Here is a 72,089-nt window from a genome sequence, read left to right as displayed (position 1 = left end):
TAACTCTTCCTTGAAAGCATCCAGAGGATTGGCATCCACTGCCTTCTGCCACAGATCTACGACTCTCTGGTGAAAACGTTTTTCCTCAGCTCCGTTCTAAATAGCCTACCCCTTATTCTCAAATTGTGGCCTCTGGTTCTGGATTCCCCCAACATCGGGAACATGTTTCCTGCCTCTAGCGTGTCCAATTCCTTAATGATTTTATATGTTTCAATCAAATCCCTGCTCATCCTTCTGAATTCCAGTGTATACAAGCCCAGTCGCTCCAACCTTTCAACATAAGACACACCCGCCATCTGGGAAATTAACCGCGTGAACCTCCGCTGTACTAATTCAATAGCAAGTATGTCCTTCCTCAAATTTGGAGACCAAAACTGTACAGAATACTCCAGGTGTGGTTTCACCGGGGCCCTGTACAAATGCAGTAGTAACTCTTTGCTCCTATACTCAACTACCCTTGTTATGAAGGCCAACATGCCATTAACTTTCTTTACGGCGTGCTGTACTTGCATGCTTACTTTCAGTGACGGATGAACAAGGACACCAAGATTTCGTTGTACTTCCCCTTTTCCTAACTTGACACCATTCAAATAGTAATCTGCTTTCCTGTTCTTGCCACCAAAGTGGATAATCTCACATTTATCCACTTTAAACTGCATTTGCCATGAACCTGCCCACTCACCCAAACTGTCCAATTTATTCTGCATTATCTCAATACCCCCGCATATTTGTCACTGCCAGATTTGTGTCATCTGCAAATTTGCTAATTTTACATTTAATCCCTTCATCTAAATCATTAATGTAAATTGTAAATAGCTGCGGTCCTAGCACCGAGCCTTGTGATACCCCACGAGTCACCGCCTGACATTCTGAAAGGGACCCGTTAATCCCTCATCTATTTTACTGTCTGCCAACAAATTTACGATCCGTGTCAGTACTCTACCCACAATACCATGTGCTCTAATTTTGCCCACTAATCTCTTGTGTGGGACCTTATCAAAGGCTTTCTGAAAGTCCAGATGCACTACATCCACTGGCTCTCCCTTGTCCATTTTCATAGTTACATCCTCAAAAAATTCCGGAAGATTAGTCAAGCATGATTTCCCCTTTTTAATTCCATGCTGACTCGGACCGATCCTGTTACTGCTATCCAAATGTGCCGCTATTTCATCCTTTATCATTGACTCCAGCATCTTTCCCACTACTGATGACAGGCCTACTGGTCTATAATTCCCTGTTTTCTCTTTTCTTCCTGTCTTAAAAAGTGGGATAACATTAGCTACCCTCCAGTCCTCAGGAGCTGATCCTGAATCTATAGAACATTGGAAAATAGTTACCAATGCATCCACGATTTCTAGAGCCTCCTCCTTAAGTACCCTGGGGTGCAGACCATCAGGTCCTGTGCATTTATCAGCCTCCAGTCCTACCAGTCTATCCAACAACATTGTCTGCTTAATGTGAATCTCCTTCAGTCCCTCTGTTTCCTTAGGTCCTCCGGACACTACTACATCTGGGAGAATGTTTGTGTCTTCCCTTGTGAAGACAGATCCAAAACACCTGTTCAACTCATCTCCCATTTTCGTGTATCCCATGATAAATTCACCCGATTCTGTCTTCAAGGGCCTGACTTTGGTTTTAACCATTTTTTTCCCCTCTTCACATACCTAAAGAAACGTTTCTATCATCCTTTATATTCTTGGCTAGCTTGCCTTCGTATCTCATCTTTTCACCCCATATTGCCATTTTAGTTATTCTCTGTTGTTCTTTAAAGGTTTCCCAATCCTCTGGCTTCCTGCTCATCATTGCTATGTTATAATTCCTCTCCTTTATTTTTATACTATCCTTGACATCCGTTGTCAGCCACGGTCGCCCCTTACTCCCCTTAGAATCTTACTTCCTCTTTGGAATGAACTGATCCTGCACCTTCTGTATTATTCCCAGAAATGCCAGTCATTATTATTCCACTGTCATCCCTGCTAGGGTATCTTTCCGGTCAACTTTGGCCAGTTCCTCCCTCATGGCTATAGTCCCCTTTGTTTAAGTGCAATACTGACATGTCCGATTTTCCTTTCTCCCTCTGCAAATTGTTGTTTAAACCTTATCATATTAAGGTCACTACCTCCCAATGGCTCCTGTACCCCGAGGTCCCTTATCAAATCCAGTTCATTACAAAACACTAAATGCAGAATTGCCTTCTCTCTGGTAGCTTCCAGTACAAGCCGCTCTATGAATCTATATCGGAGGCACTCCACAGAATCCCTTTCTTAGGATCCAGTACAAACCTGATTTTCCCAGATTACCTGCAAGTTAAAATCCCCCATAACAACCGTATCTTTACCTTTGCGATATGCCAATTTTAACTCTTGATTCACCTTACACCCTATAGCCAGGCTACTGTTTGGGGGCCTGTAGATAACTCCTATTAGGGTATTTTTTGCCCTTACAATTTTTCAGTTCTATTCATACTGACTCTACATGTCCTGATTCTACGTCACCCCTCACAAGGGACTTAATTTCATTCCTCACCAACAGAGCCACCCCACCCCCTCTGCCCACCTGTCTGTTCTTCGATAGGACGTATACCTTGAATATTTATTTCCCAGCCCTGGTCCTCTTGCAGCCATGTCTCTGTTTTTCCTACAACAACATACCTGTCGATTTCCAGCTGAGCCTCAAGCTGATCCATTTTATCCCTTATACTTCGTGCATTCATATATAATACTTTTAATCCAGTATTTCCCTCATCTTTCACTTCGATTCCTATTGCACTTGGCCATACTCTCCGATCCCTTCCTGAGCTTTCTGCCACGTTAATTCTGTTGTCTTTCTTAACTTTCATTATTCTATCTTTTTCTTAGCTCCATCCTTATATTTCCTCTCCCCCCCCCAAACCCCCGCACCAAGTACTTAGTTTAAACACACCCGTGTAGCAATGGCAAACCTGCCTGCCAGAATGCTGGTCCCCCTCCAGTAAAGGTGCAACCCGTCCCTTTTGTACAATTCATTCTTGCCCCAGAACAGATCCCAGTGTTCTAAGAATCTAAATCCCTGCTTCCCGCACCAGCTCCTCAGCCACATATTCAGATCCGTTAGCTCCCTGTTCCTGCCCTCACCAGAACGAGGAACTGGAAGCAAACCAGAGATAACCACCCTCGAGGTCCTGCTTTTCAGCCTTCTTCCGAGTTCCCTGAAGTCACGCTGAAGAATCTCTTTCCTCCTCTTCCCGATGTAATTTGTGACGACATGCACTACGACTTCTAGTTATTCACCTTCACCCTTGAGGATGCCCTGCAATCGGTCCGTGAGGTCCTTGATCTTGGCACCAGGGAGGCAACACACCATCTTTAAATACCGCCTGTTGCCGCAGAAACCTCTTTCTGTACCTCTCTCTATGGAGTCCCCTACTACCACGATATGCCTGACGTCTGCCTCCTCGGCTTTTTTTTTTGACTCGCAGACCTGTCCGCCTCATGGACTGGCAGTGTCTCTGTCCCGAGATCTTCTAAGAGTGTGAATTTGTTTTCAACAGGTACATTCCCTGGGGTCTCCTGTACTCCAAGCATCGATCCCTTCCTCGTCGACGCCCCTACCACCGCACCCCCGCCCGCCTCTCTTCCGGTGTCTTCGGTGAAATGATCACGCTGTAGGTCCTGGTCAGAATACTCGTTTTCCCGGATGACCTGAGGTAATCCAGTTGCTTCTCCAGTGCCCCAACACGGTCCTTCAGAAGCTGAACCTGGACACATTTTTCACAGTTGTTGCAGCCAAAGGCACCACCTGTGTCCCTGACCTCCTACATCATGCAAACATCACACTGAATCAGTTTACCTGTCATTTCCTCACCACCTCTCACCGTTTCCGACTGTGGCGTAGTCTTTTCCCTACAGTGAATTGAATGAGAAGACGATACACCTATATGTCTATTCATCGAGGAAATATTATATCCCAGAGCACTTCTCTCATAGGTGGAGAACCTTTGGTTTGTGTCGACAGCTGCGACTTTGAACACACGCTCTCCAATTCTCACTTCTAATGTGTTCGTCAGTTTACTCCTTTGACAGTATCACGTTTGGTTTAACTTATGTCACCTTCAGTGTTACACACACAACACATTGGAGGAACGCAGAAAATCAGGAATGAATGTCGAAGTTTCGGACCAAGAAACTGCGGCGGTAGTGGAAAGGAAAGCAGGGGCGGGGTGGTAAATTTTGTAAGAGATTCAAGTGTCTGGTGAAAAAAGAAATATAAAGTGTTGAGATGAATTAATTCGCTACGAATTTGATTTATGACAGTAAATTATAGGGAAAAAATGAAGCATAAAATTTTTCAGATGATGATGATAATTGGCAAAAGGAAAGTATGAGAGTGGCCCGTGAACGAGGAATGTAGAAAGAGAGAATTGCGAGGGGCTGTTGCAGAAATTACAGGGTAAGATAGAGTTCTTCCAGATTGAGGCGGACAGAATTATGATCGCGTTGATGTTCATGGAGAAAGTAGCTTCTGGCGTATCCTGAAAAGCCTACGAATATTTAAGCCTGATGTAGTAAGTGCAAGATTGGCCGAAGAAAGCACAACGAAAGAACACAATTAAGCGGCTGAAATCTGGCATTATATTACGTTAATCATTTAAAGTTGAATGTTGAAAATATGGGTCAAATCTGACATAGGAATATTCAGTGTGCATACGATAATTGTCATTAGCTGTACGAGCGAAATGCTCTGAGAATTTTTTTTTAATTGTATGTGTTTGTGTACAATGATGCTTTAACATGAAATAATTCCTGATATAATTTGCTCATCCAGACAAATGTCTTTGACAGTTTTGCACCGATTTCAATTTTTTCGGATTTATGATACACAGATATAATTTGCATCATCAAATATTCAATGAAAAGTGATTTTCCAGTCATGTAATAGCGAGCTGCATAAAACCGTTTTACTCATATGACATCTCCTTACACATCTTCAGCTTCTCAACTGACATTTGAATGTAGTTCGCCGACAGTAGCTCGCCAGTTTTCTCCGTTAATGATTTTGTTGCTTGTACTCTCGTTATGTGAGCTTTCGGTTTCCACCGCACGACCTCTTACATCTTCTTAGCAAAGATCCTTCCTCTCTTAAGGATGAGGTCTTTGTAATTTCTGTTGACGTTTTTGTAGTACTGTTTTATCCAAGCTAGGTTTCTGTTTGTCTATGGCGGAGTTGCAGAGGTTCGACCATAGTGAAAGCCTGCTCCCCATTGAGAACTCAGCAGGCAGGCTGATAATTGAATTCTGACATTGAGAGCACCATTAATGCTCACCACAAGTAATCCTATATTATATTTGGATACTAGCCAACGGCCAAGCTTTGCAGATGGCAACAGTATCAGTAAGAGCACAGAAGCTGTGTTAATTGTGTGAAAATCAACAATAACAACAAAATCGTTAAATGTATTGTGAAAAGTTGACATTTTCCTTCCGGGCTCTCAGCTGAAAGGGCAACAGAACGAATGAAGTTAACATTTACACTTGAGTCAGATCTTAACAACGTTTGTTATAAAGTTTAATTCTGCAGAATATTTGAAACTCCATCTTAGTGAAATATCGATGTAACTGGGTGGAAAGGTTGGGAATGCCTTCGAAAGTGACGGCGATTGTGTGTTCTTCATTGGCAAAGAAACATGTGCTTAACCACAGTTCCCTCTGCTAAAAACATTGAATCGGAGGAAGAGGTAGTCAAAATAGCTTACGATATATCGATTCATCAAAGAGAACCGATCATTTCCCAGTTCTTTTATACGGAAATTCAGTAACACTTTGGCTGATGACTATCCTACATATAAATTCTAACACTGAATATCCACAATGGTCTTTTATCTGTTGTTTGATGTGAATTATTTTCATTGGCAAAGTCACCATTTACGTTGACTGTTACGTAGATTTTACAGTACTACACTATATGTACGATTAACGAAGCACTTACTTATCTTCGCTGGTAAAACAAAAATAGAGAAGACATTGATGTACCTCTATCTGCAAAATAATTTGTTCTCATGGTATAGCAGACTCAGGCGATTGCATGAACACCACTTCTTCATCATTTCCTTGCGAAATGGGACTAATTGGATTGTCCCATAATCGCCACTGCGATTGAACTGCTGGTGATATTGGACACGAGGAACAGTAGGAAGATACTCACCTCCAAACGATATGGTCCAATGTTATTTCCGCTGGCCTGGAAGAGGACAACATCCTTCAAATTACAGGGAACCCAAAACTCAAAATGTTCGGTTAAAAGAACTGGCAACCCACGCAGAGTAGTGTAACCAATGCCTGCCACCATGACTGATGTATGGTTCTGAATGCAGTAACTCGGATGAAGAAAAGCTTCACCTGATATGTTTACAGTCCAACATTCTATTTGGTGTAAAAACGCAGAGTGCCCTAACCTGGTTCATGTATAAACCAATGACTGAACGCCCAACTCAGTAAAAATCTCTACTCTACACTGCACGGCTTATTGAATTCTTACACTCTTTTTGATTTTGATTTTATACTCCCGCACCTTCAGCTTCAAATATCCTGTGACATCATTCTACAATTATTTTCAAATTTTAATTTCAGAGGAAATTTCAGGAGAGCGAACGAGGTGTTGAATTTAATTTGTAATGGAATGAATAACCTTGTATTTTTCTGTTCATCAGACCACGTGCAGTTAAGGCTATTCGGTACTGAAGATGCATGCGCTGGAAGGCTGGAGATTTATTACAATGGATCCTGGGGAACCGTCTGCGATGACTCCTGGGATTTGGTTGACGCTAACGTGGTCTGTCGGCAACTAGGTTGTGGTTATGCTTTAGAGGATAAAAATATTGGTCACTGTGAACGAAGCACTGGAGAAATTTGGTTGGATGAAATGAGATGCTGGGGTAATGAAACGTCTCTCTGGAAATGTCCTTCAGCGCCGTGGGGCCAACATGACTGTAGTCATAAAGAAGATGTGACAGTGGAGTGTTCTGGTAAGCGTAGTTTCATTATACTGATTATCTGCAATATGGTATTGGAATCTTTCATATTGGAGATGTGTGAAACCATTTTTAGTCACCCATTAGCATTGTTGAGACATAAACAGAGAACCATAAAAATCTACTGTACATTACACACCATTCAACCCACAATTTGTGCCGACCTTATAACCTGTTCTAGAAACTGCCTACGATTTCCCACCGCATACCCCTCTATTTTTCTGAACACCATGCACCTATCTCAGAGTTTTTTAAAAGACACGTCTGTATCCGCCTCTACCACCATCGCTGACAATGCAGTCCACGTACCCACCGCCATTACACAGACTATATTCGACATGTAATCTCTGAGTAATCTTTTCTCTCTGCATTTTGGATCTAAACAATTAACATTTTGTATCCAGGTACCTTCAACAAGACTGGGAAAGAGAAAAAACACATAGTTTTAAGCAACAATTTAGAGAGAGGGATGAATGTGTAGAACATTCACAACATCAAAAGTTGCAGGAAAACGTACTGATTAGTGTAGCAGTGAGGGGAAATGGATTCAATTATTCCTTGACCTTTTCCCTGATGTGTTGCCTACCGCAAGTTTGTCTGCTACACAGTGCTGGCCAATAGACACTATTTATTTATATTTAGAGGAAGAACACAGTATCAGAACTTTCCGCCCCAGCGAGAAAAACATCCTGAAATGCGGATCACGCCAAACAAAGCACATGTCATGGTGAGAATGTATAAAGTTCTTACAGACAGCGGCGATATTGATCCTCGTAAAAATTGAAAACAGTGACAAATAGAAAAGATCAGTTCTGTTGCAGATACCTCTAAAATTGAGGTACCTATCTCTAGATAATACAATATTGGTTCTTGGAGATTGCATAAATCCGAATGTTTTTCTAAGTTTTTGTTGCATTTCTTGTTGTTGTAAGACGGCGTCACGCGGATAAATTAAATAAGCAGGTGCGGATCGGTTTTCTGATTATTCGGGGGGGGGGAGTTTTTCTGATCGACACATTTGAACATAGGTGTGATCACAGCCATCAAGCAGTGAAGGGGAGACCAAATTGTTAACAACGCCAATAATACTTGCCGTATGTAAGAATCAAAGGAGAGCAATGAAAATCTTTGCGTAAAGTGCAATGACTGCGTCCTTGGTAGAGGGAAGACAATAGAGTCGCTTCTCAAGCACTTGCCTCAGAAAGCTCCCTATAATGTAATAGGTGGGATCTTAAGAATGGACCCTGGGAGAGCAATTATTTCGAAAGTCTGTGGGTCTTGTTCATTATTTATGAACTTTTACAGAGATCTTTACCGTTTAATACCAACTATGTAGTTCCTGCGGCTCTGCTCATTTCCGCCATCAAATACAGAGGTGGGAAGTAAAAATAAAAATATGTTCCACATTTTCACCAAAACCACCTTCAGATTCAGTACCTGGACCTTCATAAAACCGGGTAAGTGCAGCCGAATTTCACCGCCAGGCCAACGTGTCAGTTCCTCCACATTCCGCAATTAATTAGAATATGTATTTTTTATTAGTCCCTGATGTTTTCGTCCGTCCACACCACATTCTCCCGCCTAAGCGTTTCGAGCGCTTTCAATTTTTTGAGGTATTCCAAATAATTACTACCAACATTTTTGGTTTTACAAAAACAAGATATGATTGCCGTCCAGTGAAAGCATTGTTAGGACCTTTTGCATCAACTGCTTTCTTCTCAGAACACAGAGAAATGCGCCTGGTGAATGGAAATCACAGCTGTGAAGGGAGAGTGGAAGTGCGGTACAATGGGAGGTGGGGCACAGTTTGTTCCGAAAAACTGGATGATACGGCTGCGAACGTGATCTGTAAGCAAATGAAATGCGGACCTGTGGAATACATTCACTATGACTTCAAGAAATATGGAAAAGGATCTGATCCAATATGGCTGGATGAAATAAAATGTTCCTCGTACGAGTCGACTCTTTGGCAGTGTCATGCAGACCCTTGGGGGAAACACAACTGTCAACATGCGGAGGATGCAGGTGTTCAATGTAAAGGTATCAGACGAAACACATTATCGGGTGATTTGTATTATAAACGTACTTGTTAAAAATAAATAAACAGAATGTTTCTTTTTTCGTCAGAAGACAAAACACTGCAGAGGTCCAGCGTAAAGGCCTGCGACGCACCCAGTGTATCTCAGCCTGGTTATGTAACAGGTACTCTACTCTACAAGTTACAATATCAGTTTAAATTCAGTTTCGAAGTTAAGATTAATGCAAGCGAATTGTTTTGTTTTGTTGCATTAGAACTACCGTTGCGTCTTCTTGGCGATGACACCAATTGCTCTGGGAGGCTGGAGATAAAGTTCAATAGTATCTGGGGCACGATATGTGATGATTCCTGGGATTTGGCTGATGCCAATGTAGCGTGCAGGCAGTTGGGCTGTGGCTCTGCCATTTGGCCTCTAGTCCCGTCTAAAATTATCGAGAGCGTCGGTGATCTTTGGCTGGATGACGTAAAATGCAAAGGAAGTGAACCTTTTCTGTCCAATTGCATTTCGTCTCCACTTGGTCAACATGACTGTGATCATAAGGAAGATGTATATGTTGTTTGTTCAGGTAGGAGTCCTTAGAGAAATTCTAAGTTCCGTTCAACTGATTTGTAAAGGTAGTAATCATTAACAACTGAAAAATAAAAAAATATAATAAGATGAAGTTATTAATATTTGTCCAATAATTCTCTTCACAGCAGAGTCTGCAGTTCTCACTGGATCCACCGGTACAGTTATTTGATATTATAGCATTTTTCCTTTACTGGGTCATGAATCTAGCACTTATTTTCCGTTCTTACAATTTGTCAATTAAAAATGACCTCCTGAGCACTTTATATATATCGTTGAAATCCCTTTTGCCCAAGCAAGTGTTTGGATGGGGATATTGTAAAATCCTTAAAACAAATATATCCAACTCCAGCCAAATATCTTGGAGAGATTACCTAATATTGACATCAGGGTAATTGCCTAATTATTAAGCATACAGAAAGTGCCTCGAAAGGTGTTCTTAATGAAACTTTGAAACACTTCCACTTCACATATGGAAAATGATTGCTGATCTTTGTGTGGATAGTGACAATTAATTCTTAACCTTTGTTGGAACCAATATATCTGCGAATTGGAGAATAAGTGCAGGCACTTAGTTCCTTGACACATTAATGCAGAACCATGTGTTTTTTTTTTAAGGTCGTGCCGAAGTCATCCAGAAGATTCACATTCAGTGAATTTTGTATGAGTAATGCAATTCCAAGCCAAGCCCATCACCATATTTCGGACCCTAGGAATTCACGCCTCCCTCGAAAAATATATATCACTGGCTTCCGTTGTTCCATAACTCAGTGCCCCTTCCCCTATCGTACTCTTTGTACATTCGTTCTTGCGTGGGCAGATATTGCTCCACTTACAAATTAGCAGAACATACTAGCATAAAAAGCCATGTCGTGATAACGAGGAGTCAGTGTACAGGAAGGAGATAGGAGGCTAAGTAATATAGCGTCATTAAAATAAACTTTCCCTCAAGATCAGCAAAACAAACGAGGTTATAGATGACTTCAGATATGAATTCTGTCGACATCAACAATATTGGGAAGAATTTGGAAAGTTACGAGTTGTCAACATCACCAGTAGTGTACTGTGACCTCACCATACAGATAGGAGGGCTAAGAAAGCTCAACAACCCCTCTATTTCATCAGGATGTTAAAAAAATTTCCACATCCCTATCGGCCCTTACCAATTATTAAGGAAGCACCATAGAAAGTATCCTATCTGGATGCATAAGGGCATACTATGCCCCCGGTCTACTATGGCAAGGGAAAACAACAGATGCTCAGCAGATTAGGGAAACCAAAATCCCCTCTATGGACTCTGATTTACCTTCTCGCTTGCACAGTAAAGTATGTGGTGTAATCAAAGCCCCCACCACCCCATGAATTATTTCATCAATCCTTTCCATCACACAGCATTTGCAAAAATTGAAATCAGGATCAAAAATAATCTGAACAGATCATTCTACCATTTAAACAGATTATCCTGTTCCACTTCCGGTTTATTTCAGGAGCAGTTGACTTCCAACAAAGAAGCATCCACCACTGGATTATATATTTTTTTAAAATCTTCTCCATAATTCTCTCATCGGAGCATTTGTTTTGTTTGCCTTTTCCATTTTCAGCACCGAAGACGTATTTTCTAATGTTTGTCCGGTTTTGTTCCATTGTGTCTTTTTACAAGCTTCTTTTTATTCCGCCATTACCCACAATTTTCACCTCTGTTGTTTTACACAATATATTTGACATCTTTCTATAAATCTTATTCTACGAATGATTCCGGATTATGCAGACGCACTTCGGGATTTAAAAAGAAGATTTTCTCTTTGTGAATGTCTAACCTTAAAGCTATATCGTCCGTTTTAACTTATCTAATGAATTTGTTTAAGTATTGGAAAACAGATTCTCCTCCATCTTCTTTGCTGTCTGCGTGACGTTTGGAATCGTGGTCGTGGGTGAGTTATTCACAATGATGGTGATAATGCAGAGACGTTCAGCAAGAAGAGGTAAGAATAAATCTTTACACTTTATTAATGTTCAGAATAACATGTCAAATTTCGTTAAGAGTTATAGTTGCTGTTTATTACCTACGGTCGCGTTATTATCCTGTAGAATACGGATGGTATCCACACCTGCATAGTAATGATTACCAACGTCTCATCATTTGCAATGTAGTTTACCAATACGGTGGAACAACAAATTGGCAAATATTTTCATGAATCTAGATACGCTCTGCATTCAGTCTTTCTGTTGTTATTGTAATTAATCCAGGTTTGGAGATTATATGAATGATGCTGACAGAATTTTCAAATTTCTCGTTAATCGACAGTCATATATGATTGTTTTCCCATTTTTTTAAAAAAATTCTAATAATGAGAGATTAACTCTTCAATATGGAACTAGTAAATAAACATGATTTTCCGAACTCTCACTTCAGCAGACCTAGTGTACAAAGGCAGACCTTCACCTGATATGATTTACCAAGCAATTTACGAGGAAATTGAAAATACTCCCCACATCGAGAACTTGAATCATGCGCATGATTCAGGTATGTCTCACTTCTTCCGTTTACTTCCGGGGAGAAGCGACGTCTTCACATATAACGGCACAACAAATCGATAAATCCCACATAAAAATAACAAAACGTACCTCAAAGTTGAAAATTAAAGAAGCCAGAGAAATATAGTAATACAATGTCCGACTACAGGATTTGTGTGGGCCAGTGGAAAATTCAGACTTTGGTTTACAGAGGTTATGGAGAAGAGAAGCAGAGGCTCAACGATTTAAACACAATACATCATTCATGCTTTCTTTTTTTCTTCTTGCACAGCTACAGCAGTGTTGAGGCCGGTTAACTTAGTGCAATATGCCTTTTGCGGGATGGGGCAAGACAGAAAGACCTTTAGTATCCGTGGTGACTGGTCTTTCAAGCTGAGGTGGTGGTGTTGTGTGGAAGGGAGTGGTGTGTGATAGGGTTTAAAATAAACTTTAATGCAGATGCGAGCTCGGGCACAAGAGCTGAGAGTGGAGTGGCTGTGGGGAACAAAGTTATTAAGCCAACATATAAAGTCAGGAATCGAGAGACTGAGCACGTTCTGAGTTGCGTATGTTTACATGACCGAAGTATGGATGGAAACGCCTCTGAGCTGAGGGCGCCGATCAGCACATGGGGCATGGCACTATTGACATCAATGTAACCTGGTTGCATCAGTGACAGGGTCGGCAGCTCAATGTCCCAAGGTTTTTTTTTGACTTAGTCGTGATAGTGCAGCAGTGATTAAAGGGTGGGTGGTGGGTGGTGACATCACGTCTATGGGAAATACGTGAAAATGTCACAGCAGTGCTCAGATAGGACAGTCTAGTGAGCTTGTCCGTTGAGACTATGTGAGTGGAACTATCGAACAAGAAAAGTACGACGACGTTATATATATATCACAGACAACTCGACAGTCAGCGTGATTTAGAGCAGCATATTTCAGAGGTAGCTCAGTCTGCTGCAACGGCATATGGCAATGATAGCAGGTGCTATAAATTTTCCACATATTCGTTGGGATTTCCATACTGGAAAATAGTGTGATGGCATAGCTAGTCAAATATAGGCAGGTGAGCTTCCTTATACAGAGAGCTCCGAATTAGATAGAGCGAGATACTTGATCTCCTATTAAGGACTAGACAGGACGGGTGCTAAGAGTTTGTGCCGTGAATAACATTGATTCTGTTCATTATAATTCCATTAGTTTCAAGATAATTGCAGACAAGGATGGATGTGGTCATTGGGTTGAGTTTCTGAAATGGGGAAATACTAAATTTGATGGTGCAAAAAAGAATCTGGAAAATGTGAACTGGAATAAGTTGTTTTCTAGCAAAGGTGTACATGATAAGTGGTACGACCTAAACACTGAATTTTTGAGAGCACACATTTTGTATTTGTCTAACGGAATAAAGGCAACGATAGCGGATTTGGGGAAATTAATACTCTCCCCTCGGGCAGACAAGATTACCACCAGAGTGTAGGAGCAACTCCTTATGATCGGTCTGGATATTAATATCGATTCTTCTTTCTTCCACTATACCCCACTCTGCCATTTTACCTTTTATCATCTGAACATTGCCCGTTATACGACTTACACCTTCCTTTTCCCGTGGTCCACTCTTCTTCCCTATCAAATTCTCTTTTCCTCCAGTACTTGACTTTTCGCACACATCTGGCTTCATATATCACCCCCCCCCCCCAGTCAGCCTCCTCCACATCCTTTCACATTACAACTGTGGCATCTTCCCTTTCGTAGAGTACAGAAGAACAATCTTAATCCCATACTGAAATTATGTCTGCCCTGCGGAGTTCCTCCTGCATTTTGAATATGTGGCTTTGGATTACTAGCATTTGCAGACTTCCTCGTGTTAGTGTTTGGAGGAAAGATGAGACGGATTTCAAAGGGTATTTTCTTACACAGATGGTTGCCCGTTCTTGAAACGTTCTGCTACGGTTAGTTGTCGGACTGTTCTGCTAAGGGTTACTGTGGCCGCATAAGAAACATGAACTAAAGTACAATGGATGGCTAGGTTGGAGAGAATGGTTAAATTTTCATAGAGTAGGTTAACACACCGTTGTGGCACAGAGCGTTCGTAATGTGCTGTAATGTTCTAGGTTCTCTGCTGGAGATTCTTGAAATTGTAGTGAACTGGGGTGCTGGAGGGAAAACAGTCGCTGACTGAGCGGCAGTGGGGAACTGATTTTGCGTGCAGTAGCGCCCTCAGCTGTTTAAAAAGTCATCACACCCTATCAGTTTGTGTCATTGCCATATCTAGTACTTCATCATATTTCAGACATTCTTTTTCTGCTCTCTTCAACCCAGCGCATCTCCTCTGCACTATTTCCGCCAGCCTTGATTTTCACTTTTCTGACTGTGATCTAAACTGTCCCACACGATTTGCCCACATTATTCTCACTGAGATGATGACGGATTTAGGAATTATGAACGGTAGATGAAATAAATCTCTCCATCAGCTATCTCTTTCTTTGACTTCTAGTATCCGATTCCATTGATTTAATCAATCAAATCGAATATTACACCAGTGACGCATTAAACAGTGCCGAAATTAGACCCGAATGTACTGGAGGAAACTATAGTGCCCAAGGTTGGTGTATGTTTCTTTCTGTTGTTATATTTTTCCTTCACTTATCCGTCATTATGGCCGCGATTATAAATTTACCCAAAAAAGTTTTACAGGCATTATTACCTAAACTAACAATACATCTCAAACCTTTCTGATGGATTTTCTTTAGTAGATGATTCTGCTACAAAATCTCGCCTGCAGCCATGCGAACATTTGAAATAAATTCTATTTCTTTGTTCTTTTCGTTTTGGACGATAACTAATGGACAGTGCTGGTGCACAATAATTTGTTCAAACCCGGGGTACTGAAAACGATTCGCCCTTTATGAAAATGCCTATCCCACGTGGAGTTAAAAGAATAAATCTTATCAAACACGGGGCGGTGTACAATATCTGTTTTCAAGATTATCAATTTGATTCATGCGTCCCCCTAGATCTGGTTCCTAGCAAACATCACGGCGCTGAGTTTAGAAGTATTGATTCTCCTGATGTAATGATCTTGAGAGCCAACGGTGCGGACGATCGTCTGATGCTTAGAGTTGCCGATGATGACCACGCAAATGAAGGTAAGTTCGGCTCCTTCAAATGCGTGGGAATCAAGATTTCGGGAACAAAATATTGAGCGCCTTATGCTTTTGACGCATCCAACGTTATCTGTATATATATTTTTTTAAATATATAAATGTAACCGAGAAACATTCAAACTTTCAACACTTTTAGTACCAAGACACATCGACGGCACGTTCAGAAGTCAGTAAGAAATCATTTTCTTTGTAGTTGTTCACTGTTTTGTCCCGTCAGCTGTAATTTATAATATTAATAATGCAATTGAAATTAGGGTTCAGGGAGTTGCAAATTTCTTGGAGAATTTTCCTTCACAGCAAAAAGTATTTTTTAAATATATCTTAATTTTGAATGGAAATAATTAATTCAGGGATAATTTTTTTTTAGATTTGTTCTAAGATATATTTTACTCTAATTTAGGTTCCTATCCAATCATGACGCATTATTGTCTTCTCAGGTTGAGGAGACCAATACGTTCATCGAAATTACCCTCTGCCTTCGAATTTCGTCACTCAAAATAAAAAAAAAAGAATAATATCTCCAACACTATTTCTATTTCATTTTCAGCCTTCACTTAGCAAGCTTCATGTGACAACTTTATTTTATTTCTCAGGTAACTTAGCCTAAAGTCCACGATCCCTTCTTCTAATGCAAGTCTTGAAGAAATGGAAATGGTCCTAGTAGCCTATCCTTTCGTCAGTCCAGAGAGATGAGCATGTCGATTGTAACGTCATTGGCTTCTCACGCAGTAATAGCAGTAGCAGAAAGATTGTCCTACTTCGACACATTTGTTTTCTCTCTTGCTCTATAACTTGCAATAAATCGTTTATGTGTATGTTTATTTAGCTTAATGGAAACAAATCTGAAAAAAAAAGAAAAGAAAATGAATATATGTATTGTATTATTGAGCCTTTCTAGCATTCCGTATCGTTCTTAAATATATCCCAGGGTATTCAGAAGAATTGTTTTACTGCTTTATCGTCCTTTATTTTGCTGTGGTTGTTGCCAGTCTCAACTTAATTTTATCTTTTTCAGTGAAAGTTTCAAACAAATACAATAAATATATCAGATTATGAATAGTGTGATTCTCATTCATGTTATTAAATTATTCATATTTTGTCCTAAACTCGTGCTAGGCCAGTACTATGCTGATCGCTGATTAATTCTTATCTGAGCAAGAGAAAGGTACTATAATAAAGTTTCCGTTGGCGATACTTCAGATGTCACGGCAATTTGACCTTTGACAGAGCAATGTGAATAAAGTAACAAAGTTGCAATCAGCAGTTTGAGGATGGTCATGAGAGAGCGAGAGAGAGAGACAGAGAGAGAGACAGAGAGAGAGAGAGAGAGAGAGAGAGAGAGAGAGAGAGAGAGAGAGAGAGAACGAGTTATTAAACTTTATCAGCACATTTATAGATGATTTATAGATGATATTTGAGCTAGGCCTAGTGACACGGTGAACGGAATGGAGAGAGTGAAGCAGTGAGCTAAGCACACACAACTGAGGTGTACCAGTGTTGATCGTCAGTGAGGAGATGTTATCACCAATCAGCACAGAATGTGGTCTTGGAGAATGGAGGTCGAGGATCAAATTGCAGAAGGAGATACAGAGGTCCAGGTTTTGTAGCTTCTCAATCAGAATTCTGGAAATGGTGGTATTAAATGCTGTGCTATAGCCGCTGAAGAGCATGCCGACAAAGGTGTTTGTAATGTCCAGGTGGTCTAACGTCGTGTGAATAGCCATTGAAATTGCATCTGCCGTTGACCTTTTGTGACGATTGCAGTTCGCAATGGGTCGAGGTTCTTGCTGAGGCAGGAGTTTAATCTAGTCATGACCAACATCTCAAAGCATTTCATTACTGAAGATGTGAATCCTAGCGGGAGATAGTTCTTGGGGCAGCTCACATTATTCTTCGTAGCCACTGGTATAATTGTTGCCTTTTTGAAGTAAGTGGGAACTTTCGCCCGTAAAATGAAAGGTTGAAAATGTCCCTGAAAATCCCGCCAGTTGATTGGCACAGGTTTTCAGAGCCTTACAAGGCACTCCATCGTGACCTCCCTTCCTGCGAGGGTTCACCCTCATAAAGATAGCCTAACAGCGGCCTCTGAGATAGAGATCACAGAGTCATCAGGTGCAACAAGTATCTTTACAGCTGTAGTTATATTCTCCCTCTCAAAGCAGTCATAAATGGCATTGAGTTCATCTGGTGTGAGGTATCGCTGTCATTCAAGTAATGTATTGCAAACCCTGCCAGAACTGTCGTACACCCAATGTCGCCTCCAAGCTCGTTCGAAATTGTCTCTTCGCCCTTGAAATAGCCGTTCGCAAATCATACCTTGGTTTTTTGGTACATACCTGGTTCGCCAGACTTCAGTTCCCCACATCTAGTTTTCAGCATCCAACGTACCTCTTGGTTCATCCATGGCTTTTGGTTTGGAAATTTACAGTAAGTCTTCGTAGGCACACACTCATGCACACAGGTTTTAATGAAGTGGGTAACAAATACAGTATGCTAATCCAAACTCGAAGCTGAATCGCTGAATGCAATCCAGTGCACCAATTCAAAGCAAGGTTCTAAGTGCTTCTTTGCATTCCTTGTCCATATCTTCTTGGTCCTCATTACTGGTGCTGCAGTTTACAGTTTCTGTCGATACTCAGGGTGCAGAAGTACAGCGAGATGATCAGACTTCTCGAAGTCAGGGCATGCAATAGCACGGTAAATATTCTTGTTGGCGGAGTAACAGATATCCAATGTATTGCAAGTGATCTGCTGATGATAATTGCTTGGTGTTTTATTTTTCAGACTGGCTTGGTTAAAACCCCCAAAATGATGGTGAAGGCATTAGGGTGATCTGTTCCGTGGTCATGAGGCATACTCCACCCTGTCTGTTTTTTAGAGACTCTACAGATCTATCCTTACAGTGTATAGCAAATCCGTCTATCCGAATCTCTGTATCCGGTATTGAAGTTAAACAAAGGACACATGGGGTCCTAATGTCCCTCTGATTCAACAACATAGCTCTGGGATAATCGACTTTATTCACCGGAGTCTGTACGTTTGCCAGCAAGATAGTTGGTATTGAGAGTTTAAAACTCCGTTTCCTTAGAAGCACTTGTTGCCCTGACCTGCATCTACGTTTCCTACATGGAACCCGTCCACAGTCAGCATTGCTTCCACCTGCTTTAATTCGTTTAAACGCATCAAAATATCCATGTATTCTGAAGTGATCTTAGAATAGTTCGTTTTTTAGCTGTATCAGGCAGAAAAGTGAATATTTATTCGTAATCATTGGCAGTACAGCTTCCATCCGAGTGGCTTCGAGGCGCCCCGGAAGTACTCCTTCCAATCATAAGACCCGGCCTTAGACTAATGAACCTACTGATTGGGGTATCATTATTTGTAAACCATAAACCTCTAGTGGTGAGGCGATAACATCCAAATTTCCGATGAATGATCCAATGCATTTCAATATAAGACATAAAAATATACAACTCATGTCTGTGTCAAACTTTGCCTATTATATTGCCCGTTAAGCCGAGAATCAGTACTGTGGTCTATAACAAAAAACATTTCTCGGAAATCACGTTTTCTTCATCAGTAAGAGCAACTGCTAAAACTCCAGTATAACCGAAAACAGAATACTTCAGCACGGGAACAGGTCAATGTTGTGCCGTAACAGCTAAAGGACAAATGAAAATACCCAAACAGTAATCCCTCCTATCTACACAATGCCCGTATCCTTAATCGTCCTTACATTACCGTACTTATCCACACTATTCCTAAATGCTTCTGATGTATTTGCCTCTACCACCACACCAAGCAGCGACAAATCTATGAGTAAAACAAAATATAAAACTTAAAAAAAACAAAACTTGAACCTACCGCCCCTCACCTTCAAATTATGCGCGCTGGTATAGATATTTCATTAACATTTCCACAGAGGTTAACAAACTCCAAAACCACTGAGATAAGAACATTGTGTTATTTCGGAGAATTTATCTGAAATTATTTTCTGCGTTTTCAACTGCAGAGCCGCCAGGACTCTCTGGATTTCCACTTTCCCTAGAATAGTATGTGAGACTTCAGCTTCTTCCCTGAATTGCAGCCCCCCCCCCCAAAAAAAAAACCTGCCAGCTTCCAATCTTCAAGAATGGTCTGAACTGTATTATCATTTGCAAATAGTCCAATCGTGCTGTTTCAAAATTCAAACCCTGGAATAAATATACCATCAAAGTACATATACGTCACCATATACGAACCGGAGATTCATTTTCTTGTGGGCATTCTCAATAGATCTATAGACTAATAGCCATAACAGAATCAATGCAAGACCGTCCAATTTGGGAATGATCAGATAGCACACTGTGAAAATTACATAAAAAAAGAAAAGAATAATATTAGTAATGAATTAAAAAAAATAGGCAATAAATACTGTTAACAACAGGAATTCTGCAGATGCTGGAAATTCAAGCAACACACATCAAATTTGCTGGTAAACGCAGCAGGCCAGGCAGCATCTCTAGGAAGAGGTGCAGTCGACGTTTCAGGCCGTGACCCTTCGTCAGGTCTAACTGAAGGAAGAGTGAGTAAGAGATTTGAAGTTGAAGGGAAGGGGGAGATCAAAAATGATAGGAGAAGACAGGAAGGGGAGGTATGGAGCCAAGAGCTGGACAGGTGATTGGCAAAAGGGATACGAGAGGATCATGGGACAGGAGGTCCGGGAAGAAAGACAAGCGGGGGGGGGACCCAGAGGATGGGCAAGGTGTATATTCAGAGAGACAGAGGAAGAAAAAGGAGAGTGAGAGAAAGAATGTGTGTATAAAAATAAATAACAGATGGGGTACCAGGGGGAGGTGGGACATTAGCGGAAGTTAGAGAAGTCGATGTTCATGCCATCAGGTTGGAGGCTACCCAGACGGAATATAAGGTGTTGTTCCTCCAACCTGAGTGTGGCTTCATCTTTACAGTAGAGGAGGCCGTGGATAGACATGACAGAATGGGAATAGGATGTGGAATTAAAATGTGTGGCCACTGGGAGATCCTGCTTTCTCTGGTGGATAGAATAAATAACAGGGGCTTTAAGGTAACTTCATCGTTTGTGGGAAATTTTCAATGATGGGGTAAATGAAGTTGAGTAATCTTGATTTGTTCAAGAGTTTAATGTTTAAACGGTGGTTACTGTTCGTAAACCTGATGGTGTGAGTTCGAAGGCTTAAGTACCCTTTCCGTAATGGCAGAAGACAGAAGAGAGCGTGTGCTGGCTGGCGAGGATGTCTGATGATGAATGGTGTTTTCCTACGATAGTGATAAACATAGATGTGCTTAAAGGTGGGGATAGCGTTGCACGTGTTGGAACAGAGAAGCTTCCTCATTTCCGATCCATGAAGGGTAGTTTTCCGGCTAAATAACTCTGCGAGTTGTTTAAAGCTATAGCAATCAAATGAGGGTCGCCAGAATTCGTAGAGCCAATGAGAGGGCTATTAGTCTTATCGTTACATGAATGGAAATGTAAACTGTTATGGAGACGCAAGTATAGACATGTTAAAACTGCATTGTAAATAGCTGATAGCTGGCTTACCCCCTCCGTTCAAGGGTATGTTTTACAGTTTGACAAAGATGGCTTCTTTAAGCCCTCTTTCAAACCACCTGTCCTACTTGTCCAAATTACCTTCTCATTACCTCTACGGATTCTAACGGCCCTCATGTGATTGATATTACTTTAAACAACTACATGTTTATAAGCCGGAAAACTACTCTCCATGGATCAGAACTGAATGGGTCTCAAGGATAAGTGGGGAAACGTCTTCTAAATGTAACACACTGGGAAAGGTTTCACTGCGAAGGCAATGGTCTTTCTGTAGAACCAGTCTTTGGGTTATGATTAGAGATAATGGGCGCTTTGGAATGAGAGCCATCCAATTAAGGGGATTTGTTTTCGGGTTGTGTGCCTGACACCGGTGTGAGCTGGGACTTTTGATCGGCAGAGATGAAGAGAGAAGACACCGGAGAGAACAGGTCGTAGGACTCGAGCTGGAGCGGGGCTATGATTCGACGAATCCCGGGGAGATCGAAGAAGGATCGGCAAAGGGACCGTAAGCTCCAACGTGTGCACATTAGACTGTTTCCATTAAATGGACTGTTTTCCTTCTTTTCTGTGTTTTTATTTACTATTTATGAATTCTAAAGCTAAATCGTTTAAGTGTACAGTGTACTGTCTGTTATTTCGTGGTAATTATTTGTAACAGAGTAACTAATCACATAGCAACCACACAAACATAGGGTTTCGGGATGGGCTTGCACTTCAATCTCATACATTTGGCGGGGCCGGAGGTTGTCTTCCCTAGACTTACGTAGCCCACGGAACCAGAGTGTTTCAATTGCGGAGTTATTGTCCGGGACCGATTTCGTTCGATGCTGTGCGACTGCCCTGAACATTGATCTAGTGGGCTGTGTGTTTAAGTCTGTGCTAAAATATTGTCAGGTAAATAGTTTGAGATACGTGGTTATGGATGATGCGGGGTTGAGCAGTGGTGCGAATCCATGGGGTTAGTGGTAACAAATGCATGCGTGATGAGTTGGGTCGACATTCGTATCGCGGATTAATTGGTAATTCGAATTTTAAGTACTGTTAAAGCTGTTGGAAAAAGTTACAATTGTGGTGCAGAGGTTGATAAATTGTCGGGCAATAACTTTGTTTTAGTCTAGACTGGCGATGACGTAACAGCAGTGGAAATGCCTGGTACTGTTGAGGCCCCTGGAGAACAGGAGCCCTGGCTGTCCATACTTTCCGGGAGAAGAAGAGTGTAGGGGAATGGGCCGAATCGCAAGTTGATTCTCGCGCAACTGGAGGCGGAGACTTCAAATTTAAGATGCTCTCGTATGAGGGGAAGGAGTGGTCTAGTTTGAAATGCCTAATTAGTCCGTCAGCGAGGAGAGCGAGTTCTGAGTTTGTCGTGGTCCTTATCTCCCTGGAAAATAAATGGGAAACGCTCAGTTTCAAAGTCCCAGTTTTCGGAGGCTCCATCTGTTCCCCACATCCTCAGCAATATATCAAGGAACACCCACAAGTTTAAAAAAAAACTGTTGCTGAAGGCTTAGTGGGACGAAGCTCCAGTGTATCGCTACGAATCGATGGTATTGATGCTGGAGCCATACCTGAAACAGCGGCACAGGTCACTTTGATGTACCGCTCGTTTTAGAACCAGAATTTGTCGCATTTACCATTGACGGCACTCAGTGCAGTGGAGATCTAGGGTCTTAGTGCGGGAGATTATCGGTATGATGATAATTTGTCAATGAAGCCGGATTTTCAGAGACTGATGTGAGAGTTGCAGAGGTCCTTGATACAATGGTGCTGGTTTGCCCGGCCCCGTTGAGAGAGGCGCAGTTTTAATTCCTGTGGGGACAATATTGCTATTGTTGGGAGGCTGCAAGGAGAGAGTTGGATAGAAATTTCTGAAGATATTATCCGTTCACCCGGTGTTCCGAGCTGCTTTTGAGGAAGGGCGTGGCACACTGGGGCGGATAATGAGTTTAGAACAGGTTCTGTGTGGTTCACCCAGTCAAATCCAATCGTATAACGGCCTGAAGAAAGTATAGGGAATGATAGAGAATCCCGAATTCCCGGGAGTGTCTGAGGCCGACGCCTTCTTGGTGGATATTCCGGAAGACCACGAGGAGGAGTCAGATATGCCTGCTGGGTTACCGGTGAGGTCCGAACTGCAGAAGCCCTCGGTTGTACCGGCTAACAGGATAGCAGTGACTGTCAGGAACACTAATCAGAGAAGGTCACATTCAAGCGGCGGATGCCCATCGCGCATCTTTTCCCGGTGTCGGTAATATCTAGTGAACCTCCGAGAAAACGTGGGGAGAAACTACTTTTCAACTGATGAGTTTGATGTGGGTTGTTCCAAGAGTATTCGCCACACTATCTGGCAGACCGAAGAGACCACTTCCAGAGAAATTTCGCAGCGACTGGTCCCTGCAGAGGTGGAAGACTTACGGTAACATTTCTGTAAATTGGAGGAAGGTCGGATCATCATTTAGTTCTGAAGCCCCAATGCGTTCTCAATAGTAGTGGCCAGGAATAAGAATGGGTTGAAAACGAGAGGACGGCATTTATCTGTTCATTGGAATCTTCTGGTTCGAAAAAAAATATGTCCCGGAGCATATCGGGAGCACCTGTGACATTTCAGCGTGTCCCGGAGGAAATGATGAGGGATATTAACTCGCTTGAGGTATAGGTATATCTGGATGACCTCATAGAGTTTGGGTCCACCTTGGAGGTACATGCAGCGAGACAATTGAAGGTGCTGGGCTTCATGAAAGCTAAAGTGTTAAAACTTCCCCTGTACAAGTGCCAGTTGTGCAAGCCATCTGTCGGCCATGTTCGGCAATTAGTTTTAGGGGATGGAGTAGAAACAGGACGGATACGACTCAGATTGAAGCGCTGACTACATGGCCATGGCCCCAGACTGTGAGTGCTTTGCGTTCGCTCCTTGGGCTCTATGGGCACTATCGGATGTTCGCGAATGGCTATGCGAAAGTGAGACACCCTTTCCATCAGCTTCTGTCTGGTTACCCTCCTTTTTGCCCTGGTTACCATACTTTGGGCTTGTGTTGCAGCCAGTGGCAAGGGGAACATTTCGCTGGTAGAGGGAAGAATGAATTCAAGTAAATATCAGCAAATTCTGGAAGCAAACGTCACATCGTCTGTAATAAGCTGAGGATCAAAAGAGGATGGCCTCTACAAAAGGATGACGATCCTAAGCACACCTCAAAATCCACAATGGACTACCTCAAGAGGCAAAAGCTGCAGGTTTTGCTACGGCCTTCACTATACCCCGAACTAAACATCATCGAGAATCTGTGGATAGACGTCAAAATAGCAGTGCATACAAAACGGCCTCAGAATCTCACAGAACTAGATGCCTTTTGCAAGGAAGAATGGGCGAAAATTCCGCAAACAAGAATTGAAATACTCTTAGCCGGCTAAAAAAAAGACGTTTACAACCTGTGATACTTGCCAAAGGGGGTGTTACTAAGTACTGTCATGCAGGGTGCCCAAACTTTCGTTTCCGGTCGTTATCCTTTTTTGTTACTTTCAAACTGTAAAAGATGGAAATATATTTTTTAAAAAAAGTTTTCTTGCTTAAATTGTTAAAGAAATGTGTTGTAGTCGCGCGCAAACGCGCTACTAAAGAAACACGTGACACAGAGAGCTGAACTCAGAATGCCTTTACTGACTCAAAATTGTGCGCTTAAATCTCCGCCCCCCCCGGGCTCCTGCGACCCACGGGGCGGGCCTGACGTCAGACTGCCACCGGAAGGTTCGCCCCGAGCAGGTAGTTCCAAACGCCCTACCACGTGTATGCCCGCATCTCCCCAAATGGTGGTTCGAGTTCAGCGTGTGCGAGCCCCCACACCACCACACAACCCCCCCAGAAACGCCCATCGGGGGAGTGGATCCCCAGTTTGTGTCGCCTGCCTGGGTGGCCAGCCTCGCCGGCGCTTTGCGGGTACCCTCACTGGTTGCTCAATGTACCGTTTGAGGCGGTCCACTGTAAAAGTCTCTTCCCGGCCACCCACCTCCACGACACACCTGGTTCCTTTGTGGCAGATAACCTTGAAGGGTCCCTCGTACGGCCGCTGTAGCGGTGACCTGTGCATGCCCCTGCGAATAAAATCATACTCAGAGGTCTTTAGGGCTCAAGGATGGCTTGGGACCATGCCTCGAGGTCGGGACCGTGCCAGGATCCTACCTCGTCCCGCAGCCTCGTTAGCACCGCTGCTGGAGTGCCTTCCGAACCTCGGACCTCTGGAAAGAAACGCCTGGGACCGTCAGGTGGGCGCCGTAGACTAATTCCACCGAAGAGGTGTCCAGGTTCTCCATGGGGGCTGTGCGGATTCCCAGTAAAACCGAAGGAAGCTCATCTGTTCAGTTGGGGCTCCTGAAGCGAGCTGTCAGGGCCGGCTTGAGATTCCGGTTATAATCACTCGACCAAACCGTTGAACTGGGCATGGACAGCTGCGGTGTGATGCAGCTGGGTGCCCAGGAGCTGCGCTAGTGCTGTCCACAAACCAGACGAGAACTGCGCTCCTCTGTCCGAAGTGATGTCCGTTGGGAGGCCGAACCTGGGGATCTAGTTTGCAATGAGCGTCCTGGCGCAGGACTCAGTGGGCGTGTCTGCGAGCGGTACGGCTTCCGACCACCTGGTGAAACTATCTACCATGGTAACGATATACCTGGCGCCCCGGGAGACTGGCAGAGGGCTGACGATGTCCACGTGAATGTGTTCGAACCTCCTGTGCGTCGGCTGGAACTGCTGGAGGGGAACCGTCACGTTCCGCTGGACTTTGGCAGTCTGACAGTGTACGCAGGTCCTGGCCCAGTATCCGACCTGCTTGCGTAAACCGCGCCAGACGACTCTGTCCGCTACCAGCTTGATGGACGCCCGGATGGACGAGTGGGCCAGGCGTGTCAAACACCCGGCGCCCCCATGCTGCTGGTACCACGGGTCGGGGTTTGCCGGTAGACACGTCGCACAGGATTCGATCCACTGCCGGGCCGATGGAGACGTCCTCCAACTGGAGCCCCGAAGCGGCGGTGCCGTAAGCCGGGATCTCGGTGTCCAACCGGTGTGTTTACGCCAGTGCTGCGTAGTCTATTCCTGAGGATAGACTACTGAGTAGAGGCAGGGGCGAGACAGTGTGTCGGCGCCGACGTTGTTCTTCCCTGTGATGTGGGGGATGTCCGTGGTGAATACTGAAATAAAGGACAGGTGCCTCTGCTGCCGCGCAGACCATGGGTCCGATACCTTGGCCAGTGCGAAGGTGAAGGGCTTAAGTTCCGTATACACGGTGAACTCCTTTCACTCGAGGAAGTACCGGAAATGCCGGATAGCCAGGTAGAGCGCTAACAACTCTGTCGAAACCGCTGTACTTCATCTCCGGTGGCTGTAGATGCCGGCTGAAGAAAGCGAGTGGTCGCCACTGGACCTCGACAACTGCTCCAGGACTCCGCCGACTGCCGTGTCGGAAGCGTCGACTGTGAATGCCGTGCGTACAAAGACTCTCGGGTGTACTAGGAGGGCGCCCTTTGCCAGCGCCTCCTTGGCCGGCTCGAACGCCTCCGTGGACTCCGCGTCTCATGCCACTTCGACGGCCTTGCCGGCCATCAGGCCGAACAAGGGTCTCATGATGCAAGCAACCGCCGGCACGAACCGATGATAAAAGTTGACCATCCTTACGATCTCCTGTAGGCCCTTGACTGTACTGGGCTTGGAAAACTGGCAGATGGCCTGGACCTTGTCCGGTAGGGGAACTGCACCGTGTCGGTTGACTCTGTAGCCCAAGAAGTCTATCACCGTCAGCCGGAACTGACACTTTGACGGATTGATTGCATAGTCCGTGGTCGCTCAGGCATTGGCAGAGATGGCGCAAATGTTCCACGTGCTTTTGGTGCGAACTGCTGGCTATCAGGATATTGTCCAAGTAAATGAAAACTAAAGCCAGGCCGCATCCCACCGAGTGCATAAGCCCATCGAAAGCGTGTGCTGTACTCTTGAGACCGAAAGCCATCCACAGGAATTCGAACAAGCCGAACGGGGTGATGAGGGCTGTATTAGGCATGTGGTCGGGGTGCACTGGAGCTTATGGAATCCCCTGAGCAGATCTATTTTCGAGAATATGGTCGCTCCGTGTTGGCTCGCTTTGAAGTTCTGGATGTAGGGTACCGGGTATCTGTCGAAGATTGTGGCGTCGTTGAACCTTCCGCTGTTTCCGCAGGGTCTCCGTCCTCCTGCGGACTTGCGCACTATGTGTAGCGGGGATGCCCACTGGCTGTCTGAGTGGCGTAGGATTCCCATGTAACCATCTAACGGAACTCGTCCTTGGCGATGTGGAACTAGTCCGGTGGGCACCTGAGAGATTTGGGCGTGCAGCGGCGGTTCCTGCGTGGGGATGTGGTGCTGCACGCCGTGTTTGGGGTCTGCCGTGGAGAACTTCGGGGTGACAATGGAGGACAATTCTGCCAACACCTTGGCAAATTCGTTACCCGAGAGGGCTTGTATCTCGGCTTCTCTGAGCTGAAAAGTCTGGAACGTCTCGCGTGGACCAAAGGCTGTTTTTTTAGGTCGACCAGGAGGCAGTTGGATCGTAGGAAATCTGCCCCTAGTAGTGGCTGTGTCACCGCTGCCAACGTGAAAGTCCTAGTGATACGGCTGGCCCGAAATGCAGTGAGATTGTTCACGGGACGGACGTCCGAATGCTGGTGCCATTTGCAGCCGTGAGTCCGGGGCCTACGACCGCGTTACGATTGTTCACGTTCGCGGGAGGTGGGGGTGGTGGAAGTTCGCGGACGTCGGCCCCGGTGTCTACCCGGAGTGTCGGTCCCAGAGGAACAGCAGTCTGACGCGGTGGCCAGCCGTCGTAGCCATTAGCGACGGGTGGCCTCGGCGTTTCCCGTAAAAGCACATGGTGGACAGCAGCGGCGCGCGCCTGAGCCCCATCTTTGGTGATAGAAACACCATTGTTCCAAAAATTCGTCTATATCACCCGTGCGTCTCGACGGCTTCGGTTGCGGGGCCTAGGCTTTTGGGGCGCACGTTTATGGCTAGGCCAATGGAGGCTGTTCCACGTTGCTTGCTCTGCCAAAAGACGTCTGCTTAGCCGCGACCCTGTGTGCGTCGCTGAAATCCTCCCTCGCGAGGAGGAGGTAATGTCCACTGCCATTTGGTCGAGGACCGACTGTTCAAATAAAAGGCATGGCTTATAGCCGTCCATGAGCGCCAGCATATCATTCACGACCTCTGGCGTGCGGTCGCCCAGGTCGTCCATGTATGGGAGCCGCGCGGCCCGCTCGCAGCGGGAGAGTCCGATGGTATGGATCAGGAGCGCCTTAAGCTTAGAGTACCTGTTCTCTGTTGGTGGCTGGCGATAGAAGTCGATGAACCGGCCTACCGTCTCCAGGTCGAGCTTACTGACCACGTAGTAGTACCGCGTGGCGTTGGCTGTAACATCTCTGATATTAAACTGGGCCTCAGCCTGCTCGAAACAAACGTGGGGCTGAGTGGCTCAGAAAGTCGGGACCTGCAGAGAGACCACGCTGTACTTGTCGCTCGAACAGATGTCTGGTCGCTGTGTCGCCGGCTCCAGGTGCCGTCTGGAACGTCGGGGTCACCAATGCAGTCGGGGGCAAACGCGCTACTAAAGAAACACGAGGAGGCAGAGAGAGCTGAAATCAGAATGCCTGAAATGATTCAAAATTGTGCGCTTAGATCTCCCCTCCCATGGACCCCTACGACCAGCGTTGCAGACTTGACGTCAAGCTGTTCCCGGAAGGTCCGCCCCGAGCGGGTAGTTGCAAACTCGCGACAACGTGTCTGCCCGCGGCTCCTCGAGTCCCCCGTGTGCGGACCGCCACACCATCATATTTAACTTTATGCCTTTTGGAAATCAGTTCATCTTTTACTTGCTTAGCTATTCACAGTAAAAAAAATAAATAAATAACCAGTGGTGCCCAAACATTTGAATGCCCCTGTAGATCGTGGACAGGATTTAGAGCGGAGGCTCATACACGTGTTAATGAGCAGTCTTGAAGTCGAAAACACGGGGCCGATGCCATATCATTCATTGGGTGTTCCTCAGCCCGAAAAGTTTAATAGGACCTCGATGGCCATGTTCGAAACCTTGGAAAACAGAAGGAAGAAGACAGGGAGTCGACTTGGAAGTCTGATCCACTGCTACAACTGTACACGAAATGAAGATACCGGCTACTCGCCATATTCTCTGATGTTTGGGCGCGAGGCGAGGTTGCCCATTAACCTTTGTTTTGCGATTGGCGTGGAAGAGAGGGCACCGAAGACTTATCTGTGGTATGTGTCAGATATGAGAAGGTAACTGAAAAAAAGGATTATGAAGTAGCCGAGGTCGCAGATGTCCGGCAGAATCAATGTAATAAGAGGAAATGTGATATAAAGGTTTCGTTCTCCCAACTCATGCCTGTAGACCGAGTCCTCATAAGGAATTTGCGTCTACCTGGAAACATACGTTGGCTGACTGCTGGACGGCTACAGCTTATATAGTGGAGAGTCAGATGCCAAAAGTACCAGTTTTCCAAGTGAAAACAGAGAAAGGAAATGGGCCTGACAATGTTCTCCACCAGAACCACTTTTTGGCTCTGGAACAAGAAGTGCGGGTTGATCCAGAGTCGACCTGGAGCCTACAACTGGTAAGAGTACCCTGTGGCAACGCGGAACGACTGAAGGACTAGCAGCACGAGAGATTAGACGGGACCACGCCTCTGATTGGGATACGGACTGGGAGGATGAGGAAATGGGGGTGTGGTCTCTGCTGCCTTTTGCTAAGATCCCACTGACTGTCAAAGAGATTCCCAACCATTCTCACGTTGAGGCAGGTGAAATCGTGGGGAGTAACTGTAGACGGCTGCGTTTCAGCGGGACCTTGAAAGGCATGAAGCAGGGCGCATCCAAGTGGCACAGGGGTCCGAATTGAAAAAGGGCACCAGTGATAGGCCTGGTGAAGCCTTTCCATTTATGCTGAAGTATTCTAAGGAGGGCCTGTGCTTGAAGAAGTAGGTAAGGGGTAAGAAGGGGTAAGGAGCTCTCAAAAAATCAGGAGAGCCCAAAGTAGGCTGGCCAATGTAGCACCGGGGTAACACAGCGCGGCACCTATCGCTGAGGTGAGCAATGTCACTGCTATTTACACATAAGTTGGACATCGTGTATTGTATGAAGTTGTGGCAAATCATCTCAATGTCATGAGGGCATGACTAATTTTGATGACGGTAGAGTGTAATACCCTGGGTAAATTTTCACGGCTAACGTAATGGACTTTCTGCAGAAAATGTGTTTTTGTTATGATTAGAGATAACGGGTGCTTTGGAATGTGAGCCGTCCAATAAAGGCGAGGTTTCAACTTAGAGGCAGCAATCTAAACGTTAGGACGCAGAAGAGGGAAGCCATTTAGTACAGGCCACCATCATGCCGTTCCACTCAGTAACAATTGTACCGCTTGGATGCTGTCAGGAGGGCGAACTACCAGCGGAAAGCCACAGAGAACAGGTGTCTGGCAACGTCGGGTTTTGTGTGTTAGAAGTGGACGAGATCACAGGAGAAGCATAGAGACTGGGGTCACAATGAAGACAAAATCTGCAGATGCTGGAAATCCAATCAAAATTCTGCATGAATTCAGCAGGCCAAGCAAAATCCATGGAAAAGAGTACAGTCGATGTTTCGGGTCCAGACTCTTCAGCAGGACTGGCAAAAATAAATAAATAAACAAACAAACAAACAAACAAACAAACAAATAAATAAATAAATAAATAAATAAATACATAAAACAAATTTTAAAATGAGGGGTAGATTTAAAAGTTAGAGGATTTGAAGGAGAATTAACAGGTGATAGGTGAAAACGTGATGGGGAGGAGTGAAGTAAAGAGCTTTGAAGTTGATTTGTGAAAGAGATACAGGGATGGAGAACAATAAATTTAATAGAAGAGGACAGAAGGTAATGGAAGGAAGAAAAAGAGGGAGGAGCACCATGGGGAGGCGATAGACAGGAAAGGCGATAAGGTAAGAGAGGGAAAAGTAGATGGGGAATGGCAAAGTTTGGGGTTTGGGAGGCTCAATACTTGAAGTTCGAAAAATCGATCTTCCTGCCATCAGGATGGAGGCTACCCAGAAGGAATATAAGGTATTGTTATGAGGCTTCACACAGGTTGGAGATCTCCCAATGGCCACCCATCTTAATTATAATTCTCATTCCCATTCCGTTATATCAATACAGGGTCTCCCTCACTGTCGCGATAAGGCCGCATTCAGGTTGGAGGAACACTTTATGGAGAAATCGGAGCGATTATTATGGATTGTTCTGCTTGTAATTAGCGTTCGGTCGTAATAACATTTGTGGGACTCTGAAATTAAAACTGCTTCAGATACGGGTTCCATTAAGAGTTTGTATTTTAAAGGAAGCAGTGGACTACTTCCGTTACGTCACTGTTCGTCTGAACGAAAACAACGTCTTTGTCCGCATTTTGTCAAAGCTCCGCTCCATGATCCTACCTGTTCCGAATGTTTTAACGCTACGAAGAGTCTTAAACAACATGTTATTGCGTCTACGAATGTCCTCCCCACTCGATGAACACACATTCGTTACCGGGAATCCCGTGGATTCGCACCAACTCTCAACCACTTCGGCGTCCATAAACACGTGTTATAGTCACTTCACCAAAACAATTGTTTAACACAACCTTAAACACACAGCCCATTGGATCAATGCTCAGGACAATCACTCAACATCCAATGAAATCAATCCGGGAAGAGAGCACACAATGAAACCCCGTTTCTTTTGGGCATGCGCACTCCGGCCCTCCTAAATCAGTAGGATGGGGACGACTCTCGCACCGCAAATCCCGGTTTTGTCACTTCGGGGTGCTGTGTACGGACCCAAATGCGAGACAGAGACTGGACAGAGACTGAAAATCTGTGTCTTGTCTCGTGCTTGGACATCAGAACCAGGCAAGGACATGACATGGCTTCAGGACAGGACGTTGCTGGGATCTGCAGGCCTGAGCTTGGAGACAGGCTGGGGTCTTCGCTCTTGAGGCTTGAAGCTGGGGTCTTAGGTTTGCAGCTTGGCTGCAGGCTGGGGTCTTGGGTCTTGATCTTGGCTGCAGGCTGGGGTCTTCGTTCCTGAGCTTGGCTGAAGGCTGGAGTCTTTGGTCTTGAGCTTGGCTGCAGTCTGGGGTATTGGGTCTTCGGTCTTATGCTTGGCTTGAGGCAGGGATCTTCGGTCTTGAGCTTGGCTTGGGATCCTCGAGGTTGTTGTCTTGTGTCTTGAGTTTGGCTTGGAATCCTTCAGGACTCAGTTATTGGAACTTGGCTGGGGGATCCTCGAGGCTTGGGTTCTTGGAGCTTGGCTGCCGGATCCTCGAGGCTTGAGTTTTGGGAGCTTGGCTGCAGGATCCTCGAGGCTTGGGTTTTGGGAGCTTGGCTGCGGGATCCTCAAGGCTTGGGGTCTTGGAGCTTGGCTGCGGGATCTTCGAGGCTTACGTTCTTGGAGCTCAAAGACAGACTGGGAACCGAGCATCAACATAGAGCCGGGAGTTATCCTTCGACAAGCCGGGACTCATCTTTAACACGACACTAACATGAGATAGGACAGAGCATTACACATAGAGCCGGGACTTATCCTAAGACAAGCCGGGACTCAACTTCACTCCGCACCAAAGTGGGACAGGTCCATCTGTTGGATAACGGCAGGACGGCCAGACTTACCCAACACAGGCAAAGACAAGATAAGACATGGCCCCAACAGCGCCGCCCCCCCCCCCCCCCCGGTCAGGGCAACGGCAAGACGGCCTGACCTCCTCCACAGAGGCGAAGACAAGACAAGACAAGACATGAGCTCCCGCAGGACAACGTAATAACGGCCTGACTTACCCCACGGAGGCGAGGACAATACCAGACAAGACATAACCCCCCCCCCCCACGGGGCAACGGCAAGACGGCGTGATTTACCCCACGGAGGCGAAGACAGGAAGAGATAAGCACAAAAGAGCAACAGAGAGTTCCATCTCTGCTCCGGGGTAGCTCCAAGTCCCAGTTCAGCCCGGAACCTATTCTGGCTACAGAAACAGCCGGATCCCTACCTAGCTCGAAGTGGCTGGCAGCCACTCAGCTGGCCTGGGAAACAGCCGAATACATACCATAAAGCGTACTCCAATAAGTAGCAACAAGTCTTCATGAAGCAGTGGTCCTCCAAACAGGCCGAGAGATCGCAAATGGTTTCATCAGCAGGTTGCTCCAAGGGGGACTGACGAGACAAATCAGCAGCCGGCACTCAATCCCAAGGCTACTTATTTTGCAAGCCCAAAGATGGGAATCAGGTGTCTTTGATTTAGTCAAAAAAGGGACAGCTGGAAGACCCGGAGTCCTGAGTCCAAGGACCGGACCATGATCCGGAATGCGGACTTCACGGAACGGTCCATGACACTGGCCGATATAACGTTGGGTTTAAAATGAGTTTTACATGAATCACACATTAAATTCTTAGAGAGGTCTTACTCATTATTGACCACAGCAGTCATAGTGGCAGCCTGTTTCTCATACTATGGTTTTATCACACCTCTATGACACAGCCAGCCACATCAAAGTTGCTGGTGAACGCAGTAGGCCAGGCAGCATCTCTAGGAACAGGTACAGTCGACTACTCACGCCGAGACCCTCTTCCGCTCATGACTTCGGTATCTGAACTAATGCAAGGATCCTCAGTTTCCACCAAGCTTGATCTCCGTAACCCCGAGTGGAAGACGGCCTTCAACACTTCCCAGGCCAATACAATTATCTGGTCATTCCATTCGGTCTCACCAATGCCCCCGCCGTCTTCGAAGCCCTGGTAAATGAAGTTCTCAGGGACATGCTGAGCCAATTTGTTTTTGTGAATCTCGAAGACATTTTATTTTTTTTTCCCCTTGCTGAAAACACAGATCACGTCCGCAGTGTTCTCCAGCGACTTCTGGAGAACCAGCTCGTGGCGAAGGCTGGGAAATGTGAGTTTCATCGCAATCCTGGCTCCTTCCTGGAGTATTCTTTTCAGGCGGTTCCATTCAGTTGGACCAACAAGAAGTGAAGGCGGTGGTCAAATGGTCCCAACCTTGGTTGGCAGTGGCAACGCTTCTTGGTCTTTGCTAGCTACTATCAGAAATTACAGTACACTGGCTGCACCACTCACTGCTCTTACCTCATCTGCTCTCATATTCTCCTGGTCCCCCGCTGCTGTGAAAGCATTATTTGACCTGAAGGAACGTTTCACCTCCGCCCCCGTCCTGATTCAACCTTACACGACCGGCAGTTCGTAGTGGAGGTTGAAGCGACTGACATTGGCGTAGGGACCGTTCGCTCTCTCTCAGTGCTCGGCCAAGGATGAGGAGGTACACCCCTGCGCCTTCTTCTCCTACCGCCGCACTCACACGGTGCGGAAGTACAATGTCGGAAACCGGGATCTGTTGGCAGTGAAGCTAGTTCTGGAGGAGTTGAGGCATTGGCTGGAGGGAGCCAAGCTGCCATTCGTAGTCTGGATTGATCACACGAATCTGGAATATATCTGTACTGCCAAGCGGCTGAACTCCTGTCAAGCTCGTTGGTCCCTGCTTTTCTCAAGATTCAATTTTACTCCGTCCTTCTGTCCTGGTCCCAAGAATGGAAAACCTGATGCCTTCTCCCAAAGGGTTCCCTCCTCTGAGACCCCTAAGGTCCGCGATGTCATCCTCCCCGCTCACTGGCTCGTGAGTGCAGCCTGATGGGATATTGAAACCATTGTGCAAGCTGCTCACCTGCGCGAAGCAGCCCCAAGTCAATGTGCCACTAACCTTGCTTATGTTCCCAGGTCTGTCCACTCACAGGTATTGCAGTGGGGTTATTTTTTCCCGATTATCCCGTCACGCTGGAACTAAGCGTACTCAGGCCTTTATCAGTCGTCGGTTCTGGTAACCCTCTGTGGGTGATGACATCTGAAACTTCGTCTCAGCCTGCTCGGTATGCGCTCAAGACAAGAAACTTTAACCGGTCACCCGTTGGTCTGTTACAACCCCTATCTCTCCCCGAGAAACCCTGGTCCCTCATTACTCTGAAATTTGTCACCGACCTTCCTCCATCAGATGGTAACACCAGTAGTCTGACAGTAGTTGATTGTTTCCCCAAGTCTGTACACTTCATTCTTTTACCTAAGCTCCACTCTGCCAAAAGAAACAGCCAAATTACTGGTACTGCATGGTTTTAAATTACATGGTTTACTTGTAGGCGTTGTGTCAGACAGGGGCTCTCGATTCACATCCAACTTCTGTAGGGCATTATTTAATCTTCCGGGTGCCTCTGTAAGTCTGTCTTCAGGAATCCAGCCACAGTCCAATGGCCAGACCGAGCGGACCAACTCACAGCTAGAGACAGTATTGTGGTGCCTGGTCTCCCAGAACCAAACTGCTTGGAGTCAGCAGAAACCCCGGGCCGAGTACGCCATAAGTTCTCATTGGTCCTCATCCACCGCTCTGTCCCCCTTTCAGTGCTGCCTTGGCTACCAATCTCCACTGCTTCCTGCCCACGAGGAGGAGTTTGGCTTTCCATCTGCCAAGGCAATCGTCAGCCGTTGTCAGCGGACGTGGATGCGCACTCGCTCTCCCCTTCTCCATGCTTCTACTAGGATCAAGCGTCAATCTGGCCACCATTGCTCCAAGGCCCCATTTTACCACCAGGGACGGCGTGTGCGGTTTTTAACCTGAGACCTACCCCACAAGTTGGATTCCAGCAAGCACGCCCCCTGCTTCATTGGCCCCTTTCCCATTGTTAAATACATCAGCCTTGCTGCTGTCCATCTCAATCTCTTCTCCATTCTCCGCCGCATTCATCCTAAATCCCATGTGTCCCGCATCAAGCCATTCAGGAGTCACCCCCTGTGTCCTGTCTCCAAGCCCTCCACTCCCCAACGGCTCATCGATAGGTCAGTTGCCTCACGGTGGCTTAGCCGCTGGACGTTTGTCGCTGGGACCGTGGCCTACAATACTTTGCGGACTGGGAGGGCTACGGTCCTCAGGAGAAGTGTTGGGTCTCCGCCCGTAACACCTAGGACCCTTCTCTCATCAGAGACTTTCATCGTCAGCACCAAACTCTAACTTCCGTGGCGTTGTGAGGAGTCCGTAGCGTGTGAGGGTGGTACTATTTTCACCTCCATTTGATGTCGGTCTTTTTGTGTGTTTCCCCCTAGTTCTCAGTCTGTGGTTTTGTGTTCCCATGTGCTGCTGTCCCCGCTCCTGCTCTACTCTGGCCCCTGTATTAGAGTACTCCGTCTCTCATCTGTTTCCCATTATTAACCGTATTGCTGCCACCTGTGTTTCATTATGCTTCAAGTATCATTTGCCTCTCTGTTTATTGCTCAGTACATTTTAGTCCTGTGTTTTCACTTGTTTATTGCCAGATCGTGCCAATGGATTTTCTGGAGCCGTTTTAGCATTTGTGTCTGTACTCTGTCCGTCTGAATAATGACTCTGCCTGTTTCCCGTTTATGTTTTTTTTCGATTGCTCTGGATGTTTTCATCTCTGCCTGAACTTTCATGCCGACTTTGTTTGCACCTCTGGATTTGTTATTCAATCAATATAAGTGTGTGCACAGTACTGGGTCTGCGATTGGATCCCTGCTCCACCTCCCTGACAGTAAACTAGTTGGTGGGTCTCTGATGTTTCATGGTGCTGGCCAGCGACAACACTGTGTATATAAGTGCTCATTTCTGGTGACGGCTATATATGTACGTATCCAATACATTTTGTAACAATTTCCATTCAAAGCCTTCCCAACCAAGCGGATTTGCAGCCAATCAATATAATCTCCTCCACGTCTATACGGCCGTATGTCAATTTCTGTAAAGGTCATGTCGAGTCTTCGCCAACTTCTCAGTTAAAGAAACACTGCTGTTCTTTCTAAGTATTCCTACGTGCTGTCTCCTGGACAGGACCACCGAATTGCATATCATCAAGGAATTTAAATTTGCTGACCCTCTCCAAATCTAGTCGCCCGATGAAGACTGTCTTATGGCTTCCTCTTCTTGAAGTCAATCATCAGCTATTTGGTTTTGCTACATTGAGGTTCAAGTATCAGGTCCTGGCTACGAGTTTCCAAGCATCAGGTCTTGTCTCCGAGTTTCCAAGCATCAGATCTTGTCTCCGAGTTTCCAAGCATCAAGTCCTGGATCCGAGGTTCAAGTATCAGGTCCTGGCTCCGAAGTTCAAGTATCAAGTTTCTAGCTCCGAGGTTTAAGTATCAAGTCGTGGCTCCGGGTTTTTCAAGTATCGAGTCCACGCTCCGGGGTTTTCAACTATCAAATTCAAGCTCTGGAGTTTTCAAGTATCATGTCCAAACTCCGGAGTTCAAGTGTAAAGTCCAGGCTCCGGGGTTCAAGTATCAATCGAGGCTCCCGGGTCCAGCTACCAAGCCCAAGCTCTGAGCTTTCATGTATTAAATCCTGGCTCTGAGCTCCGTGTTCCGATTCCTGGCTCCAAGGTTGGTGCTCCTAGTCCTTGCCCATACCCTGAGTCCCAGGCTAGTCCAGGGCCTGAGGCCTTGTCCATTACGCTTATTTCCGCTTCCTCTTTGCTCTCCTTTTAATTGGTAATAAATTTAATTTAGTTAACCCTACAAAATGAGTTTCTGTCTTGCATTTGGGTCCGCCGCATTGTTCCGCACTTATGGCAGTCCTATATGCTGATTCGTCACGACCTTTGATTCTGCCTCTAACGCTGGCGTCGTCAGCAAATCTGAATGTGAATATGGAGTTGCGCCTATCAACACAGTCATAAACGTACCGCTAATTGAGAAGGGAGATAAACATACATCGCTGTGGTGAACCTGTGCTGAAGGAGATTGTGGAGGAGATGTTGTTATCAGTCCGAATTGACTAGTCTGCAAGTGAGGAAATTAAGGATCTAGTTGCACAAGGGCGTTTTGAGGCCAACGTCTTGGGGGTGATTGTTTTAATTTGCCGAATGATAGATTAGAATTCAGAGCTGTAGTCGATAAATAGCATGGATCTTGTTTTGTTAAGATGTTCGAGGGTTGAGCGAAAAGCAAATGAGATGGCGTCACCTGGGGATTCTACTGTGCTGTTAGGCAAACTGGAGCTCATCAAAGTCGGTTGTCAGTTTCATCACAAAGTTCTCAATGTCCTTCATAACTGTGCATGTAAGTGACGCTGCACCGTAGTCATTAAGGCAGTTTGGCTCGTTCCTCTTTGGCACTGGTATATTTGAACCTTACCTGAAGCAAGTGGGTACCTCCGACAATTGAAGCAGAAGGTAAATATCTCAGTGAGAACTCTAGATTTTTGATCGTCACAGGTTGTTTTTACACGGCAAAGTCTGAAATTTGGGACGGGTGCATTAGATAAGTTCATTCTGTTGAAGGATTCTCGTACATCGGCCTCAGAGAGTAAAATCACAGGATCATCGGGAGCTACCGAAGCGATGAAGCTGTTCATGGTTCCTCTATGTCTTGACTTCTAATGCAGGCATAGAAGGCATTGATCTCATCAGAAAGCACGCCCTTTTGTCGCCAATGTCGTGTAGTTTACATTACATTGCAGGTGATACCTTTCAAGCCCTTTCATAACTGAGGATCGTACTTCATTGATGCAAGTTATGTCGGAATTGGCATTTCTCCAGTGCTTTGAAATGTTGATCCCACTTGATTCCCAGAAAATGTGCTTCCACTGTTCTCCCTCCTGGCACTTATCCTTGCCAGCACAACAAATCCGATACCTGCCCCTACATCTCCACGCTCAGCACTGTTCAGGGCCACTGACAGTAGTGTATGGTATCAATAGTTGTATCTGGTGCACTCTGTGTGGTCTTTTCTATACCGGTGAGACACGAGGTAAATTGGAAGACCGCTTCGCTGAGCACAGTTACTCACAATCCGGCCGACAGTTGAAGCCAGATCTCCAAGTGGTCGCCCATTTTCATTCTACTTTGCATTTCTATCCAACATTTCCAACCATGACCTCCTCTGCTACCACGATGAGGCTACACTCAGGTTCGAGTAGGAACACCTAATATTCCGATGGATAGCCTCCAAACTTACAGCAGGAACATAAGGGTAGGAGACCATGAGACATAGGAGCAGAAATACTCTAATCATGGCTAATCCTATTCCCCCCACCCGCCTCAATTCGACTCTCCGACTTTCTTCTCGTAACCTTTGATGTCGTGTCCAATCAAGAGCAGATCAAAATATGCCCTTGAATACAGCCAATATTGTGGCATCCACAGCTGCATGTAGTAATAATTTCCACAATATCACTATCCCCTGACTAAAGACATTTCTCCGGATCTGTGTTTTAAATGGAAGCCCCTCTATTCTGAGCCTGTACTCTCTACTCCTAGACACCCCACCATGGAAAATATCGTTTCCTCATTTATTCTGTCTCGGCCTTTCATCATCAGAAAGGTTTCCATGAGATACCAGCCTCATCCTTCGAAATTCCAGCGAGTACAGACCCAGAGCTGTCAAACCTTCTATGTATGAATAACCTTTCATTCTCCGAATCATCCTCGTGAACTCCTCTAATCCCTCTCCAATGCCAGGACACCTTTTCTTAGATGTAGAACCCAAAAATCTTTGCAATAATCATGTGGAGGCTTCACCAATGACTTAAAAATCCTCAGCATCACATCGCTGCCTTTGCCTTCTGAAATAAATGCTAACATTCCATTTGAATTCCCGACCACCGACTCCATCTGCAAGAGAACACTTAGGGTGTTCTGCTCAGTGACTCCGAAGTGACGTTCCGTATCAGATGTTTGGATATTCTCTCTGTTTCGGTACCAAAGTGCGTGACCATGCATTTTTCCAACAGTGTATTTCATTTCCCACATTCTTCCCGATTCTTCTAAGCTGTCGAATTGCTTCAGCAGCCTGCCTGTTCTCTGAACACAACCCGCCCCTCCTCCTATCTCCATATAATCTGCAAACCTGGCAAGAATTTCGGTAAAATTATCAATGTAATAGCATTAATTCGACCTATTAATGATAATGTCATAGGCGACCATTTAGAAATAGAAAAAAGGTGTATTCAAGAAATTGAAACAAATTGTGTTTAAAGAGGTCCTTTTTTTTTTAGTAATTTTAATACTAAGATAGGTAAAGTAATTTTTTGCGATACTAAAAGGTACCTGATGGCTTGGAGCAGAGTAATTAGTAATCGGAAATAATTCACTTTTATGTCTATTTAATTTATACCCAGAAAACTACTGAATTCAGGAAGTACAGATAACATACTAGGAATAGATTTCCTAGGATCTGAAATATAATCTAAGAGTTCATCTGCAAATAGCGAACATATATTTTGTCCCCACTCTTAATACCCCGAACAGTATTAAAATCTCTAAGAGCAATAGCAATGGGTATTACAGCCATTGAGATTGAAGCTTCATAAAAAGGTTTTCGGGAGAGTCCCAAAGGATATAGACTCAGTGAAAATTTGGCATAAATGAGGGGTAAATGTATCAGTGAAGGTCTCATGAAATTAGACTGTAAATCCATCCGGTCCCGGAGCCTTAGCTGATTGGAAAGAGGATATAACCCTTGCTATTTCCTCTTGTTTAATAGGTGCATCCGATGAATTCATATCTTGAATAGAAATTTTAAGTATATTCAATCTTTGCAAAAATCCATTCATTAATGTAATTTTGTCTGAAAATTCAGATTTATAAAGATTAGAGTAGAAACCCATAAATATCTTACTAATTTCAGAAGGACCTATAGTTTCAGTTTTATCAGGTCCTCGTATTTTCTGGATCTGTTTTCTAGCCATATTTGCTTATAATTGACCAGCTTATAATTTCCCTGACTTGTCTCCATGTATATAAAATTGGCTGGATTTAAAACTGTTGGCGTTCAATGGGAAAAAAAAAGTCAAAAATAAATCATGCTGTGTTTGGAGTTCCACCCTTCCCTTAAATAGATATTCACTAGGCATTACTGAATTAACATTATCTCTTTCTTTAATACTATCAATAAACAGTGCTATGCAGAGTAGCTTGTATAAATCTTTCAATGCATCGCGGTAGGGTCTCATTAGAGCTGGAAATTCCACTGTGTCATTCATTGTCTGTCCTTGGTTTTGTTTTGTTTCCAGCAGACGCCGAACCTGATGTAGCTCTGCAGTCAGGGTCACTTCAGTCACTCGATAGTATTGGGCCATTGGCCAAAGACAATTCTTGTCAAGGAAGAACTTGTGTTTGGGACTGAGTTCTGAGACTCAAGTCAGAACACCCCCAGTCTCAATTTTTATTTCATTCAGAAGTCTGTCTATAACCGGATAGAAACAGTGCTTGCGAAGGTCATCAGAGGATGTGACAGGTGTGCATTCAGTTTGGACCTTAACAAAAAAATCATGAAGGCGGCGAGGAGCCTGGACCTGTCTCCTTTAAAGTGGTCTGCTCTGTATACCGGCCTTGACGCACAGGTCCCTAGCTCTTGCTTGAATTTCACTCAATGATTCCTCTCCCCGTTTTGCTGAGAGTGCATCGATAATGACTGACCTAAGTCCACAGCAGATGAAAGATCCAAACTGGGAGATTGTAACTGGTCTGACATGAACTTGGTGACTTAGAATAAATCCTCAATCACAGTGAGAATTAAGACAAACTGCTCGTTAATTAGTCCATTTACAGCCCTGGCTTTCGTTTTCCTCCAAGCATTTGGTTGACCCATAGTATACTGTAGTGTAGCTACAATGGCAGGGGGTGATTTCCTTGTATCCCACAAAGCTGTATACTGCCATGCCCATCGTGTATCTTGCAATTTCCTCAACTCTACCGGAACCTTGATTCCGGTTCTCTCTGTTTCGTCATGAAATGATCGTGGGCAACAGAGTTTGAAGAGAAGTTTAAAGTAACTGCACAGTTTCAAAAAAAAGGCACCCGCCCGCTTGTTGTACATTGCTCAAAACATCCACTGAAACAAGTTTAAGTATGTGAGCATGACAGTGTATATATAATGCCGGCGGGAATTCTTTCCTGAAGCTCTCTTGTACCCCGTTATTGTACTTAACCATCACTGCCACCCCGTCATAATACTGACCTATACACGCATTCTTATCAATAACACATTCGGCTAGTGTCGGTTCAATGCTTTTAAGTGGCGTCACTGCGTCCAACACATCTCCTGGAGTGTAGTGTAAGATTTTTTTTTTTCAAACTCACTTTCGTTATTCAAATTCTGTAGCGCCATTGATATTTGCTCCTTTTTAACCAAGTCTTTGCTTTCATCCACCATGATGGCAAAATGTCCAGCTGTAACATTGGTGGCTGACCCAAATGAAGATACATACACTGAAGTACAAAGAACAGGGCCAGCTGTATCGGGAAAGCAAGGAAAGTGGGGAAGAAACGATGCTGGACAAGTCACAGGCTCTGGACGAGGCTGGGATACAGTGCCTAGACTAGGACTAGACTAGGAAAGCGGCACCTGGACGAGGAACAAGGGACTTGGAACCTGGATAAGGAGTCCGAAACAGAGACTGGACAGGGACCCTGAACCTGGGTCTTTGCTTGGGCTCGGACTCCAGGTCTAGGCGAGAGCAAGACGTGGCAAGGCAACAGGACTGGAGGTGGCGGCAGGACGCGGGACTACTGGGCACGACGCGGGACCCGAACTAGATGTGGACACGAAGCACAGAGTTGGTCTTGGGAGACAGGAACGCAGAACAAAGAGCCTTGGTCTTGGGAGACAGGAACGCAGAATACAGAGCCTTGATCTTGAGAAACAGGAACATTGAAAACAGAGCCAGGATGCCTCGTTTGGAACACGACGTACGCCCGGGACTCATACACAGAATGCTGAACACGACGAGACGTTTCCTGACACAAGGTAGCGGCAAACGGCCGGACCTACCTAGCCAGGGCGTAGACACAGAGACAGTTCTCAACTCAAGGTAGCGGCAAACGGCCGGATCTACCGTGCGAAGGCGTGGGCATAGAGACACTCCCCAACTCAAGGTAGCGGCCAACGGTCGGACCTACCTAGTGAAGGCATTATCACAAAGAGACAGATGCAAACAACGAAAAACAGTTTCTTATCTAAACACAGCAAGACTACGTTCTTGCTCCGGCGGTAGAACCAGACAGCGGTACAGGCGAGGAGGCAGTCGAGGTTGAAGGCAAGTCTTCAGGCCAAGGCTTCATGCAAAGTTTGCAGACAAAGGCTGCATGAGGAAGGTGAAGTAAAGGCAGGGAAAGGGACAGTCCAGCAACTGAAGCTGAACCCAGAATTTGTTTATGTAGCCAGCCCAAAATGAGAACCATGTGCCTCAAGTAAGGCACCAAAAGAACAAGGGCAAACCGGAAAACCTGGAATAAGGATCGATGGACCGGTGAGTGAAGTGAATGCGAACTTCACGGACCCGACCATGACAGCGGCCCCCTTGGTTTCTGCATTTATTTGGCGTCTGACCATACCTGCCTTAATAACCATAACTTCATTTTGGATATGGTGATGGGTGTTTACTTTTTTCTATTTCCAGGATTGTCCTCTTTTTTTTTTTTTTGCTACAGTCTTATGAAACTGCCCAATTATACTGAGCAAGTCAACAAAGTTTCCCCTATTGCCAGATGCATCATCCTCCCGGTGTCCTCGCTGAGCAATCCCTTGGCCCACAGTATAGCGTAGAAATTCAACCACTGCTCTCATTTACTCACGATTTTCTTGCACAATCTTTGCATGTCCTTTATCAAGCATATTTCCCAATCTCGAACCGCCTTGTTTTCTCAATCTCCATTGCAAATTTATGAGGTATACTTACATAGTGGTTTTGAAAGCTGTTTTAGCTCTCCGCCAGTTGCGGAACCGGTGACAGTGAAGGTAGACTCAGAATGGAACCCATGTCCTCCATATAGGAAATACCTGCATGCGAGGCAGGACGTAGTATCCTTCTTATCGAATATTCCAGCCAGGACTACAGGTCAAATCAGCCAGGAATACAAATAATTTGCTGATTGCCAAACTGTTGCGAGCACCTACGGGCAGTTTTTGAAACCTGGCTGACGGAGTGCTTCCTCAGGCTGCTGGCTAACATCGCAAACAGTATTCTCACGAGCACTAAGAGCAGCTTCATCCACGTTCTCTTCCGAATCCCGTTCCATTTCTTGTTCCTTTATTTCGCCCTCACACTTCTTCGATGAACTGCTGTCGTCCTCATCCCCACTGACTTCTTTCTGCATGTCACTTTCAATTAAGACAGTCTCAGGATGAGACACCACAGATTCCTCTGGATGAGGTCGTTTTCTCATTAGAAATTGATCCATTTTACACACAGGCCAAAATAATGCACGTGCAAGGCCCACGCTAGCTTGTAAAAGTACAATGTGCGCGTGTAGTATCCGCTAGTCTCGCAAGACAATGGATCTGCGTCTGAATCCTGCATAATGTATGTATGCTATCAATCACTTGCGTGAGTGGGAGCGAGTAACATAACCACCTGAAGTGATCTTAGATCAGCTTAACTAGTCTGAGGACAGCAACGGCAAGATATTGACAAAGAAAGGAAAAGCAAAATTGTAGAGCGGATCTGACCTTAAACCAGCACAGGGTTTATAACTTTATTTCTGTGTAGGGGATATGGTAATCGGGGCGCTGTTTCACTAGATCAACTAGAGAAATAAGCTGTATTCAAAACTGTACAAAGAAAAAAAACGCAGCTGCAATTTGTTTGTCAAATTTCAGTTAATTTCTTGTTGGTGTTATCGTAATAGCACAACCCCAGCCCCACCCCGTTAGACTCCTGTGCAAAAATAATATCCACATGAAGTGTTTTTATTTTCTTAAACATCTTTCTGCGCATAAAAGGTTGGTTCCTACCGTTTAAATTCCAAGATATTATACTAATTTTATTAAGATCCATATTTAAAGTCTATTTTGAACATTTATAAAGTTAATTGAAGCGCAGTCGCCTGCTAAATCCAAAGGAAGGACAAAAGCATGACTCGATCAGTATAAAAAAAAATCAAAACAATTGACCAAAAAAAGCCCTCAGGACTGCACAGACCAAAAAAAAACAAACAAACAAACAAACAAACAAAGAAACACTAATCTAATAGACCCACCTGCCCCCTTGGAAACGCCGAAACCGTCCAATAAGCGAACGTTATGCTATTCTAATAAGCTTTAAGCCCTGTTTCCAGATAGCAGCCCCTGCTTACAAAGTAACACATTGCCACCACTAAAAAGACATAAGAAAGAACACATAAAGAAATAAGCATATTCCAAATATTTTGATATTTTTTCTAACCATAGGTAAGACCGAATTAACGACAGCCGTCTTAAATCAGTGGACCCCATCCTCCGGGCCGTGGACCGATACATTGCCGCGAAGAATGCAATGGTGCAGCGGTAGTCGGAACGCACAGAGCACATCTTTAAGAAAAAAAGCAGAAATAGACAAGCTAATTAATTAGGTACCTCCCGGCACGTAAATGTCGGCCCAGATCACAGGTCTATAACTTCCTTTTTGCGGCCTCACCTTTCATAAAGGGTGATGTGACATTTGTAATTTTTCTTGCCACCATGCCAGAATCGTTGTTAATGCTTCCACAATCTCGACGGCTAGCTCTTTCAAAACCCTAGTCTGCAGTTCATTTGGTCCGTTAAGTACCGTTGAGTCTTTCGGCTTTTTAAGCATGTTCTCCCTTGTAACAGTATCTGAATTCACCTCATCTCCATCACACCCTTCAGCATGTGGCCGACTGTTAATGACCTCCACTGTGAAGACCGATGCAAAATATTCATGTCGTTCATCTTACACCTACTTGCACTGCGTTTTTATATCTCCAGCAGTCCCATATCCACTCTCATATCTCTTTTTTTACATACTTGTAAAACGATTTTACTATCTAACTTTGTTATTTTTTTGTTTCCTTGCTTTCATATTTCAACTTATCTCTGCTAATGATTCTATGAGTTGCTCTCCGTATTTTTTTCCAAACCTCTGTCTTCCGTTTGTATATGCCCTCCTTTTGTTTTAACATTAGCTTTGACTTCCCCTGTCATTCATAGTTTTAGTATTTTGCCATTTGAGTGTTTATTTTATCCTGCACCTTCCTCATTTTCTTTTCCAGAAACTCACGTCATTGCTGCTCCTCCGTTATCTCTGCCAGAATCACTTTTCAATTTACTTGACCAACTCCTTTCTCAAACTATTGTAGTTTCCTTTACTCCACTGGAATACTATTATGTCAGACGTTTCTTTCTCCCAATGAAATTTCAATTTGAACTCAGTCGTATTGTGATCACTGTCTCCTACGTGTTCTTTTACGTTACTCTCCCTCATCATCTCCGTTTTATTAAATAACAGCCAGTAAAGTATAGCTGATCATCCTGCAGGTTCTACGATATATTGCTCTACAAGGGAATCTGTTAGGTACTCAACAAAATCACGCTTGAGATATATTTTCAAACTCATTTTCCCAACCGGACTGCATGTTGAAACCTCCAACGAATATCATAACATTGCCCTATTGACACACCTTCTCTATCCACATCCCAGCTACTGTTCGGATTCCAGTCATCAGTGACCTTTTATCCTTGCAGTTTCTTATCGGAACCCACAAAGATTTCACATCTTTAAATCCTCTATCACATCTTTCTACTAATTTGATGTAATTGCTCGCAGCAGAGCCACGCCACCTCCTCTGCCTGCCTTGTTATCAATCGAACACAACCTGTAACCTTGGACTTTCAGCTCCCAACTACAACCATCATACAGTCACGGTTCAGTGATTAAAACAACAGAAAATCTGACAGTTTGTAATAGTGCAACAAGATCATCCACCTTATTTCTTACACTCCGTTCATTGAGATTTAGCGCTTTGAGTAATCTTCATATAACCATTCTTTTTAGATTCTGCATCCCCAATTCACACCTTGTTGCAATTATATCGGATCATCAATTTAAGTTAAATTTACTGTTACCATAACTTAATATTCCTTCACAGCACATTCAGTCTGCTGCATGGACCCGAATGCATTCTGTGAGATTAAAATCCACACTTGAAATTCAGACATTGTGATAATATAGTTAGTGCGATTCGTACTCAATTCGGTACTTTTTCTAGTGGTCTTTATTATTTTGTTTATATATTTTTTTAGCCACAGCAGTTTATCTGCTCGATACTGTAAATAGAAATTCAACCAATCATATGATTGCAACTAAATGCAAACTCACAAGGTGGTCAGTTGTCGGTCAGAGCAAAATTGTGAATGTGCAAGAAATGAGATCTCTGCGCGTGTAACCATGTAATGACTGTCGGTGTTAGACAGGGTGGTTTGTGTATTTCACAAACTACTGATCTCCCGGTATTTTCACGCACAAGTCTCTTGTGTCTAGAGGGAATGGTGCGGAAGAAACAAAACCAATCACAAAAAACAGTTCTGTAGAAGAAGGTGTAAGGTAGGCTGGTTGGTGGCGCAATGTCATCAGCCGGACTCCGGAACGGAGGTTCCCGTTTTTGAACCCAGTCGGAGCCGCTCCCGAGTATGCTTTCTATCCGTGCCAGGTTGAATGTCGAGATCGGAACTCAACCTCGTAAAATAAAGCGAAAAATACTGCAGAAATGTCTGTGCGATGAGTCGCGCGCCCCACAGTCTCCCTTTCGTTCCGCGCCTTGTAAAGTCAGGAAAACACATCGTCGCGCATATATATATAAAATAAAGGTGTACGGTATTGGCCTTTATCAATCATGGAATTGAATTTAGGAGCCGAGAGGTAATGTTGCAGCTATATAGGACCTTGGTCAGACCACACTTGGAATACTGTGCTCAGTTGCGGTCACCTCGCTACAGGAAGTTTTAGAAAGCGCGCAAAAGAGATTTTGAAGGATGTTGCCTGGATTGGGAAGCATGCCTTGGTTTGAGTGAACTTGGCCTTTTCTCCTTGGAGCGACGGCGGATGAGAGGTGCCCTGATAGAGGTGGATAAGATGATGAGAGTCATTGATCGTGTGGATAGTCAGTGGCTTTTTCCCAGGGCTGAAATGGTTGCCACAAGAGGACGCTGCTTTAAGGTGCTGGTGAGTAGGTGCAGATGAGATACCAGGGGTACGTTTTTCACTCAGAGGGTGGAGAGTGCGTGGAATTAGTTGCCGGCAAAGGTGGTGGAAGCGGATACGATAGGATCTTTTAAAATTCTTTTAGATAGGTACATGGAGCTTAGTAAAATAGAGGGCTCTAGGTAAGCCTAGTAATTTCTAAGATAGGGACATGTTCGGCACAACTCTGTGCGCCGAAGCGCCTGTAATGTTGCTGTAGGTTTTCTATATTTCTATGTTTCTATTAATCGTTGACTGAATGAGTTGTTTCGTTCTATTGTTAAGAACGGAAATCCTGATGGTTGAGCGGAAATGTTGAGCAGGGGTACATTAAAAAAAAAATAGTAGGCCATATTTTGCTGATCGTTTTGAAAATAATGAAAGGCTGTAGAAACTGGACTACTTAGCAGACATTTTTGAAAATATGAACTTGTTGAACACGTCTCTGAAAATGTTTTGACCTCAAGTGACAAGATTCGTGTATTTGAAAGGAAACTGAATCTTTGGAAAATCATGTTGCAAAAACAAATCTTGAAATGTTTCCGCTCACACTTGAGTTTAGGAGTCAGGAGGGATATCAGAAAGACAGAACAAAATGGAACAGTAACCCCCCCCCCCCCCACCCAACCCTGTAGCCCACATTCATCCCGTGCACAAGTGAATGAGTGGGTGCGGGTCCCTTCCTTTGATCCTTTGCTCAGCCTGGGAACTTGACTTCAAGAGACGAGGAAGAACTTCTTCAGCTGTACTTTCATTCTGCATTGAAGTTCAAATTTGCTGGTCTGCCTCTGGACATGTCCTGGATTTCTTTGCAAGAAGAATATCCTGCAATTCTTTGGAAAACAATGAATATTTGTCTGCTTTTTACAACGTCTTCCACGTATGAGCAAGCGTTTTCTTTGTTAGCAATCATCAAAGCCATTGATAGAAATATTTTTCCATGGATCAAATCCGTCTGTACGTATCTCCTATTGTTTTTTTTTTCAAAGCCCTGCACAAAATTGTGTCTTGGGCTATATTTTTATTCAGATTGCTATGTCTCAATTGTTTGGTGACTTTACTATTCAGCACAATCAATAAATATTCATGTTATAAACATCATTAGTTAAAATCTATTAACAACTATTAACTAACAAACGTATAGATCCTATTATTATAAAAGAACTAAAATCCCTTTTTGCTTAAGAGAGTTTTAACAAAACTGGATTACGCTTTTCTCATGTTGTCTTTTTAATTTATGGAAAGTAACAAAAAGAAGAGATCAATTCCATAAAAATGAAAGCTAAATTAAACAAACTGTTGTGTTTTTTTTTCCAGGAAGTTTGGCTAAAAATTCAGTCTGTTATCAAAAGACCGTTGCCAATTGTTATTGGACTATGATATCCACAACGTACTGATCACTGCAACATTATCTGAGCTGTAGATTTCATAGTTTTTACAGAGATAGAAACATAGAAACATAGAAAATAGGTGCAGGAGTAGGCCATTCGGCCCTTCGAGCCTGCGCCGCCATTTATTATGATCATGGCTGATCATCCAACTCAGAACCCCGCCCCAGCCTTCCCTCCATACCCCCTGACCCCCTAGCCACATGGGCCATATCGAACTCTCTCTTAAACATAGCCAATGAACTGGCCTCAACAGTTTCCTGTGGCAGAGAATTCCACAGATTCACCACTCTCTGTGTGAAGAAGTTTTTCCTAATCTCGGTACTAAAAGGCTTCCCCTCTATCCTCAAACTGTGACCCCTCGTTCTGGACTTCCCCAACATCGGGAACAATCTTCCTGCATCTAGCCTGTCCAATCCCTTTAGGATCTTATACGTTTCAATCAGATCCGCCCTCAATCTTCTAAATTCCAACGAGTACAAGCCCAGTTCATCCAGTCTTTCTTCATATGAATGTCCTGCCATCCCAGGAATCAATCTGGTGAACCTTCTTTGTACTCCCTCTATGGCAAAGATGTCTTTCCTCAGATTAGGGGACCAAAACTGCACACAATACTCCAGGTGTGGTCTCACCAAGGCCTTGTACAACTGCAGTAGTACCTCCCTGCTCCTGTACTAGAATCCTCTCGCTATAAATGCCAGCATACCATTCGCCTTTTTCACCGCCTGCTGTACCTGCATGCCCACTTTCAATGACTGGTGTATAATGACACCCAGGTCTCGTTGCACCTCCCCTTTTCCTAATCGGCCACCATTCAGATAATAATCTGTTTTCCTATTTTTGCCACCAAAGTGGATAACTTCACATTTATCCACATTAAATTGCATCTGCCATGAGTTTGCCCACTCACCCAACCTATCCAAGTCACCCTGCATCCTCTTAGCATCCTCCTCACTGCTAACACTGCCACCCAGCTTCGTGTCATCCGCAAACTTGGAGATGTTGCATTTAATTCCCTCATCCAAGTCATTAATATATATTGTAAACAACTGGGGTCCCAGCACTGAGCCTTGCGGTACCCCACTAGTCACCGCCTGCCATTCTGAAAAGGTCCCGTTTATTCCCGCTCTTTGCTTCCTGTCTGCTAACCAATTCTCCACCCACACCAATACCTTACCCCCAATACCGTGTGCTTTAAGTTTGCACACTAATCTCCTGTGTGGGACCTTGTCAAAAGCCTTTTGATAATCCATGTTCCTTGAAATCTGAAAATTATTTCACAGAATCCTCCAGGGCAAGAAGGTTGAAAAAGGATGCTGAGTACATTTAAATGAGCTCAGATTGGCACTACTAAGAATGGGTAAACATAATAAGAGTCATAAACATTTAGGCAAGTCAGATAAACTTCAAAGGGTATATTTTCAACAAAGAAAACTTGACTCAGTGCAACAGACGAGCTTTGGAAATCCTAATAGGAGGTGCACAGCACTAAGCTGAGATGTAAGCGCCAAACAGAGAAAAAAAAATCACTACAGAAGAAAAAGTTAAACAATGGAAGAACAGCAGCTTTCACGGAAGACAGCTAACAACCTGAGCATACTAGAGTGCGAAAGGATTCGTCGAACGCCTGGCTCAGATTTGGAGAAATCTTCCCAAAAGCAGGTGTTGTTTGAGTCGAGGAAGAACAACTTACATTCACATATCAGTAAATGCAAAATAGAAGAAATGTGCTGAAGATAAGCAGGAAATTAAAAGGCTATAGAACATTAACAGGCTATATACTGTCGCAATAGTAAAATCGACAGCAGCTATTGCCCTAAGGTCATTACACAATAGCATTAATTATTTCGGATTGTACAATAATGCCAGTTTAATTTGCAGGCAAGCCACGAAGCTGAATACCACTAGAATGCCGTAGATTGCAAATATATGCAAGTTTGTATAGATACCTGTAACTAGATTTACAGCATATGTGCAGCTTCCGTAATGTAATTATCTACTGGCTATTGCATTGCAATCAACACTCCAAATTGAGGATAGAATCCTGAGTGAAAAGCAGACAACACATTTAACGAATGGTGTTTGATACAATATTCCAGTCCTGTTCACAACATGCGAGGTATTGAACCACTACTACAACACAGCTGAAACTCCGTATTTTCGAAGAATAGTAACCTTTGAGGCTCCACACTGTTCCTGCTAAGTGCGTAGTAGCAACACCAGCTCAGAAAATTGTACTCAAGAAAAAAAAATGGGAAATAAACAATATATTTTTGTAAAATATTGCTCAAGTGTCATATTGTATCGTATCCAGTCATCTTAATACGTATTCCTTTCCTCTATGAGATGAACACAGGGGAGATTTACTTTGATATTGATGACACGCAGTCGGGATGGTGAGGGCTGTTGCTCTGCTCTGCATTTGAAACTTATCAGTGTTTACATTCCACCTTCTGTTTATACTTAAATACACATTTTAATAATATTTTTCTGGAACAGAAATTGAAACCTTAAACTGTTTTAATCTGTATACAGCCTGCTAACAAAAATATAGATTCGTCATTACAGTATTTCAGAGTAGGAGATAATTAAAAGATACACAGAACCAACACAACAACAGCAGGTGTTTCCGTTAGTTCATAAGGCAACTTAAAAAAAAAACGTATTTTTGCAGAGCCTTTGCTGTGCTGCTGCAAAAAGTCAGAGGCTTTTCAGCTTCTTGGCAACTGTGGATCACCACACTACGTGCAGCTGTTTGACAACATATAAAATTATGGACTGTAGCATACCCCTAATGATCCTTGACGACAATACTCAACCGTTTCTTCCTACATAATTCTTTGTGGGTAGGTTGTAGTGTGTAAGGAAAACAAGAGGCAGCTTATTTATTTTTGTTTTTTTTTATTACTGTAAAACAGGAGTGTGGGTTATTAAACTTCCTAAAATCAGTCACAAGTTGACAGAATTATATAAAAACACACATGTCTTGCTGTTCTGAAGTAGTTCTGACAGCCAATCTTCTGGTAAAATGAATTATAGTAGCGAAATATGGCATCATCACCTCTGCTAAAAGGCAAGTAAACTCGTATTAAATCTGAAAAAAAAACAGTTCATTGCAAATAGATACATTGTACAAGACTTTCCCAATTCTCTGTCTAGTAAACAAAAGAAAAATGTAAATTGAGCTGTGAGGATTGACACAATGAAACAGTGTTAGCAAAATTTGTGTTTTGTGTGGTTCGTTGAAATTTACCACATGCAGGGGCAGTTGAAGTTAGTAAAACGATGGAAGTATGCTTGGCTATTTCCAAATACAGTCTGCTCATATTTCTCAGCTGAATTTAATAATACGGTCCGATCAAGGATACTGGGAGGACAAAATGCATTGTTTGTATTAATGTTGCTTGGCAGGAAGTTGAAGAACAGAAAGTTGAGTTGACATAAGCATTACCGCTTAAAAAAAGTCAGAGACTCGGGCAGTGCAGAGGAACGGGCATGAATTCAACTTCGACTCTGGGTTATATTTACATGAAAGAATGCCTGTTTTCGAGATTTACCTGCGTTTTATTTCCCAATAAATAAGACGATTTTTGGACAGGTAACTTTTCGTCTTGTTTACATCAACATTCTAAACTGCCTTTCTTCGTAATTTTATCCTTTGCATTTATTTATTGCGGTTTTTTTTTAGCTCTTTCATAAACTCAGCGTTGAGTTCACAGTGTTGAGGTTGTAAACAACCCACATCATTTCAGGCAAAAGATAACGGTATTCTTTCGCTCGGTTCTGAATTGCCTTCCACGTAAGTAAACGGCTCTTGGCTCTTAACATTTTATTTCACCGTGTTATTTTCAGAACTCCTACTTGGATACTTCCACGCTGATGATATATTCTGGTGGATATAGAGCGTCGCAAGCATTTATATGTGGTCTTTCAGTGCTTCCAAAAATTAAAACACGTTTTTTTTCACCTTTTCTATGCAGTATCTTTAAGTTCTGATTGTGATCTCTCCTTTTAATTTCTGTTTTGATTGCTGCTAGTAATGTGATTATATAATGCCCAGTCCATATTTCCAGAAAGACAGTAAGCCGCTGCCGCTTAAACTATGGTTCTCCACGGGCGGTGGTTTCCGCTCTACCGCTCGCCTTTTGGCCTGGCTTTTGGATATCTCCAGGTGCGGCCCAAAAGAAGTGCACCTTTAGAGTGCGGCGTCCTGGATACCCAGTTCCCCGCCGATGTTGTCGATACTGTTGCCACGTGATATAGAAACATCGAGTTAGCAGCAATTTGCGCTCATGTTTGAAGGGCCCATTAAGTGGAGCGATCGCGCTCGCCCTCTCTATATGGTGAGTAAGTCTGTTATTCCTCGAGTGGATAAACTCGGTCAAGCAACACGACGCATTTTAACACTAAATAGTGAGCTGGTGGTCTATTTTCCCGTTGCAAAAGCGATATTCATGTTGCTCTCGATAGTGAAACAGCCTGTCTGTGATGCAGAAGCGCTGGATGGCCAGCAGTCTGTGCCTGACTCTATATCGTGGTCTCTTGGTGGATTTTGCTGTTTCTTGCATGGTTGTGAGGAGTGATACTTTTTTTCTGGAACAAGTCGGGGAGGTGTCTTTGGGAAGAATGATGCTTTTGCTACTGTTTGTAGTGAGTTGGGCAGTGCTTTGTTGTTCAAACGCTTTCTGTCATTTATTCTTTGTTTCTTTCTGTTTTGCGGATATCTGTGAAGAGTGAGGATGTCACATTTTACATTGCATATATCTTTTTATCCATTACACCACTGAATCATTGAGTACCTCACCTTTTCAGAAAATACGTCTCATAAACGCTTTGTTTCCATCAATCTCGCCAAGAGGTCCTGCAATATTTCCTCCCATGGTCTGCCAAAGTGGGTTAAACAGTTCCGAGTACAACTTGTGAACCTACCTACAAGTAAATCGGAAAATTCCCATAGAACAGAGGCTTATCTTTGCTGTCCTGGGTTGGTACAACCCTAGATGAACAACCGAATGCCGTGCAATTCTGAAGACTGCAGTTTGCGCAAAACACCGATCCATCTATTGAACTGCACAGGTAGCAAGTTTCTGATTACAGACCAGCAGTTTCTACTTAATAACTCCTGCAAACGACCTTAAATTCTCCAGGAGAGAGAAAACGCACACACACCTTAACATGGGCACACATTGTGGCATCATTCCCTCTTTCCTGAAGTATGGGGTATTGAGTCTCATCTACCAGCTGCACATTTACCTCAAAGTCGTCAAAGTGAAAATGGCTTCGTCAGAACTATGGGCGTTCCATTTTATATCGCTAAAAGCATGGCTAAAGAGCTGACTTGCAAGATTAGCTCCTCTCAGCTACATTTGCTCTATCAGTCACTATTCTACATCTCATCTGATTTAGCTGATCTCAGTTACATTTTATCTCAGTCAATATTCGACATCACATTGAAGCTTTTTTTGTTTGGCCTAAAAAAGGATGATTTATTTCCCTATACAGCAGGAATTGTCGTTTTTTTTTTCATATATGGATCAGGTTACCTTGTCGCGCAGAAATATGGGAAGAGGGACAAAATCAGTGATTTTTTTTTTGTTTGTTTTTTTTTGTGGGGGTTTTGGTGGTATAAGAAAGCTTAACTGGGATGAGTGCCAGAGTACGCAGTTGGGTGTATCTATGAAATAAATGCATCTGCGAAATGACGCAGATAAGAATACCGTGAGTCCACATTTTTGGAAATAACATATATTTTACAGGCAATGAAAATGAGAAAGTTTGCTGGATAAACATTGGGAGAGGCAACATAAGTTTATTTTATTCCTTTATGCTTTTTGTATGGAAATTAGAAAACATTGTACATGACGAGGTTTCTGATGGATACATATAGAGGAGAAAATTAATTGAATTACTTTGTTCTCTTTATTGAAAGTGAGAGTCCCGACAGAATAGCTTAGCAATTTGCCCAGTACACATACGCAGGATGGTGGCAAAGAGAAGGATGAGAAATATGGTTTCAGAGAAAGTCCACTTCATTAGAAGCACTTTTGCAATTATCAGTTCATTTTAAGGGTGCAGTATATTTATTAGGGTTTAGTATCGGATTAGTAGGAAATATTATGGATATTATTTTTTTTACGGTGCAGTGAATATTTATTTTTTGGGGTGCAGTCAATGGACCTGTAGCTAATTGTCTTTTCATGTTCTTGCAGTTTCTAATCGTCTCAGAAGAAACAAAATCACAGAAGATGGACCAATCAAGTGCATTACTGGACAAGTCATTTTCCATTGGTGCGTTCCAGCAAATGGAAATGCACGCCTCAATTGAGTGAAAATCTATTGGATGCTATGAGTACATCGAATACTCAAATACCTTGTCAAATCAAATGCTCTCAGATCAGACGGACGGCTTCAGAGAGACCTATCTATACGTTCAGTGTCTGCTCGTTTAAATTACAGGACCAACCGTTCTTTGGTAATCACCGGGAGAGAAATGCTGCTGTACTTCGTGGCACTGATGGCGTTGCAGATCTGGAACTGTGAGTTTATTGATAATGTCAAATTATTCGATAATCTAGTGCCATACTCATTATTATTACAGTTTGCACTGGCGTAACTTTACTCCATAGTTACTGAAGGTTGAGTAGAGTGGGAAGCAACAATAATAAAAAAAACGATATGTCCCTCTCTCATTTCTGACATTGTGATAAATGTGTGTTGTCATCCTAAAAAGATGTCACAAATCGCTCGCCCCGTGAATTACCCGGCGTAATTTAATAATTAGAGTATTATTGACCATAATATTAATTGAGAATAAATATAGAATCAGGATTAATTATAGCAGGTTTGTTTCCAAAAAATGGCGGTGGAAAAGTGGCGTTAAAATTTGGAATTCAGTTTGCAGCTTCATTGCATTTGTTGCCTGGTTTGTGTAAGCTGGTTTGAGTTTCTATTACAGGCTGTACACGTGTTTCTGTGAATTATATGGACTTCTCGTTGACTTTCTCTTAATTACTTCACCGTGAAATTGCATCTAAAGGGAGGGGTAATGTCTCGTCTCGCAAATCACCCTCCCGCAAACCAAACGACTGACTTCAACTGATATTCCAAACATCGGACGCGATTAGAACTAGAAAGTAGTCACTGTTGAGAAACAGCGCAAGCGATTGCAGGGCGTACAACGCCGTGAATATGTGCAGTTTTCAAAGCTGCAGCTGTTCATGGTTTAACTGTTGTACACATTCCTATCGTTGGTATTTATCAGTTTCAAATCTTACTAACACTATGTGGCACAATCAAGTAAACACATTGACTAATGTTTTTATCTTAAGGTTTTAGAAGACAAAATGTTTTACACATGTAACATCATTAACATCATTCTGTACTGCCAAGAAGATATAATATTTATTTTTGGTATTATTCTTTGGCTACTCGAACGATCATAAAGTGATACTTTCAAACAATGGTGAAGTTTGATTAGTTATCGATTATGTTCAACGAAATAACATTTTCTATCAAATTGAATGCGAACTTTTGCACACGTGTATGCGGAGGAAGGAGGCAACCATTTGTGTGTGTGTGTGTGTGTGTGTGTGTGTGTGTGTGTGTGTGTGTTTATACTGTTGCGTTCCCCGATGCGAGAATTCACAGATCTTAATATTCTGAACTTCACACTGTCTTTCATTCCCATGATAAAATTTGGTGGATATTTTAGTGTAAAAATATCACTTTATCCCATCTCACGTGCTTTGATAAAATCGCTTAAATTTTGACAGCTGCAAAACGGGATATCTCAGCATCAAGAGATGAGAAAGGGAAGTATCTTTGAGGCAGATTTGCATCATTTGTGGAAAGGAAAACGAAATAAAGTATGACACTGTTTCTTTCTTCCTCAAACACAGCCCAATATACAGTGTGTTTTAACTTTTTTGTATCTCCTTTGCGGAATAATTTTTGCTATTAAAATTGAATGTAAGTCACATGCATTTTTGTTTCGCAAAAAAAAAATTAAACCCGAGGAAACAGTGATGAGCATGGAAGTTTGTTAAACTACTGATCATATATGTTTTCATGAAGATTTTGCTTTAGCATCCTTTTAGCGGTCAGAAACGAAATTACTATATTTACGTATATGTAACAGAAATAAGATGATAGCACCATGGACCGTTCCTCCATGAATCAATTTTGGAAACTAGATTCCAATTCAAATTTCAATCATTGTTGAGAATTTCGAACTCAATTAACATCCATGTCAATTGAATAGTGATAAAATTTGGGCATTTTTAAAAAAATATGTTAGCGTATAAGTATACTACCTTATTCGACTTTTTAAATGAGAACGTGATATTCCGTTTAATTTTTCGATGAACATATCGATGACTTAATTTCATTCTCCAGAAATATAGCTATATATTCATTAAGACAAAAGGCGGTTATTGAGCCCATTCTGACCACTATTTATGTGCCGAGTAGCAACGACCCTCCAATTAAAATTTCATTGGGCATTTAATTCTCCTTCTTTCTAAACGTTCACCGATAGATTCTACCATTTACCAGCATACCAGAGCAAGATATTGTTCCTTTTTAACGTAAAAAGCTGATTGTAGATGGAAAATGTCCAATGCCCAAATTTCAAAGGGAGAATGGGCTAATCCACTCTAGATGGATCTGAGTAAGGAACTGAACGTAGGTCACCGGTGCCTAACTTCATTCTGTCAATTACTGGAACCAAATGGAAATATTCTCTATGTATTAATGCGTAGGTCTGCTACTGTCCAGTTAAAAAAAAAACGATTTGAATCTTACTGTCGGTGCTGTCTGCGTGATGTGTTGTCGTCTTTTCTTGCCGGGAATTCTGGTTTCTTCCCACTTACTATGGTTTGGTGATTGTTAGATTAATTGAGTGCTATAAACTATTGCTTGTTGATTGAAGAATAAGATACAATGTGCAATTTATAAGCAGCCGTGAGATATAAGAAGCAAAGGGGTGGGGGAAGGGGGCGAATAAGCAAAAGAGGAATTAAACTAACGAGCGTAATCTTTGGAAATGGTCGTAGAGTCGAGGGGTTGAATGATTTCCTTCGTATAGTTGCGAAGACAGGAATTAAAAGTTTAGATTTCCAAAATCTAACACCGCAAACGTTTAAACAACAGTATAACTATTCACTTCAAAACATTAAGAATATTCAGCTTCATGTGTATGTCCCATGTAGTTTGAAACATCCAGTAAAATGTGCAGATTGCGTCAAAGCAAAGCAGCCAGGATGTGGCTGGTCGGCACAAAATATGAATAATTTATGGCGCCAACACTGCATGCCCACAACTCACTATACCAAACGTATATTTTAAAATATGGGGAGAAATCCAACGGAAATCTACCCGTTCACAATGTGAAAGTGGTACCTCATTAGAACAGCGGCGCAATCGCTGTCTCGCGGTGTAAGCTACCGATTTTTTTTTTAAAAGTCCCACGTGTTTCATTCCTGAGACTGTCTGAATCACTAAATATAACGGTTGACTGAGACATGAACCGAACATAATGAGCTTCAGCAATTCCTTATTGACAATCTGAATTGAAGAATGTGATGGAACTGGGCCAAGGACAATAGCCTGAACAACTTTCATAATGTATAGCAGTTGTCTAGGAGTGCTGAATACACCCATGTATTTTCCACTTGTTAAAATTGGAATACCGTATCAGAAAGGAACAATTCGTCATATAGTTGTAGCCATTGTAGCACATTCTTTTGGAGCATTCCGACGTGGGAGCAAGAAATAATTCGTTGTTGCTGGATAACCCATTTTATCAGCGAACCCGTCGAAAAACTTTAGAATACCGTTTGATCAATATCCACAAACAGCTATGAAGATAGAAATTAACGTTATTGTGCCTAAGTACGAGAATGGAAGGAAGGCAGACTAACTTCAGTAATCTGATTTCAAGTTCGATGTCCTTTACGCAGCAGACTACGATAAGCAAAACGAGTGTTATGCATATCTTACCATTGGTAATATCCAGAAATACAGCACATGAGTGTCAATGGACAGTCAGTTAAGATGCTTTGTCAATTCAAGGTTATTAAGAACATTGGGTCCGTTCATCAGAGCCACAAATGCATGCAGCCCAAGGGAAGAAGTAGCTCGTAGCGGGTGTGTTTTTGCCCCGATCTTCACCATTGATAACCTAAATGAAAATAAGTAATTAGAGCAGCTCATCAACAAATTTCGAGCTGTACTTGGAAAAAAAAAGTTGAAGCCGTCCTAATTTGGGAGCTCACACAAAGACCCAGTCAGCATATTGGGCTCTGGTATATCATTTCATGAATCAAGGAGCAAAGAATCCATCATGAAAAATCCGAATTGATCAGACATATAAACGTGAACGCTAACCTCAAAGGAGGGTGCGCGCATAAAGCAGCCAATCTGAACTTTTAATTTCAAGAATGAGAGCTTAGAGCAGAAGTGGAGTCTAACGGAGACCCCGTTGTTTGCATCTTCGGAAACAGTTCTATTTCTATCTTTAATACCTCTGCTTTTACCGTTCATGGTTTTTTTCGAAGATCCTGCCCTGGAGTTAGACGCTGACTTCGGTTCTTTGCGGGAATGGGATCAGCTCTCGTGGTTTCAGCAATGGCCGTTATTCCACATGCCAAGAAATCGGTTTAAGAGCTCAGCTCTCCTTCGGAGCTCCGGACTCTCGTGCCCCTGGATATGGGCGGATCGAAGGTCGGTGTCCCGGCAGTAAATCGGTGTGTCGTAGGAGTCGTAAGATCCCTGGCTGTGTGCCCAGAGAGCATATATTTTTGGGCACAGAGCTTGAAAAGCGACGCAGCGGACTTTCAAAATCGTAACTGAGCGAATTGTTTGGTATGTTTCCCCTCTCACTGTGAAACCGAGACATCTTATTAGGGAGAGAGAGAGAGAGTCTGCGGTATGTCGAATACCGGGTGAACGGGTAGTATTAGGGATACTGCAAGTCTGTGTCTTAGCTGTTGCTTTGCTACACGCTTCAATGTTCGCTGGTCGGTGCCGATTTTTTTTTCTTTTTTTTTGCTAATAGGGAGACCGGGTATAGTACTATTGCCACTGCTTACGAACGAGAGGGAGGGAAGCTGTGTCGGACGTTATGGTTCTTAATTTTAACTGTCATTCATTCTTTGGGGACACTCCTGTACTGTTAGTAGATGATTATGCAGAAAAGGGCATCTCAGGATGTATAATTAATACATTAATCTGATATTAAAATGTACCCTTGAAACGTTCGAGAAAGAGCGATTGTGAAGGACTAACAACCAAAACGTTTAAAGTTCACGTACAAAGGGATTAAAATTGATTTTGTTTTTTCTCTGCATTGGTTAAGCAAACTTCACATCAGTTTATTGTTGGGAATTTTCCATGTGAGATTTATTAATCTGATATACGCCGAACATGACATCCTTTGCTCCCACAGTCTAAACCGTCTTCTCCAAAGGGAAATCTAATTCTTTATTTTTCTTTTCAGGCCGCCCGGGGGATTGTCAGCCTGAGCCGTCAGGTAACTTTGCTAAATTTCTACTGACTGGAGGGCTGGGGTGCTGGAACACATTGCTACCGAAAATCTAGCTGAGAGGTGACTTCTCGTTTCATGTAGCGATAATCAATAAGATTATCAGAGCAGCCAGCAGAGACCGAATTTGCACTGACGTTATGAGGGTACTGATAAACAGCCCATCAGCAGCTGGACCAAACATAAAAACGAACCAGCAGTCACTGTTTCCTCTAATCTTTGCAGTTGTGCGGCTAGTGAATAAATGAAGAAAAAACTCGAACGCGTTTAGACTTTGTTGCAGACAATTGGAAATTTCTTAACATTGAGATATTTAAAAGACCAGACAGGTTTCAGCCCGTAGAAACATTCTTTATCAGATCAGTGGCTGGTCGGCGAATCTTTGGAAACAATTTAGAGAGCACATTGGAGCAGCTGGCTTTGTCTTCCTGTGAGCTACCTGTTTATTTCTCTGGAACGACCGTTTAACTAGCGGTTATCCAGATGTTTGGCGGCTCATTGACTGCGTTTGTCACCTTAAGTAGCTCACTGGGGGTTTGCTGCACCGTGTTCTCCTTTTTCAAAATCGCGTTATGCATGCAGAGTTTGAATGTTTGAGGCTGCGTAGAACAAAGTGCGGAACGTGCGTAACGCCGACTCCTTCTCTTATGTACCTTGCGTGTTATATGTTTGGGCGATCATGGGTCTCCACATCGATCAATCCGTCGCAGCCTCAATGATATCTCGCACACTTAGCTCTGTTGATTCTTTCACAGTGTCCCTATAGTTTCTTCTTTGCCTTCCGCTTACGCCTTCGCCGGCATAAGGCCTTGTAATGTAAGACATTCTATTTCTCCTTCTTGGATGACATGGGCCCAGCGCCGACTAGCCCCTGTGTAATATTAGCGCTGACCTTTGATATTTTATTTTCTGATATTTTCCAGAAAGCGTGGAGTTACGGTTGGTGAGTGGGAGCAGTCGATGCGCAGGGAGACTGGAGATTAAGTACAAAGGAAACTGGGGGACGGTGCATGGATATCTCTGGGGACTACAAGATGCCACTGTTGTGTGTCGGGAGCTGGCTTGCGGCGCCGCACTGAAAGCACTAGGGAAAGCTCAATTTGGAGAAGGATTTGGACCTGTTATCACGGCGAAAGTTAATTGCGGCGGTAACGAGTCCGCTCTTCAGGAGTGTAAATCTGATCCATGGGGTGACAATGGCTACCCACACGTTTGGGATGCCGGCGTCATTTGCGAAGGTAAAGGTCAGACGTTCGTATCTGCCATGCCACTGTTTAAATGTCTCCCTGGATATCTGAATGTAAAGATCAGATACTGACTGCCCATCGCGTGTGCTTTTAAAATAAATTCAATTAGCTTCTGGGATTGTTCCCGTAAAATTGGAATTCTGATGTTTATTAAAAACCTGTAACCAGTGCACTGCACAACCACGAGGCGGTCTAAGCAGATTAAGCAGCATTTGCGTTAGGAGAGCACGCTGCGTCGGGAGACAACAGATCGAACTGGAAACATGGAGAATTTCTCTTCCCGCACCCATAATGCTCATGCCGCTAAGATTCTCCATATTTGTTGTTGTTGTTTTTGTTGTTGTTTTTGAAGGTTGCAGCGTTTGCAGCGTTTGCAGCGGTTGATTAATTGAACAATAGAGAGAGAAACAGACAGCCCTGCAGAATGTTCAACCAGGACGAACAGCATAGTTAGTTTAAGTACATGTGTTCCTATATCCCTCAAAAAGTCTCCTGTCTTAAACTGATCGGAATGACTTTCAAATATTGTCACTTTACCTGCTTCAACCACTTCGTTTGACAGACCATTCGACTACATGCCACGTTTGACTGAAGAACTTGCCTCTGAAGTCCTATTGTAATATTTGCTATCCCCGCTGAAGACTTTCCTTTCAGGTTTTGGTAACGTGTTTCGAAAAAAAGAAATACCGCGTGTATACACCATTCACAGCGCTCTATAAAACATAGGTTCCCTGTTTCTCCACAATTACCCAACAACAACCAGTCAGGTAGCACCGGTGAATAGAGCTTGACGATGAATACAATCAGTTGTATAGAATTACAACATAAGATCAGAAATATTTGTATAAATGCCCAAATCCAATAGATGTTTAGACAGAAAAAAAAAATAAGATTTACACCTTCCTTGTTCCATTTTGTCCTTAATTCTTTTTCTTTCAATACGTAAAGGTATAATGCGGGCACTCGAATACAAAAAGAAAGCAATAATTCTGTATCTACGCCTACAACTGGCCCCTCCTGACATATTGGATATGTAGAACGATTTTGGTTTCAAATCAAACTCTGAGCTTTTGCAGTTTGCTATGATATGTTGCCGTGTCACCGAATGACATGATGTGTGCCACCGAGAGACAGACCTTACGTGAATGTGCTCGGAGCAAATTTTCAGGAAAACGTTGGATAATTTCCGTTAATTTCGCAACATATTTAGCTCGTGTATTCTAGGAGCATGTCACTTTCTTGAATGATGTTTCAATTAAATATTTTCGGGATGCTACCAGAGCGATGATAAAGAAAAAAAATAATATATTTCCACCTCATGGTTGCATAAAACTTATCAAAGGACCTGACCGTGTTCCCTGGTGACATTTCCCATTTTATGAACTTAATAGGCGTGTTTTCAAAAGGTTTGCCGAATATGTGCTGATGAGCTTATGTATTCGAAATAATCTCGTTAATTGCGTATTATACAGGTAACCATTGATTCCATGGAAATAGCAGTATATTGTGGAGTCAACTGCACGATGATAACTTTTTTTTTTAGTTTAGTCATGCAGGTGTTTGCAGCCCAAGGGACCACACTAAGCGCAACCCACAGCTTTAACCCGAAGTAAATCACGGGATAACGTGTAATTAAAACATTCCTGCTGACTGCTACGTCTTTGGAATGTGGGAGGAAACTTCTGTTGTGGCTGCGAGAAAGTTTCATTCCTATGCATTTGTTCGGTGTCGGGTAAGGGCAGATAGTTAGAGGCATTCGGAGAGAGGAATGTCATGGTTGTACAGTCTGAGGGTGGTGGGGAGGTGGGGGGGTTAGCTGAAGCACCTAAAGAGGTACTGATTCCTAAATAAAAATAGATTATCTTCCTCGTCCGTGTGTTGTGATTAATTGAGCAGTAGTAGTTGTAAAGAAACTTTATAGATTCAGAATAGTGGTGCATGCAGCATCAAAGTATTGAGAATTACTGGGAGTTAATGCAGAACAGGTACATGTAGTACTTCAGAGAGAAGATCCGGGGGATTATAGTGGAGGGAATGGACTGGTGATAGGGTTTGATTTTCTCCAATCAACACAGTTCTTCAATAGAATGCGAGATGCCTTTTAACCAACGTAGAGTAATTGAAAGCATATATTTTCGGTTTTCTGTTTCCTTGGTCGTTCTTTGTTTATAAAAAAAAAAGGTTTCAATATCATTTAACATCTAAGATTCCGGGTTATGAGACAGTCAGATATTGTGGACGTATGGTTCTGGGAGGAGTCTGTGCTATCTTTGAAGGAGTATTTATTGTACACTTTTAGCCTTCCAGAAAGAAAGCCGAATGCGTATTTAGTGAATTGCTATATCCACATGGTAAAATGTAAACTTTTTTAATCCAGGTCGGAAACTGTGAAAGGATGGGGAAAAAAGTAAGTAACATTTTGCTTAGCCGATTTTTTTTTCGTGGTGACGTTAATGCTCAAAGTGGTTTGTAGGGCAGAAGACTACTTTGATAATGCGGTAGGAGTGGATGAGCTTCTGGAAGAATATGATTTAGTTTGAATAAATAAAGACAGAAGATATTGCCAAAGGTGTGATTTCTTGTTTGGAATTACGTCTGATCCGTGTTCCACTTGCTAGAATAGGTAGCATGAATGTAATGGCTGATCGTATAATAGGGAACATTCCTCAGTATTAAGTACCATAGCATTCAAGGTTCACCGTCAGAATTTGTATCCTGGTACTAAATATTATATCACGAGGGCTAAATTGGGAAACTTTTCCGTTTCCTGTGAGAAACCATTTGATTAATTGTGTCTCTGTGTTACCATAGAAGGGGATTGTAAGAATAGAGTTTCTAGTGTGGGTTGGCCAGCCCAAAAAGCTATTTCTCTAGCGTACAGGTGAGTTGGTACAGATGTGTATATTGGTGGACACAGGAATTGACAAATATTAGAGATCGGACACGAATATTTGGCGTTTTGAATCGGAGATTTACGCAAGACTCTTTGCTGAACTTTCAGAAGTAAAGAGCGATAACAAGCAGAGTTATTCTGAATGCTAAAATGGCGGCTTGGAAGTGATTGCGATCATTAATTAGGAGGAAATGGGAGGGAATTGGCACTGGAGTGGTATGGAGAATGCTAACGAAATTGAACGGTTTCAGATTCCAGTGTTAGTGGAGAAAGCAAATTTGGCTAAAACGGACAAAGCAGAGGCTGAATGTACATTATCTTAAAGGTTTAGGAGATGAATATATTAAGAGATGTTTGCATGGGATGCTTTGTGAGAAACAACAGATATGGGAGAGTGCCATGGATGATGACTTTACTTTGGCTGAACTGAAATTTGTTATCAATAATGCAAGTACTACAGCCCCAGGATAGGGTTTGGTTAGCTATCATGTGCTTAAGCATCTGTCCCAGGCAGCGCTAAGGGAATGGCTTGCATTTTATAATGTTTGGAAGCAATGGATACTTCCTGTAGACTAGAAGGAGCTGTGGTGCTGCATTCTGTTTAACCTGTGAAGGTCTAACTTCGCCAATCTGGTACAGGCCAATATAACTCACCTCTTCAAAATGCAAAATAACAAAGCTGATGTTTGTTCAAGAGAAGAGAAAATAGAAATTGTTACCAATGTGGGTTTCGTAAAGAGAAAACCTCATATGTCGCCCTTGTATTACTGGAAAATGATATCTGGAACACGTTTAGAGTAACGTAATCGGTAGTTGCTGTTGGTCCTGATGTTGAAAACGCTTATAATACGCTATGGAGGGAAGGAACTCTGATTATAGTAAGTAAGTTTGGCATTTGTTGTAGGTTTTACCAATGGGTATTGGATTTTATATTTGGTCGGTCGTTTAGAGCGCAGGTGGGAGAACAAGTATTAATTTTCGGTGAATAATAAAAACTTTGTATGTAATATTATTACACCAATACTGTTAAATCTAATGCTAAATTATATATTTGATGGTGTTGTGCCTAGGTTTTGTTTGGTTTTATATGTTTGTGATGAGGCTCTATTGGAAAAAGCTGGAAGTATTGCTGATGTGATAACGTCTGTGCCAACAGCAGTAACAGCAAAAGAAGCCTGGCCTTTGAAACAGGGTTTTAAATTTCATTTTTCAAAGATAAAATATGTCTTTTTTTTTGCAAGGAAATATGGGTTAGATGATATTCTCCTTATTCCGTATCAGCGATCGCTGTCTAGTGTTCCCTTTTTAAAATATTTTGGGCTCTGGCTGGACGCCTGACAGACATATATAACACATACAATGTTTTTGAAAGATAGGTGATGCAAGTGGTTAACCTTATGCACTGTGTGGCTGTGTATGACTGGGGAGCTATTGACAATTTTTCCCGCGTTAATGTAGTCTTGTCAGGACGATGGCTGCATGATTTATGTTGTTGATCGTTCGTCAACAGATCCGGGTTAAGAAATTGACGACGCAACTTGTAGTCAACCGAAATTCGCACTTTACTGTCTCTGTACAAACAACAACGTAACTACGTTGACCCTGGGCCAACAGCTAAGAATATGACTTCTACTGTCCTCTGTGTACTAACACTCACACAGACAATTTGTTCAATTTATAACACTGGAACAGGATATCTCCATTGGCCTGATCATCGATCTTTACTTCGTCCAGCCTCTGTCATCGTGGTTCTGCCTTGCGATGGTGGGCCCCTTGAAAGAGTTACTTCTCATAGCACACTGGAAATATCCACATTTCTACTCCTTCCTTACTAATTCAAATAGTGCATTCCACGCCATTGGCTATAGGATATCTGATTGACGTTTAACACCTTTTTACTGGTTCTGCTCCAGGCCAGAAGCCTTTTTATTGCCCCCTTCCCAGCAAGTGATAAATGCTAACTTATGGCTCTTTGTCCTCTTCAGTAACCATATCAAATCACTTTAGTCAGCTACCTGTCCCAACATTCACAAATCTACATGTGTTTATTTTTCAAAGATTTCCTCACAACCAACTTCATATTTGGAAATAATCTCCAGTCGGATAGATTTACCTGAACCAGCTTTTTGTCTACTTTAAAACACAGAAAGGAAAAGCCAATCGATCTCGCAATGGAGGACGTAAAATAGTTCCACGAAATGGTAGTCTCCATCTCCAAGCACATGACAGGAACAGACGAATTTGATCTGTCCGCTACCACTGTCCTAGACCCTTTGGAGTCAACATTTTCTTCCGTAATTTACCTCAGTATGGCAAACATCTCCTACCTTTTGATCCACTTAGAACACTGGGAATCACACTAGTGCTTATCTATCTGAATGAAAGTAGCCCAACAGGAACACCAGCATCCATAATGACATCATATATAAAGCAACAATAACGTGACGTAATACATATCTAACGATGTTCATTAGCACTCAAACCCCAGTTCCAGTCTTTATTCCAAAAGCTATGGATTATACAGAACATCATAGGCTAAACAATTGTCTGTTCTGGGACCCCTTCTCTTCGTGAATTTTATAAATGACACTACTGAGGAAGTGGAGGGAGGGGTTAGTAAATGTGCTGATGTCATAAAGATCGGGAGTGTTGTGGCTAGTGTGGAAGGCTATCAGAGGTTACAGTAAAACACATACAGGATGTAAAAACTGAGCTGAGAAGTGACAGATGGAGCTCAACCTTGATAAGTGTGAGGTGGTTCACTTTGGTAGGTCAACTCTGATGGCAGAATATAGTATTAATATTACGACTCTTGGCAGTAGAAAAATCAGTATAATTTGGGGTCCGAGGCCATAGGACACTCAATGCTGCTGCACAGTTTGGCTGTTTGGTCAAGAAGGCATACGGTGTATTGGCGTCCAGCAAACTTGGGATTCCGTTCAAGAGCTGAGAAGTAATATTACAGCTTTATCGGACCCTCGTCAGACCGCACTTGGGGTACTATGCTTATTTCTGGTCAGTATACTACAGGAAGCATGAGGAAACGATAGAAATGGTGTAAAGGATATGTACATAGATGCTGCCTGGATTGGGGGGCATGACTTATGAGAATACGTTGAGTGAATTTTGTCATTTCTCTTTTGAGGGACATATGATGAGAGTTTGCTAAATAATAGTTTCATCATTGTAAAGAACTCCAACCCATTCTGCCGCAACATATTATGGGTGAAAGACAGTAGATACACATCTGAGGAAGCCCTCAGCATTATAATTGATAATATATCTATCTCCAGTTGAACAGGCGGTATTAATAAGGTTTGATTAATGTATGTCCAGTCAGAATTAAGTAGCTGTATTTTAAAACGTTAAAAAAAACATAAATTGCACATTAAAATCCCTTCCTGTCAGATATGCTTGAAGTAGCAACGTAAGAAATAATTATTCGCGAAGCAAATTTCAGGAATGCCCTCTTAAGAATGACCGTAAGAAACAATCACACAATCCGTTAAGCCTTTCTTAATTAAATCGTATAGACAAATCCAATATTCCTCTTTTAGTTGTGAAGAGCCAACTTCACTCCCGTGCAGATCACATTTTCATCACACAAATGACGAACAGCGTTTGGTATCGTGATGGCTTTGGCATCAATTGCGATAATTCCCAGCACAGTGTAAGAAACTATATAGATGGAAAGTCTCAGAGCTCCAGAGGAACTGGAATTGAGTTATTAGGGACACATGAAAATCTACAATTTTATTTCCGATTTATGATCACATCAACAGTAACATGACATTCATATAAAGTTGTCCACAAATCATGTTCTGTTCATCCTGCACCAAGTTGCAGAAAGCACAGGACCTCCCACTTTTATCGTTGAACTCCAATCTTTTCCCCATATTACCTTTATTCACCCACAAATATCAATGGGCGTCAGTCTCATTTCCTGTGTGCAATCTCCCGTCAGTTCTTCAAAAATTGATTCAGAGCACATGCAACCCTAATAGAGCCTTCGATCATTATGAAGTCAATCATCAGCAGTATTCCCACACCATGCATTTCTGAACTGCAACGTGTTTTAATTACTTCTCTGTGTTTAATCCATTGATAGATTATCGCCCTTGCCTTGCGCACAAAAACTGTCCAGACTGCGGACAAGTGAGGAAACAGAGGCAACTTGAGAACAATATAGTTCCAAAAATAAACTGATTTGCCACACACTTTTGGATTAAGAGTTTCTTCAGCATTACCGCATTTACTGCTATTTGAGACAATGTTTGTCGTGCAACAGCTCGATGTAAAATCTCATTCCTAATGGTGACATTGTGATTTTCAAAGTCATTATTTTAATCCCTTGGGATAACATTGTTGATGCTGTTCTAAAATATATCTGTCTCTCCATTGCATATTGTCAGAGAAAACAAATGATTGTTCACAGGCAAAATAGTCAATGAAAAATAATCAAATGTACTGATAACAGAATTTATATTTCGTCTCATGAAATTGCCCACATTGTGATCCTGTTAACTCTACTTACCCCCTGTAAAATATTCTCCTCTGCGCAGTTAATTATGTTCAATGCATATTAAAAAAAAATACTTAGCTGTAACCACCTCAGCAGATGTATGCACACGAGTGTTATGCACAGAACTTATATTCTCATCCTATATATAAGAGGAGCCATATACAACATCAACTTTGTGTCTTCTTTGATACAGGTCGTGCGGCTAGCGCTCTATTATTCACAGCTGCCGATTTCTCTGCGGCATCCATAATGGTCCGTAAATAATGAAACTGACGTTTCCACTTCTCTACTTTTGTACTCGTTTTTTTGTTCGATTGTTCATCTTGTTGATTTTAGAATAATCCCAATGCACATTTTACTGGTTGCTTTGTTCTCACACATCATTAACTTGCAACAAAGGAATGCAAAATTTTCGATTAAAATTAATCCTCCAGGAATGAATGAATACGGAACAAGCTAGTAGAGGGAATTCATGTCGGAGCAGATTGGAAACCCGATTATTTCAGAACCAGATAAACCCTGAACACAACTGGATTTGAGTGTGCATTGTTTTTGTTCTCCTTGGAATAATTAATCTTCGTGTCTTCCTTAGATCACAGAGCAGCAAGATTGGTGTCCGGGAAAGACGAATGCTCCGGAAGATTGGAAGTGCAGTTTGGTACAACCTGGGGAACGGTGTGTGAACAGCACTGGGATATGAATGATGCCAGCGTGGTGTGTAATCAGCTGCAATGTGGAGTTGCTGTTTCTGTGCTGGGGGGAGCTTATTTTGGAGAGGGAAACGGGTCCGTATGGAACAATGTCCTTGAATGTCAAGGTAATGAGTCGACCCTATACGACTGTCCATATTCTTCGAGGACACATCATTGCAGCCACAAGAATGATGTCAGTCTAACCTGTTCTGGTGAGTACCGTGTTTCAGAGCAAATCAATATTAAACTTGATTAAAATTTTAAAATGGATTTGAGTTAGCAAAATATTTTCCCGCTAAGAACTTATGTTGCAGCAATACAGCGTGTTTCGATATTATTGCGATTTGAACTTAATCGACAGATTAAAGTGAGGAAGGTGTTCTTCCAAGAATTTACCACTGATAAACCTTGATAATGGAGTTCATTATGGGGTTCTGAAGGAATAAATTAAGCAAGCTGATATTTGGAAACTCTGATGCAATGAAAAAAAAATGGTGGACAAATTACAAATGTCATAGAACAATGAGAGACAGCATATTAGAAATTATTTCGGCATCGTCATTCCCAACCTGCCGTGCAGATGGTAATGGAGCAAAAATAGCTGGATTGATAGCCGGAGAACTTTTGTACGTACAGGTGGATAGAGAGAGAAGAGTCACCTCATAACCTATCCTTCTGGTCGTGTTAAAATGCTCTCTAGCAGCTGAATTCAACACTAGCATTATGACATGGAGTACTATGACAGTACATGGCTGATCCAATACAATAGGAGTAGATTTTTCTGCCATTACATTTAATTCATGGAAGGCTTTCTTTCTGGTGTCCATTCCACGATGAGGGGCTACGTTTTCAATGTAGCAGAACGCATCACTGCATCGCTCTCCCGGTATTTGGGAATCCACTGTCGACAGTGTTGTACCATGTCAGGAAGGAAAGTATTTTTTTTTTTTTTGTTTGTTTTTTTTGGGGACTGGGGCCTTCTTTATTGCTGTTCTTCGATTCCTTCCCAAACTTCTCCGGTCTACACTGAGCTGGAATCCAAGGTACTGGACAGTCTCTTGGCATAAGTGTATTTTTTCCACAGACACCCTGTGCCCTCCTCTCGCCAAAAAAGTTCAAGGACTGTTAAAGAATCTGTCAGATATTGTGGCCCTGTAGCATAAGCTATCATGGTTTGCCTACATACTGGCTTAGCGTGGAATATTCGGACAGCTGGCATTCGCCCACATCATTTTTAACTGCAGCGGCATAAACTGCAGCGTTTTCGGTATATCCGTGGGGCAGACGTGTCCACATATATTGCTCACTCTTATAAGTTAAGACAAATAAATACTGGCTTCCTCTTGGAAAGATGTGGAGAAAAATGCTGAACACCGATTGACTACAGTAAAGGTACTGGCTCCCGCAGGTATAGAAGTAGGCATATGTTTGGTTCCGGCACCAATGAAGTAATAGGGAAGTCTATCCTATTAGTGGCTCAGGTCCTGCAGAAAACGCCACTCATTTCTCCGGCCCTGTTTTGGAATAGTTAATATAGGGGTATTACACAGGTGTTCTGTCTTCACCGGCACCCCTTGCTGCAATTACTGGAGCGAATTTCAATTACGGCAGTGGCACATGCTTTTTTAGAGTAAGCCTATGCTCCGGAGCTGTTTGGGCCTTTGCCACATGATTTTCTGTTGGGCCCATAGGCTCCCAGGTACCCTCGCTAAGCCTCTAAGGGGAAGTAGTGTGTCTTCTGTTGGTGGTTGTTTCGTTCCAAAGGTAGTTTCCAGCTCCAGGACTTTAACATAATTCTCCCCTCCTGTTCGTTAAAGAATTCCATTCGGGATTCTTGTCCAAGTACGGGAAAGTTATAGTGTAAATAACCTTGGTTTCTTTCGCCAATCG

This window comes from Mobula hypostoma, chromosome 8 (assembly GCF_963921235.1).
Source record: "Mobula hypostoma chromosome 8, sMobHyp1.1, whole genome shotgun sequence".
Classification (NCBI taxonomy): domain Eukaryota; kingdom Metazoa; phylum Chordata; class Chondrichthyes; order Myliobatiformes; family Myliobatidae; genus Mobula; species Mobula hypostoma.
This window is presented reverse-complemented; position numbering follows the sequence as displayed.